At 45.2% G+C, this 56,163-nt stretch overlaps 1 protein-coding gene across 1 annotated transcript; it reads left to right on the forward strand.

The window, feature by feature from the left end:
- Positions 1-931: 931 nt before the first annotated feature.
- PDILT (protein disulfide isomerase like, testis expressed) lies at positions 932-46,046 on the forward strand. The gene is made up of 12 exons (XM_033217841.1): positions 932-1,156; positions 6,283-6,500; positions 21,187-21,393; positions 28,939-29,072; positions 30,193-30,330; positions 32,045-32,155; positions 32,240-32,365; positions 35,481-35,678; positions 39,454-39,574; positions 42,364-42,542; positions 44,263-44,352; positions 45,653-46,046. Exons 2-12 carry the CDS (start codon positions 6,299-6,301, stop codon positions 45,896-45,898), a joined length of 1,752 nt encoding a protein of 583 aa, XP_033073732.1. The 5' UTR covers positions 932-1,156; positions 6,283-6,298; the 3' UTR covers positions 45,899-46,046.
- Positions 46,047-56,163: the final 10,117 nt, after the last annotated feature.

Here is a 56,163-nt window from a genome sequence, read left to right on the forward strand (position 1 = left end):
AGAGTTGGGCAGCAGATAGCCAAAGGCTGCAAACTCTGACAATAATAACGATGCTAGTAATATCAACAGCCTTTTCTTTATTCATTCAACAAATATTTATTGAGCACCTATCACCTGGTAAGCAAAGTAAATTATGTGCAGTTTAGAAGATAATTAATGTTATGAAGAAAAATAAAACCTGGAAGGATGATGAGGAACGCCTGAGACGGGGATGGGGCACTTACAAGTTTAAACGAAGTGGCCAGGAAAGGCTCAACTGTGGAACTGAGATTTGGGCAAAGACTGGAACAAGCTAAGAGGGTGAACCTTGAGTCTACCTGGGTAAAGAGCCTCCCTAGCAGGGAAAACCACAAGTGCAGAGGCCCTGACATTGTATTGAAGGACTGGCAGGGACACACCAGTGTGGCTGGAGCAGGATGAGTAGAGATCTTTCTCCCCAAGGAGATGAGGCCAGGGTGGTGATGGGTGAGGGGGCTACTGCCTTCCAGGTACCGAGCTGCTCATTTTGCATAAATCATCTTGTTTTATCCCATCCCCCTCTCGGGCGTTCCTCATCATCCTTCCAGGTTTTATTTTTCTTCATAGCCTTAATTATCTTCTAAATTCCACATAATATACTTTGCTTACAACACCCCTCTGAGTTAGATGCCATGTTACAGGCATGGAAACCGAACCTCAGAAAGAGTAAGTGACATTCTCAAGACCCTACAGCTGTTCAAGACAGAGCTGGGATTCAAATTCCAATCCATAGGCACTGAGTTCAGAGCCCTCCTGGGCCATATCCAGCACCCCACAGTGAGTTTTGTTTCTGGCCCTTCAAGTGAACTCAGCAAGGGCTGCCAGGCAGGGCCCTCTCTTACTCAACAATGGCCCATTCTTCTCCAGGGTCACCCCCGGTCCTCTAGAACCCCAGAACTCAGAACTGCTGCTGAGGCTGCTGTGGCCTCTGTGTGCCCAGGAAGGGACTTCCTTTCTGCCTGTGGATTTCTTTAGAATGCCCAGCCATCTGCGGGTCCTGCCCTGATCACAAGAAGCCAGGAGCCTCCTCTTCAGGCTACAACCTCCCTTCTTAAGGGCCGCAGAGTTTGTGGCCCCACCCCCAGCACAGCCCCAGCTCGGCCCCAGTAACCCTGGGAGTGGCCTTGGCTTCCTGCAGGTACGAGCTTCAGTGAAAATGGGAAATCTGACTGATGGGCCCTGCCTTGGGAGGCTTTTCTCTGCCGGGTGTCGCCAGTTTAAGTTTTAAGTGTGGGTTTTGGTATAGATGGCTACACATTAGGATCAAGTTGAGGTCTTTAAAAAAATAGTAACAATGCCCAGACTCACCCAACCCCAGACCAATTAAATGAGAACCTACTGGGTTTGAGCTTGAACATCAGCATTTTCTATTACACCCTCCAACAGATGATAGTCATGGTTGAGAACCACTGAAATGAACCATAGATGGGGTTTGCTGTGTAAGAATTAAATTAGGCCACTCGTTCATTCATTCAACAAACATTCGTTGAGCTCCAAATCTGGTGCAGGCACTGTTCTGGAGGGGAGAAAACAGCTGTGAACAACGGTATTTACGTTATAAAGTTCAAAACGACGACAACAAAGTACACTCAGAAATAATAATACAAAATATGATGCAAACAATGGTGATATGGCAGAGTGCTGAAAGCTGAGATGGGGTGAGACAGAGCAGCCCGGGAAGACCCTTCTGATGAGCTTGGATTTGAGCCAGGACCCAAAGAACCAGAAAAGGCTGACCATGTGAGGGAAGGGTGCCCCAGGGAGAGGCAAAGGCCCCAGGTAGGGTGTGCCTGGGAAAGGGAAGAGGCCGGTGTGGCTCCCCAGAGTGCAGGAGGAGAGAGAGGGAGGAGGAGGGCGATAAGGCCAGATGGGTCCAGAGCCAGTGGGGCCTGGTAGACCACAGAGAACGGTTTGGCTGGTGTGTGGTTTCGTGAATAGATAGTTAAAAAAAAGAGGCAGAAACTTTTTTTGCACAATATATAAAAGTGAACACTTTTTAATAGGCAGAGTGGTGTGATGGAATTCCTGTGTCAAAAGGAAATCTTGGCCAGGCGCAGTGGCTCACAGCTGTGATTTCAGCACTTTGGGAGGCCCAGGCAGGTGGATCACCTGAGGTCAGGAGTTCAAGATCAGCCTGGCCAACATGGTGAAATCTCATTTCTACTAAAAATACAAAAATCAGCTGGACATGGTGGCGGGCGCCTATAATCCCAGCTACTAGGGAGGCTGAAGCAGGAGAATCGCTTGAACCCAGGAGGCGGAGGTTGCCGTGAGCCAAGATCATGCGATTGCACTCCCGCCTGGGCAACAAGAGCAAAACTCCGTCTCAAACAATAAAAATAAAAACAAAGGAAATGTCTGATTGTTGTGTGGGGAATGGGTTGAGGTGAAGTACAAAGAGTAGAAGCAGAGGTGGGATCAATGAGGAGGTTACCACACCCTCTTGGCAGGAAACGAGGGTGACTGAGACACGGGGTCTCTCCACGGGATACTGGTGTAGGGAATGCACACAGTTGGCACTCAGCACAATATGGCTGGTGACCGGCCCTCGATTTTGGCTATTCTCATTAATAAAACTTTCCTATCACAGTCACTCTCCTCTGAGTAGCAGGCAGGGAGCTGATGTTGGAGCTGAGATTGGACTTTGTGAGGCTGGGGAGATTGTGCTGGGGGACACAGCAGAACCACAGTGGTGTCAGGCTAGAGAAGCAGGTGCCGGGAGAACCAAGGCCAAGGCTGAGAGAATAAAGGGGCAGGTCAGGGCAGGCTGGAGGTAGGATGGCTGAGAGCACAGTCCCAGGGCTGGACTAGGGTGGGCGCTACAGTCTCAGGGGAGCCCGGGGATGTTGCAGAGCTGAGCCAGGTATTGTGGGAGAGACTGGGAGAAAAAACAGGAGCAGGGCAGAGAGAAACTATTTATCCCACACTCCTAGAAATGCAAATACAATAGTTCACTGCTTTGCTTCCCTTAGTAAAATGTCAACTTCTAAATGAAGCTTTCCCGTGGTCACCCTATTTAAAATATCGGCTGCGCGTGGTGTCTTATGCCTGTCATTGTAACACTTTGGGAGGCCGAGGTGGGTGGATCACCTGAGGTCAGGAGTTCCGGACCAGCCTGGCCAACACGGTGAAACCTTGTCTCTACTGAAAATACAAAAAGTAGCCAGGCATGGGGGCATGTGCCTGTGATCCCAGCTACTCCTGAGGCTGAGGCAGGAGAATCCTTTGAACCAGGGAGGCGCAGGTTGCAGAGAACCGAGATCGCGCCACTGCATTACAGCCTGGGTGACACAGTGAGATCTTGTCTCAAAAAAAAAAAAAAAAGAAAAGAAAAAAAAAAATCAACACTCCTCCCTGACTCTATCACTTTCGAATCTTCTGTTATCCACCTTTTCTCCTTTGCATTACCATGATATGACACACTCTTGATCGCGTCTATTTATCTCACTGTGTTTCCGACCACTAAGATGCAGGGGATATTGTCTGTAGCCCTGGCACCTAGAATGGTACTTAACATGTTTTAAGACTTCAAAAATATTTGATGAATGAATGAGTGAGTGAGTGAGTGAACAGGAGCTGTCACTGGCTCCATGGAGCCAGAGGGAAGCCTGGTGGCCAGAGTCTGACCGTAGAGGGCTCTCTTTGCCAGGCAGTGGGGCTTGGTCTCCGTCCTGTTCGACCTGAAGCACTGGAAACATTTGAGGCTCATAACCCAGCCCGCCCAGGTTCGCAGGAAACCTGACACCTCCCGCTACCCCTTCCTTGATCAGGAACCCAGCAAAACACTCTGTCAAAGGCCTGGGAGGTGAGGGCGTGAGGACGAGCCCACTGTAGCCCCTTTTGCCTAGCTTTTGCTCAGAGGCTCAGCCCTCCACAGTGGTTGAGCTGGGCCCGTGGTTCAGCTCTGTACCCTGAAGGAGTCCAGCTGACTCAAGGTCTCCTCTGTCCTCCAGCAAGTGCCATCCAGACCCCTCAGAGAGGATCTCACAACCTTGAATTTCAAGGTTTCTTCTCTGAAGGCCCCTTGGGGCTTTTGCAGCTCTGGCTCCCTCCTGCCAGCCAAGGGATTCTGGGCACCGAGGAGGTTTGGAAGGTTTGAAAGGACTGTCAGGCCTAGAATGGTTCTGGGTGACCCTTACGTTTATATCACAACGAAGAGGTTATTCAAGTGCTTTTCTGTAGAATAAAAACTAACTCTCTAGTACTTTGATGTCTCCAGCTAGGCAAAGAATTCTTAGGCAGCCATTTCTCTCACAAGTAAGTGCATCAATGAACAAATAAACAAGCAAGTAAATTATTTCTAAGAACAGGGTTCCACCTGATCTTCATCACGGCTGTACCAGGCTCAGTCCGGGCTGGTAAGTGGCATGCCACCTGGTGAATCCTGGGACCCTGAGATCATTAGGGACTCAAGGCTGAGCTGACGGTAATGAGCCTTTTGACCAAGACATAGATTTAAATGGTCTGTATCATTCAGCTGCCCAGAAAACCAGGTTATCCACCTGCCCCTCTTCCTTTTCTCCACTTGCCCTTCGTTGGTTTCATTTGATCATGTGCTTCTCAAGCTACAAACTGAATGATAGATGTACCTGGGAGAGCCTTAGGAGACAAAGGAATCAATGGCAATTCATGGATTTCATTCGGGTCCTGATTTAAACAGACTTAAAATTTATGAGGCGATCAGGGTCATTCGCACACTGTCTAGATAGTTGACGATATGATGACATTATTGTGCATTTCATTAAGTGTGATAATAGTATTGAGGTTATTGTGTTGTTTTGAAAAATCCTTCTCTTTTAAATATTTATAATAAAGTATTTATGGGTGAAATGACATGATTCCCAGAACTGGATTCAAAATAATCCAGGGCAGAGAGTCAAGAATATAAGCAAAATAACATGGGTCATGACTATAAGTGAAGTTGAGTGATGAGTATCTTGGGGGTACATTACACCATCTCTCCGGTTTTGTGCATGTTCAAAATTTCCCAAATAGAAGTTGAAATAAAACAAAAGAATCATCTGGGGAGCTTTTGAAATATGTAGGTATCTAGACCCCATCCTGGGCAATTCTGAATTAATTGGTCTGGAGTGAGATTGAGTGTCAGTGTTCTCCTAAAAGCTCCCCAGAGGATTTTCGTGTGTATCTAGGGTTAAAAAGAGCTAATCAAGAAAAAATAAAAAAAAGATAATCTGATTCCATTTATATTTAAAAATATACATTCAGGCCAGGAGTGGTGGATCATGTCTGTAATCCCAGCACTTTAGGAGGCTGAGGCGGGTGGATCACTTAAGGTCAGGAGTTCAAGACCAACCTGGCCAATATGGTGGAACCCCATCTCTACTAAAAATACAAAAATTAGCTGTGTGTGGTGGTGGGTATCTGTAATCTCAACTACTTGGAAGGCTGAGGTGGGAGGATCACTAGAGTGAGCCTCTGGAACCCAGGATGTGGAGGTTGCAGTGAGCTGAGACTGTGCCACTGCACTCCAGCCTGGGCGACAAGAGCAAAACTCCATCTCAAAAAAAAAAAAAATCTATCTTTCTATATATCTCTCTATATATAAATATAGATATATTCAAAGGTATGTTTATATAGATATTTTCAATATCTGTAAGGATTCATTCCATACTTCTAAGAGTCACTTTCTCAGCAGTGAGAGAATGGGAGAGATTTTTACTTTCTTCTTGACATTTGTATTGTATTTCTTGAAACTTTTACAAGTGTGTATTATAGTTATGACTTTTTAAATATTTACACTTGATAAAATGTGTTCAAAAATTCAACAGGTACACTGCAAGGTAGTAAGCGTCCCTTCACAGGGACATTCAAGCAGGAGCTGGAGGAAGGTGAAGCGGGGACTTTGTGGGCAGAGGGATTCCTGGGGGATTGTGATGGGGGATTGAGCCAGTTATCTCTGAGATCCAGAGGCTCACCCTAGGACTCTGAAATGGGACCTTATCTCTGAACAAGTCTCACCTCCTGGCTGGGAAGTCAGTGGGCTTGAGTGGTCTGCATTTGCTTCCGCATCCAGCTGCTCCCATTGGGTTCTTGCTGCTCTAAGGTTCCCCATACAGTCACCACTGGGCCTGAGGTTGACCTAATACTTTGCTTCTTCTCCAGGGCTGCTGCCAAGCTGCAGGCATTGCTGGGAGACAATGCCCAGGCCACATTCACCCTACGTGAACCGGCTGGACAAGGAAGGGGGATGGATGACATGGGGCTTCACCACCTGTGTTGATAAGGTCTCTGTTCCTTCTCCAGCCCCTGCAGGACAGCCATGGAGCTGCTCTGGATGCCCCTGCTGCTGGTGGCCGCTTGTGTCTCTGCTGTCCACAGCTCACCGGAGGTTAACGCCGGTGTTTCCAGCATCCACATAACCAAGCCTGTGCACATCCTGGAGGAACGCAATCTCCTAGTGCTAACGCCCGCTGGCCTGACCCAGATGCTGAACCAGACTCGCTTCCTCATGGTGCTTTTCCGTGAGTGCCCCCATCCTGGGTGATGGATGATGGATGGGATGAGGCCCTGCCTCCTTGTGTCTGGGGGCCAAAGAGGTTTATATATTGCTAAACACATAAGAACACATATTATTTAAAACAGACATTTAATATATATAGACAACATCATCTTCAATCTCCAGGAGAGAGTACTGCAGGGAGGTTAAGCAAATTGCAATGTATTATGCCATCCCTCCAGTTTTGGATTTGTATGTGGCTCCTCTGTCCCACTGAAGAGGAGCCAGGCTTTAACCCCAGGTGTCTATATTATTCTGAGCCTCAGTCTTTCTCCTCTGTAAAATGGGTGTGAACCTAATGACACACTAGATTATAGTGAAGATTAAATGAGATGTAGTAAGTTCCTGGAACACAACTAGAGAGAAATAAATGATGGCAGCCTGGGGCAAACTCTTGAGACAGGAGTGTTTAGACCGTCACTTTTTTGTTTGTTTTGAGACAGGGCCTTGCTCTGTCACCCAGGCTGGAGTGCAGTGGCATGATCCCAGCTCACTGCAACCTCCACCTCCTGGATTCAAGCAATTCTCCCGCGTTATGCACCCGAGTAGGTGGGACCACAGGTGCCCCCCACCACACCCGGCTAATTGTTGTAATTTCTGTATTTTCAGTAGAGACAGGGTTTCATCATGTAGGCCAGGCTGGTCTCGAACTCCTGACCTCAAGTGATCTGCCCACCTTGGCCTCCCAAAGTGCTGGGATTACAGGCATGAGCAACTGCGCCTGGCTGAGACCATCACTTTTGCTATCAGATTTGCATGCCTGCTTTTTTCTTTGGACATTTTGCATCAGCAGACATTTTGGGGGACAGAGCAGGCTGCTTCTTCCTGAGGCATTGGGACCGAGCCATGCCCTGGGACAGAATGTAAGGGATTTTCATAACAACTTCCCCATAGTGAACATTCATAGTGTGCCAGACACTGTCCTAAGCGCTTCATTAAATGTGACATCATTCCATCCTCACGACCCTGTGTGGTGGGTACAATTCATCTCCCTATCTGATAGTTGAGGAAACAGAAACTCAGAAAGGATCAGCAGTTTTCCCAAGGTCACACAGCACAAGTAGAGACCACAGACCCCATGTTGTACCATGCTTTATATGGCACGATTTAGAGAATTAGACTGCAGGTGTGAACACTGGATTGGAATCCTGTGTTCAGAGCCACTCCTGGAAAATGGCTGGCTCCGTGTCAGTCCCCAAGGCCTGCTTCTAGGACATGCCTGACCAGAACTAGGTTCCCAGAGGCTCGGCAGAGCCTAAGGTTCCAAGGAAGATCAGGGCAGGGAAGGCAGGGCGCCTTTCCCTTCTTGGTTTTCACCTGCTTCCCAAGCTGCCCCTCCACCCACACTCCCCTTTGCTCCTCCTTTCGGCTGTTGTTCTGAGGTAGCCCTATCTCCCTTCTCTGTGTGCTGCCCTCTGACCAGAACCATTTACAGACTCCCTTTTATTTCTAGTCCAACGAGTGCAATGTAGTGAGATAAGGTCGGCTTCAGAGGTTCACAGTCCTACGTTCAAAGGCTGAGTTCTGCCACTTACTATCCTGGTGGCCTTGGGCTGGTGACCTTGAGCATTCTGAACTTCTGTTTACTTGACTGTAAAATGGGGAATTTAATAACATTTATAGGCCAGGTGTGGTGGCTTATGCCTGTAATCCCAGCACTTTGGGAGGCCGAGGTGGGAGGCTCTCTTGAGCTCAAGTGTTCAAGACCAGCCTGAGCAACATGGCAAAACCCCACCTTTACCAAAAAGAAAAATACAAAATCAGCTAGGAATGGTAGCACACACCTGAAATCCCAGCTACTTGGGAGGCTGTGGTGCAAGAATCGCTTGAGCCCAGGAGGTCAAGGCTGCAGCGACCCGTGATCGCACCACTGCACTCCAGCCTGGCTGACAGAGCGAGGCTCTGTCTCAAAATAAATAAATAAATAAATATGTACATACATAACATTTATAACTCCTAGGGTTATTGTGGGTATTAAGTGAAATCATGTGCTTAGCACAGTGACTGACGCGTAATAAGAACTTAAGAAGATGTTGGCTTCCACTCTCATCATCCTCACCCATTTTCTCATCTGTACAAGGTTAACAATTCCTCTCTTGCAGGTTGTTGTGGTGATGAAAGTGGGCTCAGATATGCAGTACCTTGTCGTAGTGGGCCCTCCACAGGCAGAAGCTATCACCATTGGGTTCTTGTTCACCCCACATTTATGCAGCTCAATGCCAGGCCATGGGTGGACTCCATGGGTGTCTTGCTTTCTGCTCTCAAGGACTTTACAGTTTAAGCCAGGAATGTCACAAGGCATGAGAAACCCTTTAAAACAAAGTGTGTGATAAAGTCATGCAATTAAAATAGTCTAAATTGTACACTTTGGGTGCTCTGAAGTGGAGAAGTAATGGTTTGAACTCATCCTCAGAAGTGGTTCTTCCAACTGCAGCAGCTGAGTGACCTTCTCTGGCTTGGTTCCCGCTCCCTCATGTCCTGGAGTGCGTGAAGGATTCCCAGGCCAATGCAAATGCATCTGGATGCTTGAAGTTTGCCTTGAAGTGAGATACATAGTCTGTTAGGCTTCCCTGTAATGCCCAGTGATAGATAATCAAAGCCAAAGAGTTAGTAGAAGTCATTAAAATTTATGGTTGTTGATGTCAATGTTTAATCAAAGACCTCATGCCAAGCACTGGTAAATTCTAAAGAATCTCTCTTAACCTGAATCACTCGTGCATCTTGGTTCTTATGCAACATCAAGGTTTGGTGTAATGTACATTGGGATCCAGGCAAGCCTGAGTGTAAAGCTGAGTTCTTCCGTAAACTGCATATGTGGCCTTAGGTGAGTTTCTTCGTGTCTCACTTTCACCTGTAAAGCGAGAATATTGAAAGTGGTATGTTCATTATAGGGATTAACTGAGAGGCTGCCTATTACCTGACATGTGGAAGTTGCTCAATAAACATGAACTCCCATTCTCCCTTGCCCTGTGGCACTGAGGCAAATGCAGTTCATCAACCCTGTATCAGTTAGGACAGAGTTCAACTGCAACTAATTAAGAATCTGCTGACGGTGATGTCTTCATCTGTTTGTGTTGCTACAAAGGAATACCTGAGGCTGGGTAATTTATAAACAGTGAAGATTTATTTGGTTCACAACTCTGCTGGTTGGAAGTTGGGCATCTGGCGAAAGGTTCAAGCTGCTTCTACTCATGGTGGAAGGTGAAGAGGGAGCTGGTGTGTGCAGCAATCATGTGTGAGAGGGGAACAAGAGAGAGGGGCAGCAGATGTCAGGCTCTTTTTAACAACCAGCTCTTGCAGAAACTAATAGAGTGAGAACTCACTCATTACCTTGGTGACAGCATCAAAACATTCATGAGGGATCCACCTCTATGAACCAGACGCCTCCTGTTAGGCCCCCCCTCCAACACTGGAGAACAAATTTCAACATGACATTTAAAGAAAGTCAAACTAACCAAACTATAGCAGCTGGCTGAATCCAAGAGCTGATCTCACGCACTGTGTGAGGCGGGATAGGCAGTCAATGCCTGGTATAGCAGCTCCACAGCGTCAGGGACAAGCCTCCTTCTATTTTCTTACTCCCTCATCCTTGACACATTACAACTCATGGTCACAAGACGGCTGCTGTGCTTCTTGCATTGCACTGGATGTTCCAGCTAGGAACAAAAAGGGATGGGCAAACAACAAATGGATAAAATACATCAGCCACCTATGTCCCTTTAAAAAATAAAACTTTCCCAGAGCTGCATCCAATCACTTTGGTAACATCTTACTGGCTAGAACTTGGGCCTATGGATGTTTCTAACTGAGAAGTCTGGAATGGTGAATATTTTAGGTTTCCAACCTCTTTAGTTGAGGAAGCAAAACAAAAGGAGGTTATAAATGGCTGATTCTCAGTATTTGCCACAAGATCCAAGGTTATAGGCTAACTTCAATGTGCCAAGCGTCTTATTAGTTCTTTGCATACTGTGGGGTCAATTAATACGAGATCAGTGAAATCCCTTAAAGAAATAAATTCTAGAATGTATTGCCCACTTTAATACTCAAACGTCTTCTTTGTTCTAATTTTGACTAGTTATCTTAAAAATCACTGTGTTTACTGGGAAAGCTAACTGCTATAACAATCTAGGTTCATAAGGGTCCATGTCATCTTAGTCCCAGGTGGATCTGCAGAGAAGCTCTGCTCCATACAATCATTCAGGCACCCAGGCTCCTTCTACCTAGGGCCTGAGCCATTCCTTAGGGCCTAGAGTACTCCACAGAAACCTCTGCCTCCAGCCAGCAAAGGGAGAAGGAGGCCAGGACGTGCCTCTGGGTCAGGCTAGGCCTGGAAAGGATGCCCATCTGTGCTACTCAATGGATAGGCCATAAGCCAGCAATGTCAGCTTCACTAAGGAGCTCATAGAAATGCAGACTCTCGCCATTCGCAGTGGTTCCCACCTGTAATCCCAGAATTTTGGGAGTCCAAGGCGGGTGGATCACACCGTCAGGAGATTGAGACCAGCCTGACTAACACGGTGAAACCCCATCTCTACTAAAAATACAAAAACTTAGCTGGGTGTGGTGGCGGGCGCCTGTAGTCCCAGCTACTCGGGAGGCTGAGGCATGAGAATGGCATGAACCCAGGAGACGGACCTTGCAGTGAGCCGAGATCACCACTTACTCCAGCCTGGGTGACAGAGTGAGACTCCGTCTCAAAAAGAAAAAAAAAAGAAAGAAAGAAAGAAAAAAAAGAAATGCAGACTCCCAGGTTTCATCCTAGATGCACTGAATCAGAATCTGCATTTTAACAAGATTCTCAGGTGATTCACGTACATTAAAGTGTGGGAAGCACTGGTGTACATCATTTCTACCCACATTTCATTGGCCAGATCACTGCCCTATAGCCATGCTTATCTGTAAGAGAGGTTGGGAAATGTAGTATGACTGTGTACACCAAGAGGATAAAGAAACCAGGCCTGGGGAACCCACAACATTGCCTTCCTTTAGTCACATTGCACCTGCTTTTTGCTATAAAAGCCTTGAAATAACCTTTGTTCAGAAGCAACTCAAGGCTGGGCGGGCTGAGGGGCAGACTGGTGGAATAAGCTCTTTAAGACAGTGAACCACCAGGAAAAGATTTCTCTTCTGGGCAGGAATGTCAAAAACTACTTTCTCCAAGAGATTGCCTTTATTGACTGTGGCTCAGGCTAGCTTTCAAGGGACAGCTGTTTCTCAAATCTAGTGGACACTTGACAGCCCTCACCTTCCTTGACCTTCTTTGCATATTCATGCCAAGACCCCCTAATGCCTGGTTTCCGTGAACTCAGGTCTCTTCTGGTTCCTATATACCTCTCTGGCTCCTTTTCCACAGTTCTTTTCTATGACTCCTACTCTTTCCCATAACATTGAAACTAAGGATATAACAGGAAGCTCAGGAACTGAGCCCATGAGCCGGCGGCTGGCCTATGCAGTGTTTAAAAGAAATGAAACATGTCACAATTAAAACTGAATTTGCATCAGCTCTTCAAAAAATCAGAAGATCTGGAAGCACTGGCCCACAGTCCTACACGGTGACAATTGGCTGAAGCTGAGTTGTGATTTTTCCTTGTGGTCAGAGAACATGCTTATCAATTTGCCATATTCCTGTCCTGCCAACCTCACACTGTCACACTCTCTGCTTTACCCCCATGACATTTGAGTCTATTTCCCTGCCAGAAATTCGGTCTTCCAATCTCCTTCCTCAATCCTTGTCCTTCTCATTTGAGGTATACTCTGTGAGTGGTGCTGCTTAAATGAGGAAATTTGGGGATGTGGGAGCATCAATAAGTCAGTCCCCCTGAGTCCTGGTGCCTCCCCAACTAGGTTATGCTGCCACTTCATGGAAGCATGAATCGCCTTCTTTTTGTACCCTTAACACTTATGGTTCCTACAAGGAATGTCCAATTGGGTCATTTTTGCCTCTATCCAATATTGAACATGCCTGTTGCTTGAAGTTTCGTCAACGTAGTTCCAAGCTTGTGACCTCCCTCTAGCTCAGGCTGTTCATCAGGATGCCAGTTTGATTTTACTTCAAAGCCCTTTGAGCAATACCTTGTAAGAGAAATCCACTCTGGACCATTTTCTTTACATGAGCCTGTGAGCAGGGCAGGCATTTCCACTTTGCTCAAAGACCCCTCCAGCTAGTTCTGCACATCCCTCATCCACACTAGAATTCAGGCCAGCACTTGTGCATCTGTTTCATGGTTACTTTTACAGGAAAGAGCAGAGAACCTTGCAGTCTTACTCCACTTGCTGTGGAACTGATAAACTAATGGTTTGCACAGATAAAACATCCAAACCATCTCTTTTGCTGTAGCCCTAATTTCTAATCTGGGACCCTCAATGGAGGTGTTGAAAGGCTTAGAGCCATACGTTTACACAACCACAAAACACACCTCAACATATTCCCCTTCCAAAAATGGTGTAGTGGATGGATAAGGCTGGGAAACCTGTCCAGTCCACACGAGAATAGTAGGCTCTGCCCTGTTTTAACCAAGGCAGAAGGGTGAGTTCATAGTTCTTTAATTCTTATGACATAAGAACTGACACTAAATCTGGGGCTACAGAGGGAGCCAATCAATTTCACATTCCTCAATTGCATTCGACAACAACCCATGTGCATACTTCAAAGCTAGAGCCTTTCCACTAGCAGGTATTCCAGAGCAGTGAACTCAACAGCAGCAAAAATTTTCTTATCTAAAAGGGACACTCAATTAATCTCATTACATTTGAATCTTTGATTCCTGCCTATACACAATTAAATTCAAAATGAGTTCTCAAGAAAATTAGTAGGCTTTCTAAAGTGGCCTTTGGAAAAACAAATCACTTGGGGAAAGCACTATAAAAGCTTTCTTTAAGGGTAAATGGGCTCTTCGAAAACGAGATTATTTTCAGACACTGCCCCCAGGGACCGCCCGAGTCGCTCAGATCCTTAATGGATGACCAGCTTTCTCTTCTCTCTGAGAACTCCAGGCCAAGAGCCAGGGGTTGAGGGAGCTTTCCTCTCAATGTTCCTCACAGTCCCAAATGCCACATGTCAACAACAGACCTCAACATCTTTGATTTGGTCCCAACAATCTGCTGCTTTGTATGTCCTGCCTTCACTGACATTACCACCATCCACTCAGTGTCAAAGTCAGAAACCTCAAGGTTGTTCTTGATTCCTCTACTCTCGCATGTAATCCATCATCACATCCTGCGGATGCCACTTTCTAAATCCCTTTGCAATCTCTGTTATCCCCATCCCGCCACCACAGCCTTGGTTCTGGCCTCATTATACCTCACCTGAACCACTGCAACAGCCTCTGAGATGGTCTCCCTGCTTTCTCCAATGCTGTCCTGCAATGCACCCAGAGAGACTTCCTCTAAAATGCAAATCTGATCAGGCCACTCGGTAGCTAAGGTCTTCTGCTTGATCTAGCCCACGGCTACAGCCTCTGGGCCTTTGCACTTGCAGCTTCCATAGTATCCTTCCTACACTCCTTCACCTGGATTGTGAAGTTCATGCCCCTCATTAGTAGGGGCCTTCAGTCCCACTTAGTCTGGCTGGGAGGCCTTCCTATGCTCCCATCGCCTTCTTTTTACCCTCTCTCTCATAGCATTTGCCATATGGTATCAAAACTGCTTTTCATCATGTACATTGCGTGATGTTGGGGGCCAAATCTTACTCATCTCCTGATTCCTAACATTCAGCATTGTGCTTGGAGCATAGGCTTCCATAGATGTTAAACAAATGAATAGATGGGTGAATGAGATTTCCTTTGACCCATAATTTTCTTCATCTACATTAACTTGAATGAATCAAGGAGAGGGGATTAACTACCATTAGTGGGGAGAGGTCAAGATAAGATCAGGAGCTGTCTAGGGTCCTTTATCGCTTGTCTCTAAGGCAGAGGTAATAATATTCTGTCCTGGGAGTAGGTTAGATGATGATGGTGAGCATGATGTGGAGATGGTAATGTGGACGGAATAATGATGAAGATGATGATAATGACAGTGGTGATGATGGTGATGATAATGGCTATTAATTATGGTGGTGATGATGACAATGGCGATGATGTTGACAATGGCGATGATGGTGATGATAATGGCTATTAACTATGGTGGTGATGATGACAAGGGCGATGATAGTGCTGGTGATAATGATTATGATGATGATGACAATGGCGATGATGGTATTAGTGATCATGATTATTAACTATGGTGATGATGATGACAAGGGCGATGATGGTGCTGGTGATAATGATTGTTATGATGGTGATGACAATGGCAATGATGGTACTGGTAATAATGATTATTAACTATGCTGATGATAATGACAATGGTGATGATGGTGCTGATGACCATGATCGTTATGGTGATTATGATGAAAACTGCGATGATAGTGCTGGTGATGATGACTGTCATGATGATGGTGATGACAGTGGTGATGATAGTGCTGGTGATGATGGTTATGGTGATGATAATGACAACGGTGGTGATGATGATGACAAAGGCCATTTATCAAGCACCTGTGTTTCAGGCACTGCACTTGATAACCTTGTCCCCATCTTGTATATGAAGCATGTAAATGTCAGAAAGGTTAGATCATTTGCCCAAGATCACACAACTGGTAAGCAGTGAAGCCTGGGTTTGAGACCAAGCTTGACACCAAATCTGGTGCTAAATTCATCTTCCTACACTGTGCTGATCATTGGAAACTTCATTCCTTCAGTATTTATTGAATACTGGTTATTTGCCAGATATATTGTAGGCACTGAGGATCTAGTGGTGACCAAAACAGGTGATCATCCTTGCCCTCCTGCAACTGACATCCTGGAGACAGAAGACAAAAGATAAACAAATAAATAAGTAAAATATATAGCATTTCCTATGGTTAAAAGTACTATGAAGAAAAATAGAGAAGAGTGACAGGGAATGTATGAGGTGGACGGAGATGAGGCTGTAGTATTAAATAGGATGGCCAGGGACAGCTTCCCTGGAAAGGTAACACTTTAGCAAAGATCTTAAGATGGTGAAGGAGTGATCCATGCAGATTTAGGACAGAAGGAACAGCAAGTAAAAATACCCTAGGGTGAGGGAGATTGTACCCATGTGGCTAAAGATATAGGGTTTCTGAAGAGAAGAGAAGTAGAAAATGAGGCCAGAAAAATAGGGAGGTACAGATCTTTTAAAAACGTAAAGGCCATTGCAATGGTCAGAACAAATTGGTGGCTGGCCTCTGAGAAACAAGAAGAGATTGACGACAATCCTGAAGTCCCTATCAACTGTGAGCGCCTCTGTATACTGTGCAGGGCCCTGTGCAATGGGGAGAGGGTTATTCTCAGAATATTTTTTTCATGCTTGATCAGAAGTTGGATCTAAAGTAGGGTTTTTCATCCTAAGCCCTATGGACAGTTGACTAGACAATTCTTTGCTTGTAGGGCTGGGGCTGTCCTGTGCATTGTAGAATGTTTAGCAGTATCCCTGGCCTCTATCCACTAGATGCCAGTAGCATCTCTTTTTCCAGTTGTGACAACCAAAATGCCTCCAGACCTTGCAAAATGTCCCCCATTGAGCACGACTGGTCTAAAGAAAGGCAGACTTAATTTCCTTGTGCTGGGATCAAACTCCAGTTCCCATGCTCATCACCTCCTCATCACCTACCAGCCCCTCCTCTGACTCACATTCACTGCTCAGAGAAGGGAACCTGGTCACTGCTCAGAGAAGGGAAACTGGGGTTTTCTACTAAAGACCAGGCAAACGTTAATTCTAGGTCCATTAGCCATTAGCACATCTACACACCAAGCAGACAGTCAGGGAGCCACTGCCTATTCTAACATGGCCCTGAGTCCCATGTGCTTACCCTGAAACCCACGTGAGAGCCCTATAATAGGCCTAGAACTTGTGATGGATGGTTTGGTGATGGTCACTGTTATTCCCTTTCATCAGTAGCCAGAAGATCTTTGGGGTTCCTGACATCGCCATGGGACCCTCCCTTCCCAGAGAGAATCTGGTCAGAGCAATACCAAAGAGTCTCCTCCTATGTCATCAAAATAGCTAATGTATATTTGTGCCAAAGTTTTGCACACCTTGTCTTAGTTTGTAGGATCACTCTAAGATGTAGGATCTATAAATAACCCCACTTTATGAATGAGGAAACTGAGTCACAGAGACTTAAAAAAAAAACAGCTTTCCTGGGCTACAAGCACTGTAAACCACCATAACTGCCTCTGATAAGATAACCTAACGAATTTATGTTAATTGAGCATCTAGTATATGGCAGACAATGAGCTAGGACCTGAGAGCTCAGGGCCTGACAGAAGTTGGGCCCATGGGCGCTCTTGGCTTCACAGCAAAAGGGTCTCTGTCCATCTACAGCCCACTGGGCACTGCTCAGCCTAAGTGCCAATATACATGTGAATTGTCTCCACACCCGGCCAAACTGGCATTTCCAGTTGACCAGGGCAGAATGTAGATGCTGAGACCTGAGGGGTGTATGCATTCATTTCACACCTACAAACTTGGAATTCAAGGTTCCAGAACCCAGAAGGAAAACCAATTTGCAATTTTTTTTTTTGAGGTGGAGTTTTCGCTCTTGTTGCCCAGGCTGGAGTACAATGGTGCAATCTCAGCTCACCACAACCTCCGTCTCCCAGGTTCAAGCGATTCTCCTGCCTCAGCCTCCCAAGTAGCTGGGATTACAGGCATGTGCCACCACACCAGGCTAATTTTGTATTTTTAGTAGAGACGGGGTTTCTCCATATTGGTCAGGTTGGTCTCGAACTCCCGACCTCAGGTGGTCTGCCCGCCTCAGCCTCCCAAAGTGCTGGGATTACAGGCGTGGAGTCACCACACCTGGCCCAATTTGCAAAATTTTTAAAGAAAGAAGCCAGAAAATCAGACTCTAAATTTTAAAGAGTGGCGTTGGCTCTGTAGGTTGTCTCAGCTCTGATGGGAACCACCTGGAACGGAAGAAATGAAAAAAGTGCCCCTATCAACCTGCTCCAAGAAAAAGAAAGATTTTTCAGACCAGCTGGCTAATTTGGTCATTTAGAGCATGAACTCTGGAGCTAGTCAGCCTTCAAGTTGACTCTCAGCCTAACCGCATACTAGCTGTAAGACTTCTGAGCTTCCATTTCCTTATTGGTGATATTCCTGCTTGTAATCATAGATAACTCACAGGGTTGTTCTGAAGATTAACCAGGATAATGCATGGAACACTAAGCAAAGTATTTAGCATAGTAAAGGATCAATGCGTGTTATTATTATTACTATTCTCATTTTCAACATCGCCATCCATATCATCATCATCATGGTGATGATAGTGACATCATCATTATCATCTTTCCATAGGAAAAGATCCTACATAATCCTAAGTCACTCAGATCAAAACCTCAGAGTCACCCTGGACTCTGCTCTTTCACCATGTTCCATATCCAAACTCCTCCTCTCAAATCTCTCTAGAATGGAATCACTTCTCAGTCCCTCCATTACCACTCTCCTGGCCCAAAGCCATCACCATCTCTTGCCTGGATTACTGTAGTAGCCTCTGACTGGTCTACCTGCATCCATTCTTTTCCCCCTTTTGTCTAATCTCCATATCATATTCAGAGAAATCCAGTTAAAAAGTAGCTCAGATCACCACCTGAGGTCAGGAGTTCGAGACCAGCCTGGCCAGCATGGTAAAACCCCGTCTCTACTAAAATACAAAAATTAGCAGGGCCTAGTGGCGCGTGCCTGTGCCAGCTGCTCAGGAGACCCAGGCAGGAGAATCGCTTGAACCCGGGAGGTGGAGGTTGCAGTAAGCCAAGATGGTGCCACTGTACTCCAGCCTGGGCCACAGAACAAGATCCGTTTAAAAAAAAGAAAAGTAACTCAGATCACATCCACCTCTGCTCCAAACCCTCTGGTACCATTCCATATTCTGGGAAGAGTCAAAGTCTATTCAGTGGCCTGCAAGACCCTACATCACCTGTCCCCTGGCCCCAGCTCACTCTGCTCCAGACCCAGTGGACTTCTTGTCATACCTTGAACATGTCACACATGCCCCACCTCAGGGCCTTTGCATACACTGACCCTTTACCAGGAATTACCATCTCCTGCTAGATGTCTACATGGCTTATTCTCTCATTTCTTTCCATCTTTATTAAAACATTGCTTCTCAGTGAGCCATCTTTAGCCTCCTACTTAAATTTGCAATTTCCCTAATACTGCCAACCTCCAATTCTCCTGTTCTTTTCCAAAGCACATATTATCTAACTCAGCACATATTTTACTTTGTTATTTTGCTTATTTTCTGCCTTTTACAGTGACAGCAGGGGTTTTTATCAGTTCACTGTTACATCCCCAATCCCCAGGACAGTGCCTGGCACATGGCATATCCTAAAAGATTCATTGTATGAATGAAGAAATGAATGAATGCATAAAATGAATGAATGACTCTCCATTACTGTTATCATAGGCCCCATCAATCTAGCTCTCAGAATCCAGCATTCCAGTTGCCACAATCTCTTTCTGTCACTTAGGTTTCAGACACCCAGGGGCACTGGGTTGTGTGTGGAACCTCTGAAATTTGCTCTACCATCTGGACAATCATTCCAAGTGTTTCTCTTGCCCTGAGCTTCCGCCCTTAGAAACTCAGATTCGGATTCTATGTCAATCAGCAATCCTGAACCCAGCATGGCCACATCCAGGAGGAAGCCGGGGAGAGCCTCAGGGACCTGAGCAGCCAGCAATTGACCAGTGCATGCTGGTGATGATGGATGGAGAGTATCAAAGGCGATGGCGGTGACAAAGCAGGCAGTAGAGGGGCATCGATCCAGGAGGGAGGCTCAAAGTCCCCACTTCCCGTCCATTGACCGGGAGTTTAATGAAAGCGATCATTCACTTTCCGATCCCAGGCGTGCTGACCAGCAACTGGGCCTGCGCCAGCTGTCCCGCGGCCCTGCTTTCTGAACTGCGCTTTACAGAACACCTCTCTGTTGGACTTGGAACTTGCCCTCCGCAGCAGAGGTGATTTGCACTTTCTCCAAGTGCTCCAGATGGACCGAGGGGGTGGGGGGCAGTGAAAAAGATAAAATGTTTCGGCTTGAAAGGCAATTAATGACCCACTGCCCTGGCTCAGCCCCCTTCCTCAGTCGTGAGGTAGCGAGGGACCTGCAGCCTCACAATGTTATCAGGAGGAAGAAAGGCAAACTTGGGCGCCTTTTAGTCCCCTCCGTTTAGCCAGAAAAGCCTCTTCCACTGCCAAGGTCACGTGCCAACTCCCTGACACTGCTTCCAGAAGAGGGCTTCCCCACTCCCTCCCCACTGTCCAGCAACGTGAGGGGCCAAGGCGTCCAGATCAGATCGCTTAATGGAGAGTTTCAGGTCTCTTCGATTTCCCCCATGCAAGAGGGTGGGGTCAGTGGAACACCATAACCTCCCCTCTCCCTGCCCTTCCCACACCTGGCCTTCCTTACCTAGGAAAGTCCCCTCTCCAATTATATGCTGGGCAACTGCAGAGGCCCAATTTGGCCTGTTAGCTCCAGGAAGTTCCACCAGATGGCGTTCACGAGCTCTCATGTTTCCTCTCTGTCTCGCCTTAATTTCTGACCACAGAATTTTTTAAAAACAAAAAATTTTAATAGTTTGGAAAATTTCCCCCTAGACTTCTTTTGCCCTGTGCATACACTTCTTAAAAATTCCATAAATGTGATCATCGTGTCTATGCTATTGAGTGGTTTGTTTTTGTTTATTTCAATAGCTTTGGGGGTACAAGTGGCTTTTGGTTACACGGATGAATTGTATAGTGGTGAGGTCTGAGATGTTAGTGCACCCATCACCTGAGTCATGTTCATTCTACCCAATAGGCAGGGTTTTTGTTTTGTTTTGTTTTGTTTTTACCCTCACCCTGCACTCAGCCTCCCCGAATCTGAGTCTCCAATGTCCAGTATACCACTCTGCATGCTTTTGTGTAATCTTTGCTTGGGTCCTGCTTTGACCACAGAAATTTTACCATAATAATGGAAGCAGTAGTAAGAATGCATCATGTACTTAACTTGTGCCACGCATTATGCCAAGTGTTTGCGTGCCTAGTGGAGGTTAGAAAAGAAGAACTCTACTGCCAGACGGAGTGGGCTCTTATCCTGGCCATACCTCCACTGTCATAGGGCCTTGGGCAAGTAAGTCATTTGTTGTGCCTCAGTTTCCTCAGGTATAAAATTGATACAATAATAATACCTACCCCACAGAGTTATAGAGAGGAGAAAATGGCTTAAGGCACATAAATCTCTTAGAAAACAATAAGCAATTATAGCCGATTGTGATATAAATCTCATTTAACTCTGACAATTCCTTGAACTAACCACTATTATTTTCCCCCACTTTACACAAGAGAAAATTGGAGCTCAGAGAGATTGAGTAAAGTTGACCACAGTTGTGTTGTTTCCAATGCTACTGAATCCAAAGAACCTTGATAGACATCTCCCAGATTGTCCAATTTCATGAACCATTGTGTCTCATATCCTGTCACATTTATGAAAATTCAGCCATTAGCAGCTGAGCACAAGAAAGGTTCCGGGAGCTAAGCAGGTCCAACAAAATAATCCACTGTTGGAGATGGGGAGTGAGGAAAGGCTCTCTCAAATTTTGACTTCATTCTCTTTCAGACAACGCATCCTCAAAGCAATCCAGGAACTTGGCGGAAGAGCTGGGCAAAGCTGTGGAGATCATGGGCAAAGGCAAGAATGGGATCGGCTTTGGCAAAGTGGACATTACCATAGAGAAAGAGCTTCAGCAGGAGTTTGGGATTACCAAGGCCCCGCAGTTGAAGCTGTTTTTTGAGGGCAACAGGTCGGAGCCCATCAGCTGCAAAGGTAATGATGCTTGTGTGTCACATTTGTTTCATGCTCATGGAAAGTCCACTTAACAGCCATAGGGTAAAGGTGGGAGGCTCTGCTCCATGCAGCCTCTCAGGGACCCAGGCTCCTCCGGCTTGTGACTCTGCCATTTTCTAGGGTCTTAGAGCCACCTGCTCTTTCCTCTGTATTCAAACAGCAGCTTGGGTAAGGGGTAGAAGGTCACCATGAGTACTGCTCATGGCCCTGGCCATGAACAGTGGGACGTATCACTTCTATTCACACCCCATTGACCAGAATTCTGCTACATGGCCCGAACCAACTGCAAGAAAGGCTGAGAAATACAGTTCAGTTCTGTCTTTAGAAAGAAAACGGGTTCAGTGAATATGTAGCTGCCTCTACTACAGCTTGCAGCTCAGCTGATGGGCCCTAGAAACACCAAGAGGTGGGACAGTGGGGTGCATGGCTTAGAAACCAGATACCAGAGATTAAGTTCTAACTTCACTTGCCACTCCCAATCTTCGACTTTTGAATGACTTTGACAGAGTCCTAGGACTAGGGAAGCACTAGTTAGCCAAAAGGGAAATTGGGAGATGATGGAACAAGACAGGTTTGGGATGCAATGTTTACCAAACACTTTAAGTTCTATTTTTCATTCATTGATTAACTCATTCATTCATTTATTCAACATCCATTTATTGACAAGCTACCATGTGCCAAGACCTATGTTGATGTTGAGGATGTATAGAGAATAAGGTACTAGTATGGCACATATGGTAGTCCCAAGTTTTAGAAAGTTACATGTATGAAGGCATTCATGGATGCAGGATGGATAAATGGATGGAAGGATGGAAGCAACAAAACTGATGAACACAGAAGCGCCTGTAACAGCTGTACCAGTAGAATGTTCCCATTATATATGTTAAATTATTGAGTCTTGAGTAACGGAAACTGCCTTCCACTGGATCTGGTGTATAGCCAGCTTCCAATAAGCCAGATTCAGTGTTATTTGCAAGAAACACATCCGGGGGCTGCAGGATGCTTTGCAGTTCTCAGAACGGACACAAGAGGGCACAAAAGACACAGGATAGACCCAGAGGACGGCACCGCAAGAGAACCTCAGAGCAGTCACCTAAGGGCAGGGTTGCAGCTCCCAGCAGGCTTGTGGGGGCGGGGGGGGGGGGGGGGGGGGGGGGGGGCGGGGGGGAGGGAGGGGGTGGTGGCTGTGTGGGCGAGAGAAGACATAGGGAGGGAGGGCAGGAGCAGTGAGAGAAGCAACAGAGGGTGCCGTTTCCTATGGATACCAGGGGATGACCCTCAGCAAGGGGGACTCACTGACACCAGCAAGGAGCCCTTTGTGATGTGTTTGCTCTGGCGAGAGCTATGAAGAAATGAGAGGCCCTAGGTCATCGGAGCCCATGACTGCTAATGGAGTGGCCCAGGTGCTGCGATGACCTTCCTTCCTGAAGGGCAGGAGAGGCCTGACTCCACTTAGAGGCGACAAAGTAACAATATGGCAACTTCCAGACTGTGGGTGAAACTAGCAGAGAAGTCCCCAAGGCATTTGACCTCTGAGCCCCCTTCATCAGGGAAACCAGTGCCTGGGACCTCTTCTGCCATACAGGAAGCTTCATCATCACCCCCTCTAGGAAATGTCCCCTGACTGCCCAGCCAGAGTGCCTGCTCCACCTCTGTGGCCTCAGCATTTGTGTTTTCCCCGTCAAGGCCCTAGCCTCAAAGAATTACATCTGCTACTGTTCTCTACAGAGAGCATCACAAGGGCAGTGGCTGATCTCACTTGCACTCCTGAGTCCTCTAAAGAGACCGCCAGAATTGACAGCACTCCCCTCTGCATCTAAATCCTTACTGCGGGCTTAAGAAGCAATCACTGCCTCTTGTCGAATCTCAGTTTTTTTCATCTGTTAAATGGGAATGGTGAAAAGATCTATCCCTCTACATTGTTGGGAAGATAAACGATGTTTGCAAGGCACAGGGCCTGACACATACCTGTAGCATATACTGTGTTCCAGGCATTGTTCTAGACCCTTCTCCTACGTCATAACACCCCAATATAAGAGGTGCTTTTACAGATGGAGAAACTGAGGCACAGAAAGGTAGAATAACTTCTTCAAAGCTCCCCAGGGAGTAGTGGTGGAGTCAACAAAAGTTTTCCGCAAAGGCCCAGATCATTAATATTTCAGGTCCCACAGGCCAGGCAGTCTCTGTTATAACTACTCAGATCTGCTGATGCAGTGTGAAGGCAGCCACGTGTTAACAAATGGGAATGACTGTGTTCCAATAAAGTTTTATTTATACATTCAAACAGCAGGCCTGATTTGGACTACAGGCTGTAGTATGTTGAAATCTGCTTTACATTGCACTATACTCTAAGCAAGGGGCAGATGCGTTCATTATTATTATCGGACTATCAGTTTTCTGATTCTAGTCCAATGCCTGGAACAATTAAGCTCTTAACAAATAGTTTTTGAGCCAAGTGCAGTGGCTCACACCTGTAATTCCAACAGTCTGGGAGGCTTAGATGGGAAGTCACTTGCGCCCAAAAGTTTGAAAACAGCCTGGTCAACACAACAAGACCTGTCTCTACAAACACCTTAAAACTTAGCCAGGTGTGGTGGCAGATACCTGTATTCTCAGCTACTCAGGAGGCTGAGGTGGAAGAATTGCTTGAACCCAGGAATTTGTGGCTGCAGTGAGCCATGATTGCACCATTGTACTTCAGCCTGGGTGACAGAGTGAGATCCTGTCTCTAAATTTTAAAATAATAATAATAGTTTTGAGTTTGAATACAATGGAATTGGAAGCACCCACTGCAGGCAGGCGTAGGGTAAAGTACCTACCCACATTTCTGCTGGGCTTACTTCCTCAGTATTACTTCCAGCCAGGGAAAGGGGAAGGGGAATGCCAGGATGAAGCCGGGACAAGGACCGAGGATGCCTTGATTTTAGGGTGAGCAATAGCCATGGGAGCTTCAACGAGCCTTTTACAACCAGGCTTCCAATTTCTCTTTTTTTCTTTTTCTTTTCTCTTTTTTTTGAGATGGAGTCTTGCTCTTTTGCCAGGCTGGAGTGCAGTGGTGCAATCTCAGCTCACTGCAACTTCCGCCTCCCGGGTTCAAGCGATTCTCCTGCGTTAGTCTCCTGAGTAGCTGGGACTACAGGCATGCACCACCACGCCCAGCTAATTTTTAGTATTTTTAGTAGAGATGGGGTTTCACCATGTTGGCCAGAATGGTCTCAATCTCTTGACTTTGTGATCCACCTGCCTTGGCCTCCCAAAGTGCTGGGATTACAGGTGTGAGCCACCGCACCCGGCCCAATTTCTCATTTTCTAAACAGGATGAGTAATGCCAGTTCTGCCTACTTGCCAGGGCTCCTCTGAGCTGAGAGGAGACAGTGCTTTACGCATCTTCTGCAATGTGACTTTGATAAAAACCCCTCTTGGACGCAGGTGGGATTTAGTCCTTGTGAGGTCAAAGCCCCAGTCTGTTCTCATCTAATCTCCAAGGATTGATGACTGCCACCTTGGAAGGAGGGAGACTCAGTTTGCCTCTAGGCATCTATTAATGATGCAGCCACAACTTGTGCCTGGAAATATGCAGCCCAGCATCGGCCCTAGTCAATCATTGACATTGCATTCACACTTCAATTGTCACCGTGTCCTCTGGCACAGAGCCAAGTACCAAAGGAGGTCCCCAACAAGGGCAGTGCCTGATCTGCAGGCACAAAGGAATCAACAGTTTGCAGAGTTCATAGCTACTTTGGTTCCACAGGGGCCAGTGGGGCAAATGGAGCTCACACATCCCCAAGAAGGTGGCCCAAGATCAAGTTTCCTCAAACCAGCTTCCCTAATGATTCGTTCAGCCCATTCATTCATTCTAGAAAGATTCCTTAAGCACCTACTATGTGCCAAGCATTATAGGAGCTTACTGGGAGCTCACACTGAAGAAGCTAGCAAAAAATCATCATAATAATTTCAAGAAGGGATAGACTCCATGAAGAAAATAGAGCAGCTCAGCCGGGTGCTGTGGCTCACGCCTGTAATCCCAGCACAGGTAAAACCTTGTCTCTACTAAAAATTGCTTAAAAATTAGCTAGGTGTGGGCTGGGCGTGGTGGCTCAAGCCTGTAATGCCAGCCCTTTGGGAGGCTGAGGTGGGAAGATCGCCTGGAGTTCAAGACCAGCCTGGCCAACATGGTGAAACCCTGTCTCTACTAATACTAAAAAATTAGCTGGGCATGGTGGCACACGCCTGTAGTCTCACCTACTTGGGAGGCTGAGCCAGGAGAATCACTGGAACTTGGGAGGCAGAGGTGCAGTGAGCCAAGATTGAGCCACTGCACTCCAGCCTGGGCAACAGAGCGAGACTCTGTCTCAAAAAAAAAAAAAAAAAAAATTAGCCAGGTGTGGTGGTACATGCCTGTAGTCCCAGCTACTCAGGGGGCTGAGGTGGGAGGAGGGCTTGAGCCTGGGAGATCGGGCTGCAATGAGCTACAACCACACCACTGCATTCTAGCCTGGGTGACAGAAGGATAAACTGTCTCAAAAAAAAAAGGCCCTAAAATGAGAGCAACTTAATGCCCATCAGCAGAGAATTACAAACATAATGAAACCAGAGCCAAGATCATTTGTATGAAGTTCAAGAACAGGGCAGATTAATGTATGCTGTTAGAAGTTAGGGCAGTGATGGAATACTATACAGCCATAAAAAGGAATGAGATCATGTCCTTTGCAGGGACATGGATGAAGCTGGAATTCATCATCCTCACCAAATTAGCACAGGAACAGAAAACCAAACACCGCATATTTTCACTCATAAACGGGAGTTGAACAATGAGAACACATGGACACAGGGAGGCGAACATCACACATTGGGGCCTGTCGGGGTGGAGGGCAAGGGAAGGGAGAGCATTAGGACAAACTTTACCCAATGCATGTGGGGCTTAAAGCCTAGGTGATAGGTTGATAGGTACAGCAAAGCACCATGGCACGTGTATACCTGTGTAACAAACCTGCATGTTCGGCACATGTATCCCAGAACTTAAAGTAAAATAAAAAGAAGAAGAAGAAGAAGGAGAGGAAGAGGAAGAGGAAGAAGGAGAAGGAGAAGGAGAAGAGGAAGAGAAGGAAGAAGAAGAGGAAGAGGAAGAAGAAGAAGAAAGAAGAAGAAGAAAGAAGAAGAAGAAGAAGAAGAAGAAGAGGAGGAGGAAGAGGAGGAGGAGGAGAGGAGTAGGAGGAGAGAAGAAGAAGAAGAGGAACAGGAAGAAGAAGAAGAAGAAGAAGAAGAAGAAGAAGAAGAAGAAGAAGAAGAAGAAGAAGAAGAAGAAGAAGAAGTAGTAGTAGTAGTAGTAGTAGTTAGGGTGGTGGTTACTCTTGGATGTGGGGAGAGTAGAGGCCAGGAGTGAGCACAACAGGGACTGCTGAGGATCTGATGATGTTCTAGTTCTTGATTTGGGTTGTAGTTACACAGGTGTGTTCATTTTGTGAAAATCCATCTAACCATACATTATCATTTATGCACCTTTCTGCATGTAAATTTACTGTATTATAAGTTTTTGAAAAGGCTTCATGTTCTCATGAAATAAAGCAAATATACCAAAGGTAGAGCCTTTGCAGTTGATTTAGTGGCTCACGGTGCATTCATCAAGCCTCAGGCAGCAATTTGTCCTGCTGCAGAACTTTGTATAGGCTGTTTGTTTCTCCTAGAAGACTTTCCCTCTCCTTAATGCCTCCTAGTTAACTCCAGTGCTTTCTTTTCTTTCTTTTCTTTTCTTTCTTTTCCTTTTTTTTTTTTTTTTTTGAGACAGAGTCTTGCTCTGTTGTCCAGGCTCGAGGGCAGTGGTATGATGTCAGCTCACTGCAATCTCCATCTCCTGGGTTCAAGCGATTCTCCCGCCTCAGCCTCCCGAGTAGCTGGGATTATAGGCGTGTGCCACCATGCCCAGTTAATTTTTTGTATTTTTAGTAGATACAGGGTTTCACTGTGTTAGCCAGGATGGTCTCGATCTCCTGACCTTGTGATCTCCCTGCCTTGGCCTCTTAAAGTGCTGAGATTACAGGCGTGAGCCACTCTGTCTGGCCCAGTGCATTCTTTAGTTTACAGCTCATCCGCAATTTCCTCCAGGAAGTCCTCCTTGACTTCACAGTCTACATCAGGCATCTTTGCTACAGACTGGCAGAATTTTGATTTCAAGTATTTCCTTTGGGTATAATGATGCCCTTGTTTGTGTATTTATTTGATTGTTGTCTTCCTCAACAGAATGAGAGCTGTGAAAGGTGGTAATGTGTTTGTTTCTGTTAAACCTTTTATCTCCAGGGCTGAGTACAGCACTTAATAGTAAGCACTCGATACAGATTTGCCAAGTAAATAAATGAGGGAAGAAATAAATAGTGAGTAAATGAATAACAGTCTGTGGATGTAGTTCAAAGCTACTCACAATGAATGTTGCTTTATCTCATAAATTTATTTATTTTAGAGACAAGGTCTCACTCTGTCTCCCAGGCTGATTATAGCTCACTGCAGCCTTGAACTCCTGGGCTCAAGCAATCCTTCTGCCTCAGCCTCCCAAATAGTTGGGACTGCAGGCACATGCCACAATGCCGGGCTAATTTTTTTTTTTTTTTTTTGTAGAGCTGAATGTCTGACTGTGTTGCCCAGACTGGTCCCAAACTCCTGGCCTCAAGTGATTTTCCTGCGTTGGTCTCCCGAAGTGCTAGAAAATAGGCATGGGCCACCATGCTTAGCTCATAAACTCATTTAAAATGTTCACTTTTAATGTTCTGTAGCAGATACAAATATATAATATTTTACATTACTTTCCATCACGTGAAACTGATAATCCTAGAAAAACACATGTTCACCTGTGTGTAGCCTTCTGTACCTTCTGGCTCACCAATTCGTCTTTCCAGATATGAGAGATGTGTCTTAATTTTAGAAGCTACGACTTTTGTGTGCTTGACACCACCCATGCAATAGCTGAGAAATGGAAGTCAGGAGTGGATAACCTTAGAGGGCATTTGAATCTCAGCTGAGGAATGGGGGACACAGAAGGATAATAGGATTTTCCCAAGGTTACAGAGCTAGGTGGTCTTTCCAGTTATATTTTATTGAGATTTTTAAAAATAAATCAATCTTCCTGTCACCTTGGAGAGTGCATAGGAAAAGAAGTCTGGAAATGCCTCCTCCTAAATTTGATCTTCAGGTTTGCTAGTAGGGTGCCTGTTGGCAGTTGAATCTTGGTTTCCTCATCTGCAAAATGGGGAGAGTAAAAGTATCTATTTCGTAGATGATTGTGAAGATTTAATACATGCAAAACATTCAGCACAGTGTCTGGGCTCGGTAAGTGCTCAGTAACATTTAGCTGCTATTGTTAATGTCCATGCTTGGAGCTTGGTGAAGAGGGGAATGGAGGAACTGACCTTGGCCTTCAAGGGATGGGAGCCTGAGACAAGAAGCTTCTATGCATTAAACTGGAGAAAGACCAGCTTTTTGCTTTGGTTCAAGAGGAAACTTCTCTGGTATCCATTTGACTGTGTCTTTCTCCAGGAGTGGTTGAATCTACTGCCTTAGTCGTTTGGTTGAGACGACAAATTAGCCAGAAAGCATTTTTGTTCAACAGCAGCGAGCAGGTGGCAGAGTTTGTGATATCCAGGCCCTTGGTCATCGTTGGCTTCTTCCAGGTACTGGGGCCAAGAGGTGGGAGGAGGCTTTCAACTGGTGAAAGTGCTGTGTCTGGGAGGGGATGGGTGATGAGACTCTTCTGTTTTGGTTGCCCAATTTTCTCCATCCAATGAGCTGGTTTTTAGGGGAAGCTCCAAGGGTTCAAATGAACAGGAATGGAGAGAAAAGAGAGAAGAATGGCATCTGTATTTAATGGGTTTTAACGTATGGCCAATCTTCTTAGGGGTCCATTTAGAACATCACTTAATAAAAGGATATCTTAGTTTCTGGTTTCAGAGCCATTGTTCTCTATGAGTCTGAAGGCCACCAGCTGTGCTTGGGCCAGGCCAGTTTCTCTCCCTAACCTCTTTCCAAGCATTCTCATATATTAAAATCAATAGCACAGGATAAACATGCACTCATTCAAAAATATGCCAACCTTTAGAGGTGCAGTAGGAGGAGATGTTTGGGGAAGAACATAAGTAACTTAGATATAATCATGAAATGTCTCGTAATAGCCTTACATATAATTTTTTTCATATTTATAAATAACTTACAAATTGTTCTTGCTATTGGAGAATGAGTTTCTCATGTGTCTTGATTCATTTGCTATAAACTAGTGACTCCTCTCCTTCTCCCAGTAGAAGGCAGAACTTGGGCATTATATTTAACACAGAGAGAATATCTGCGTCTCTCCCTCACCCCTTGCCACTTCTTTGAGAGGTGTTTGGCCTTAATTTTCTTTCAAGCTAAAGAATGAAGGCTGAAATTTTTGATATTAAGTTCATGTTTTGTATTACATGTGGTAAAATCAATTGTCTCTTCTGAAAGTAACTACGGAATAAATGTTAAAAGTCTCAATCATTGGGCTAGAACAGCCTTTACTCTAGTGATTGGAAAAGGTCACATTTATCAGTTCTCTTCGTTGATCTCTGAGGGTTTGCCTAGTTTGGCTTTAGTAACAGCCAGAGAAGCATTTTGAGTATGAAATACTCACGAAAGAGGATTTGGGTGACCAAGCCAAACCCCAGTACTTGAAAAAGTGAAGAGACGAATCAGCCACCACTGCTGTCTTTCCCTTATATAAGCCAGGCACCTTGATTTCTACCAAAGCCTTTCCAAACGTCCTTTCCCAAACAGGATTTAGAGGAAGAAGTAGCAGAGTTGTTCTATGATGTGATCAAAGACTTTCCAGAGCTCACGTTTGGAGTCATAACGATTGGCAATGCCATTGGGCGTTTCCACGTCACCCTTGACAGCGTCCTGGTGTTCAAAAAGGTAGGATTTTGATCCTATTGCTGGTGAGGGGGTCTCTAGTTCAAAGTAGTGGAATCGTATGAGCTTTGGGTACAAATTCTGGTTCTGCCACTTGTGAGCTCAGTGGCATTGGACTAGTTGACTTCTGTGAAGTTACAATCTCCCAGTGTGACTCCAGCCTTTTTAGCCATTTAAGCTTCTTCTCTTTATTTAACCAGTAAATGCAGTTCATCAAGGCTCAATCCTATGCCCTCTTTTCTTCTACTCCATGCTTCCCCTTCTACCCTTCATCGGCAGTTACCATCGATGCTACACGCACATAGACATGGACATATAAATATCCATCTCCAGTGACATTTCTCTAATCTGCAGACCTTTATGTGCAACCAGATGTCTCAACATGGCTAAGCCCAAAGTCGTAATCTCCTCTCCAGGTCCTCTTCCAGTGTTTTCTCTTGCTCAAGGAGTGATGCAACCACTTCTCCCATCCAGTTAAACAAGTCAGAAAACCCAGCCAACATTCTAACACTTCCCTCTCCTTCACCTCTCATAGGCAATCCATCACCACAACCCTACTGATTTTATAACCAAAATATCTCTTTAATCATTAATTTCTATCTTTATTGATACCATCCTAGATCAAGAGTATAAAATGAGGGAAGAAGCCTATGCCCAGGGTTCGAAACCAGCCTGGGCGGTATAGTGAGACTACATCTTTACAAAAAAAAAAGTTATTCAGGCATGGTGGCAAGTGCTTGTAGTCCTAGCTCCTCAGCAGGCTGAGGCAGGAGGATTGATTGAATCTGGGAGGTTGAGGCTGCAGTGAGCTGATTAAACCACTGCACTCCAGCCTGGGCAACAGACCCTGTCTCAAAAGACCCTGCCTCAAAAAGAAAAACAAGAAATAAAAAGACTAATAATGATAAAAGAAAAACTTTAGACAAGTTAAATTGAAGAGCTTAATTGAACAAAGAACAATTCATGAATCAGGCAGCCTCCCAAGCCAGAGTAGGCTCAGACAGACTCCAGCAAAGCCACATGGTGGAAGAAGATTTATGGACAGAAAAAGCAAAGTGATGTACAAAAAACAGAAGTGAGGTTCAGAAACAGCAGGCAGGATTGGTTACATCTCAGTGTTCGCCTTAGTTTAACAATGATTGAACAGTTGGCCACCTTTGATTGGCCAAAACTCAGTGATTGGCACAAGTGTAGACTATGATGGTCTCTTTACACCTCCATTTAGGTTATAGTTCACTATGTATGGAGAAACGTTTAGGCCAAACTTAAAACATGTAAGGAGGCAGCTTTAGGCTAAGCTTGATTTAACACCTGTCAGTGAAGTCCTGAATCTCCTGGGACCGGGCTTGTCTTAATAGGAATGAGCTGTCAGTCATTAGTTGGAACAGTACGTGAGAAATTGCTCAGCCCTGGCACAGATATTTTAATATTTGATGGATTACAGAGCATGACAATGGCTGGGGCCATTAAGTCAATTACACTCCTTGTGGCCTGCCATAGATCTGAGATTTTCATGACTGTCACCTACCCAGATTCCACCCACAGACTAATCTGGGCAGCCCTTCCTAGTTATTCACTACCTACATTACAGACTACACCTGACACCATCCCTCAGTGCTTTCCTTTCATCCAAGGAGAAAATGGTGCTATTTATATTTATTAAATGGCTATATCATGAAAGCTGATGTCTTCCAATGTGTTTCTCCTTTGGTCCAAGGGAAAAATCGTGAACCGCCAAGAACTTATTAATGACAGTACCAACAAACAGGAACTCAATCGTGTCATAAAACAGCATCTTACAGATTTTGTGATCGAATACAATGCTGAGGTCAGTGAGTAAAGTGTCCCCAGAGGAAGGGGAACTAGGGCCACTGTGTGTGCTTGGGATGACATATTTTCCCGGTCATTTCAGAATAAGGATCTGATTTACGAGTTGTACATCATGAGTCACATGCTGCTCTTCGTCTCCAAAAGCTCGGAGTCATTTGGAATCATAATTCAGCATTATAAGCTGGCGTCAAAGGAATTCCAAAACAAGGTTTGTAGAGTGCGCCATTGCTCTTTGGGACTCCAGGATGAGGATTCAAGACCTACAGACCCTGAGGGCGTTTGCCTGCCCTGCTTATTATAAATTGAATCAGGAAAGATTGGCATGTGCAATTGCCTGCCAGTTTTCTGATTTGCATGTCAACGCCTCATATCATTTAGTATTTAATTTTAAATATGCCTCCTCCATTCTTCCTGCCCAGTGTCTCTTCAGGCCAAATCTATACTCCTTCACTCGTCTTTGTAATAAGTCTACTCTGAGAACATGAAGGTTTGCCTGCTTTTTTGATGGGTCACTAACTGGACTCCACACACTAAGAGTGTTATCATTTGGCCGGGAAGTGGGGTGAGGAAAGACCACTGCTGTCTGAGGTCAGGGAACATGAAAGCCTGAAGGTGGGGCTTTCAGATTATCTGGCAAGTAATTGCTAAGATTCTGGGCTTTAACATTGTGCAGACCCAGGTACAAATTCTCTTTCTCTGGCAAACGACACTCAGGTGAGTTTCTTAACCCCATATTGAGGTCTCCTCATGTATGAAATGGACAATTGTAGTAAGAATTAGAAAATATGTATGTAAAGCAATGAGCTTTACAATCAATGGTGCTTTTTATTATCGTCATCATCATCATTAGAAACAAATGTTTCCCCTAAGTCATTCCTGTATTTAAGGTAGTTAGCAGTACCTGAACTATGGAAACTGTTTGATTAATTTTTCTCTTCATCTTTACAGGAAGTAGAATCACGGCAGGGCTTTTTTTCTCTTTTGAAAAAAAAATTAATCTGAAATTAAACAAAACAATTGAGAACTTTACAACCTAAAATAAAGAAAGCCACTAGAGTATAACATATGTAATGTTCATGCTACATCCCACCACATTATTTTCAAAAAAGATGGTTCGAATCACAGAAATAATTCCTCTTGTTAAATATATTTCTTGGGGGCTTTTTTTTTTTTTTTCCAATTTTACTCCAAGTTTTTGGATATAGTTAAATCGATTGCAACCTGATTGCTTTTTCTCTATTTCTCTGATTTTATAGTAGTCAATGCTTAGCCATTATACCATTCTTTTTAACTCTTTAATCTTTCTGGTATTTACTTTGGCTTACATCAGAAGACGAAGTTCTAAACTGCAGTCACTCTAGTGAGTTTCCCAAATGCCGTTTATAGATTGTGATCCATTTCACAGCCAACCATGAACCGTTGAATGGATACTGTTTCAACAGATTGCACCTCTTATCTTGCTCACCTCTGTGCTCCAGTGCCAACAGAAGGTAGCAAATATTTATTGAAAGTACACAAGGACGGTTTTAATATGTTTGCTGTGTTTTTCAATTTCCCTGGCACCTAGAAGAGGACCACGCAGTGGGGCCTTTAATCTGATGAATGAATGAACTGAAAGTATCTGACCCTAGGTGGCTGCAGCAGTGGCCTCTAACTCATCTCCCTACTTCCACTTTTGCTTCTTCTCTGCAACCAGAATGACCTTCTCAAAATTTTTAGCATGTCACTTTCTAGCTTACCATCCTTCAGTGGCCCACCATTATGTTCAGACTAAAGCCAAGCTCCTTACTGGATCTCTGACCTCATCTTCGACAGGCTCTGACCTTGTCTCTTTTGTCTCTCTCCCTCATGGTGCTGAAGCTGTTACTGGAAAGGGGTCCTGATCCAGACCCTAAGAGAGGGTTCTTGGATCTCGTACCAGAAAGAATTCAGGGCCAGTTCGTAGAGTAAAGTGAAAGCAAGTTTGTTAGGAAAGTAAAGGAATAAAGAATGGCTGTTCCATAGACAGAGCAGCCCCGAGGGCGGCTGGTTGTCTATTTTTATGGCTATTTCTCGATGATATGCTAAACAAGGAGTGGATTATTCATGCTTCCCGTTTTTAGACCAAATGGGGTAACTTCCTGACATTGCCATGGCATTTGTAAACTGTCATGGCGCTGGTGGGAGTGTTGCAGTGAGGACAACCAGAGATCACTCTCGTCACCATCTCGGTTTTGGTGGCTTTTGGCTGGCTTCTTTACTGCAACCTGTTTTATCAGCAAGGTCTTTATGACCTGTATCTTGTGCCGACCTCCTATCTCATTCTGTGACTAAGAATGCCTAAACCGTGTGAGAAAGCAGCCCCATAGGTCTCAGCCTCATTTTACCCAGCCTGTATTCAGGATGAAGTTGCTCTGGTTTAAACACCTCTGATGAAGCCACACTGACATTTCTTTTCTACTCCCAGAACACGGTAAGCTCTCTAGGTGTTTGTTTTGTCTTCAGGCCTTTGCACTGGCAGTTTCCACCACCCGGAATACTCTTCTGTGACTTGTTACTATCTACTATGTCCCAGTTGAAATGTGACCTCCTCAGGTTCTCCTCTTGACCACCCTACCTAATCCTGAGCCCCTACCTTACCCCATCTGGGCAGTTACTCTCTATCACATTGCCCTGTTTTATTGTCTAATTGGCACTTCTTGCTGTTTGACTTTATAAGTTCATTCACTCATTTGTTGTCTGTCTTCTCCACTAGAACATAAGCTCCCTGAGGGGAGGAATTTTGTCTGCTTTGGGCATGGTTGTGTCCTCAGTGCTTAGTAAAATGGCTCACACATAGTAGGCACTCCATGAATGTTTGTTGAATGAATGAATGAACGAAGTCATGAATTTCCTTGATAGAATAATTCTGAATAATAATAATTGTCACGTATTGAACACTTTCTACCTGCCAGTCCCTGAACTAAGCCTTTGTTTAGTTCCATACATTGTCCTGTTTAATTCTCACAGAATTCTCACTGCCTAGAAGATAGGCACTGTGATAATCATTTTACAGATCAGGAAACTGATGAAACAGTTTGAAACAGAGTGAAACAGAATGAAAGCTCAGGGCTTCCTGACCTCCTGAAATTATGTGGATGGAGCACAGCACAAGGAGGCTGAAGCCAGGCTGGTGGCTACTGCCTGCCATGCATTTCGGTGCAGAGCTGCACCTGTCTTTGTTACGTTTTGCAGAGGTGCTCCACAGACCCCACCATGTGCATCCCCTTAGTCCACAGCCTTCCAACAGTTTTTCTCCATTGGCAAAGGATCCAGAGAGACAAGGGTTTCGTTTTCTTTGGCAGATCCTTTTCATCCTTGTGAATGCAGATGAACCCAGAAATAGACGTGTCTTTGAGTACTTCCGGGTCACAGAGGTTGATATACCATCTGTCCAAATCCTAAACTTGAGTTCTGATGCCAGGTACAAAATGCCTTCGGATGACATAACCTACGAAAACCTCAAGAAATTTGGCCGTAGCTTCCTGAGTAAAAATGCCAAGGTAGGTTTGTTCTTGGACAAGGTTTATCCAGAACCTCAAAATCATCTCCTTCTCATAATTCTGCTGGCTTTGATCATTCTCCTCACCTGTATGTGGAGGCAGAATAAAGATCAACTTTGTGGCTCAATGTGGGGAAATCCCCCGTCTCCCCACCTCAAATCTATCCAACTTCGGACCTATCCCAAGCCTATGGTTCCTCCACTCATTCTTAGTTGTAAAGTGGAGGCATTTCCTTTGCAGGAATTCACAATAGAAATGCAGGCACTCTTGCCCTCTAAAACGAGACTCTTCTTCTCCTATCACCTCCAATGTGAATGATCTACTTGGTCCAAGAGTATATGCTTGCTTTGAGGAGGAGAAGCGGGATGGAGCTACAGGGCAATCAGGACTTAGCCTCAAAAGCTTTAGGGACCTTTTGGTTGGATGGGGTTAGAAGGGGGCTCGTCTATTTTGCTGACAGGAAGGAGAGGCTGCAGAAACATATGGAACACGTAGTCTAGTCATCCACTGTCTATGTCTCCACAGCTACTCTGCTGAGTAAGGTAACCATATTATTTATTTTCCAAATTGGGACATTATGGGAGTAAAGGATTCTGGAATGGGCCAGCTGTGGTGGCTCATGCCTGTAATCCCAGCACTTTGCAAGCCTGAGGCAAGAGGATCGCTTGAGTCCAGGAGTTCAAGACCAGCCTGGCCAACACAGCAAGATCCTACCTTGACGAAAAATTTAAAAATTAGCCAGGTGTGTTGGTGTTAGGAGGCTGAGGCAGGAGCATTGCTTGAGCCTAGATATCAAGGCTACAGTGAGCTACGGTCACACCACTGCACTCCAGCCTGGGCCACAGAGGAAGACCTCTCCCCACAACCCCCCCAAAAAAAATCTGGAACAATAGAAGTAAATTGAGACTCTCCAGACAAACCCAAATGATGGACCCCTTACCTGAGTCCTCTACTGCCTTTTGTCCATTCCCCCAGAGACACAGCTGCCCCTGCAGCCTTCTCTACAGAAGCTGTCTTGTGTGCACAGCATTTTCATGGGCTGAGTGGTGAGGCTGCTGTCCTTCTTTCCACTTCCAACCCATTCTCGTTCTTTCACCTTTAGAAACCCCAGATGCCTTGGATCTCATGCTTTTTGACCCTGTGCTCTCACCCTCTTGTTGCTGCTCTCTGACTATCTCCCTTCACTCTCTGAGGACTTAAGCTCCTGATGGCAGCCTTTCCCTAAGCCCCAACTCTGCCATCATTTCCAGAGATGTCAGTGTCCACAACCCTGGTCTCCTCCAGCAGTTGATGTGTCCATGCCATGTCGGCTCCCTGCTCCCATGCCCACAACCCGGAGACTGCAACACCTCCCAATGCCTGACTTTCCCTCCAGGACACACATGGCTGCGATTCCTCATCCTTCTCATTGCCCCCAACCTCCTGATCCCATTTCTCTTTAATGCCCCATCTGCGAACTTGCATTCCATCATTCATTGCTCTGATAATGATTTCCTTACCTCTTTTATCCCCTCCATCTTCCGCCTCCTCTACACCCCATAGTACTCACTAAGCAAAGTTCCAACTCTAGCTGAACCCCCTTAACTTCCCTGCTTCCAGACCAACACCACCACAAGGGTGGCTGGCTTCATGGCATTGCAAACCAGCCTCCCATGGACTTTGCGAAAACTCCTGGCATCCACATGGAAATTTCTGTTACTGTGTTCATTTTTAAATCTCAGAGTCTCTCTCTCCTCATATCCCATTCCCACCCACTCTCGGCCGAGCACTTGACCGCTAGATCACTAAGAAAATAGATGTCTTCACATTGGATCCTCCTCACTTTCCATCACCATGTCTAAAATACTACCTGGAATACTACCCATCCTCTCTCTCTCTCCCTTGAAGTTAGATCTGAGGTGGTGTCTGTCTCCTTCTCAAAGGCCAGCATGTCTTCTTATGCTGTTAGAGCAGAGATGGGCATCCTCTACAAGATCTATGAGATCCACCTGATCTGAGCCATTCCCCGCAATTGTCACCATCTTCTATCTCCCACGCCCCATGCCTGCCCCATTTGTACTCCCACTGACAGAATCTTTAAGTGCTTTCCAGAGGCTGGAGGGGGTGCGGTGAGGGAGGACCCTGTGGAAGAAGAGGCTGTGAGCCTCTGCTGCATAGCAAGACCCAACATGGTGAAACCCCGTCTCTACAAAAAATATAAAACACTAGCCAGGCGTGGTGGCATGCACCTGTAGTCCCAGTTACTCAGGAGGCTGAGGCAGGAGAATCGCTTGAACCCGGGAGGTGGAGGTTGCAGTGAGCCCAGATCCCACCATTGCACTCCAGCCTGGGTGACAGAATAAGACTCTGTCTCAAAAAAAAAAAAAAAAAAAAAAAGAAGAAGAATTTGATTTCCTAAGAGCAATGATAGAAGCCAGATTTGGTGAAAATAGAACCCTGCTTATAAAGAATAAAGGTGTGGGAGGATTGGGAGGAGATGTGAGGAGAACATCTGGAGGCTCTTCTGGCAATCGAGATGAGAGACCGAGGCAACCTGGATTTGGTCAGTAACTGTGCAGATGGAGAAAAGGATGTGGATTCAGGAGACATTCAGGAGGCAATGGTTGTAGATAAAAAATTTGTTTTGAGATTTCCAACCCTTACTTCAAAGAGAAGCAAAAGCTGAGCTCATTTTTTGTTCATTCATTTGCAAAACATTTATTGAGGATCTACTATGTACCAGGCAGTGGATACTCAATGGCGAGGAAAGAAAAATCTCTTCTGACATTCCATCTAGTATGGTAGAGACACATTAATCAAATAATTAGAAAAATAAATATAAATAGTAAACGTGAATAAGTGATACAAGAAAAAGCGCTGAGTATTATGAGAATTCATGGCAGCGAGCCCTCATCTAGACCAGGGGAGGGTCAAGGAAGTCCTCCCTTGGGTCATTCTGAGGCATACATTTTGAGTCACCCAGATGAAGAAGGGAGGGTAGGAATCAGGCTGACATGGGGAGGCCTGTCAGCCGGAAGGAACAGCATTAACAAAGGCCTGAGCTGGAGGAAGGTTGGCCATTTGGATAAGCTGAAGACCAACATGGCTGAGGAAAGAAAAGAGAAGACTTCCTTTATTGCAGGGACCAATCAAAGTATGATCAAGGTTTCATAAGTCATGTAAGTGGTCTTGATCTTGATTCTTAGAGTAATTGAGGACAACTAATTTTTTTTTTTTTTTTTTTTTTTGAGATGAAGTCTTGCTCTGTCAACCAGCCTGGCATGCAGTAGCACAATCTTTGCTCACTGCAACTTCCGCCTCCCGGGTTCAAGCAATTCTCCTGCCTCAGCCTCCTGAGTAGCTGGGATTACAGGTGCATGCCACCATACCCAGCTAATATTTGTATTTTTTCCTTTTTTAGTAGAGATGAGATTTCACCATGTTGGCCAGGCTGGTCTCGAACTCCTGACTTCATGATCCGCCCACCTCGGCCTCCCAGAGTGCTGCGATTACAGGCGTGAGCCACTGCACCAGGCTTAAAGCGTCTTTTTATAAAATCTGAAAATCCATCCCAGTTTGAAGCTTTGTCTGCTCTTTAGTCCCCTGACCCCAAATTGCCCTGAACCATCCAGGGTTGACATCAAGCTCATGATCCATCTCAGTATTTCAAACTCTTTTCTAAGGCTCTTGTGAAAAGACACAAGAAAACCTTTAGTTGTTTCCAGTCAGGGTGAGGAGGCCCACAACTTCAAAACCCTTTCTGAAGATTCTTAGACCTTTCAAATGTGCTTCCTAGAAACATCATTCCAGTGAAGAGATTCCAAAGCACTGGGACCAGGGACTGGTTAAGCAGCTTGTGGGGAAGAACTTCAACATAGTCGTCTTTGACAAAGAAAAGGACGTGTTTGTGATGTTCTGTAAGTACCTTCAAGAGGGGTTGGGAGGCAACGGGTGCCAAAATTATGTTTCAACTGTTTCTCCTGAATTCTTCGGCACTGAAATCTCTAAAACCCATCAATGCACTATGCCAAGGATAGTCTTCAGATACCCAAAGAGATTGACTCAAGATGCTCTCAGGAACAATGCAACTCTGTCTCCCAGAAATGTAATTCTTGGAATATATGCAATGCCTTCCATATAACCCAGGCCTGTGGCTATTTCTAAAAACAATAATGCTGATGGCTAACAATGTTTGATTGGATGCTGTAGTATATTGGGCTTTATTCTAAGCCGTTGCATACACTATCTCATTTATTCCTTACAACATCCTTTTGAAAGTAGCTACTTTTATTGCTCTGACTTTGCAGATGACTAAATAGAGTCTCAGGGAGGTGAAGACATTTTTTCCAGTATCTTGCAGCCAGTAAGTGCTGGAACTGGGATTTGAATTTAGGCATCTGATTCTAGCACCTACACTCCTAACTGCTGTACAGGATTTCTTTGCTTCTGGCTTTAGATTACTTGTCAAATGGCCCGTAGGAGGTGGAGACCCCAATCCTTCATGCACAGTACTTAGCCTGTCTGACATTTTGTAAGCACTTGATAAGTGAAAATTGCTACTGCTGTTATTTCTATTATTATAATTACTTCCAGGGCTCGCCTAAGAACTATTGCCCTTTTCCCATTGTTTCTGATTTGCGCGTGAGAGAAAAAGCCAGAGATGTTCTCTCCCACACTGAGACACAGGGAAAGGTGATACTGAAGTTCCTTCAGACATCTCTTTATTTTAACATTTAATGAGCCCTTACAATGAGTCAAGCACGAGTTTGCTGTTGACACACCTGCTCTAAGGAGCTGTGTAACAAGTTTGTGAGGAAGGTATGGTGGTTTTCCCCATGTCACAGATCAGGGAACCCCCCCTCAGAGAGGTTAATGACCTTGCCCTAGGTCACACAGTAAGTAGCAAGACAAGAAGTTTAATGCAAGCTCTGATGCTATTACTTTCTTGAGGGTAAGACAAGGGCTACACTGCATCATGCAGTCCTTTTACAATCACTCTGAAAGGGACTCTTATTCACAGAGCGAGGTGCTTAAGGTCTGTGGCTGAATCACCAAGATCCGCTACCTTTTACTGAGAGGCTAGATGCAGCCATTCTGTACTTACGTCACACCCAGAGTTATGAGACTGTCCATTTCATTGTGATAAAAGGCAAAATCAGCTTCATTTTCTTGGAAGTAGTGCTACGGGATTGGCCCCCTGGGGCTGCAACCATTATGCCCCCTCCTGTTCTGACCCAGGACCCGCTGAGTGCTAGTGGGGCTGCCAGAGATACTGCAGGCAGCGGGGATGGCCATGGAGACACTTGGCTTGTAAATGGGGGATGATCATCCGAAGGTGGCGTGTCTGGGGACTTTTGAGGTCATTTCTCTTACAGAGCCAGAAACTGAGCTTTGAGCTCTAGTAGAAGGACAAGCAGGTAAGGTTTGCTTTCCCTTGGATTGGAGCAGGTCTCTGGTTTCCAGAGGCCCAGGAGCCTGGACCACATTCAAAGACCAAAGAACTATCCACAAGAAAGTTCAGTGTCACCTGTCCAAGAGTAGTTATTATACCTGTCACACTTCTTGGGGATATTCTCCTCCACTGAATTATATATGTAAAATGACATGACATGTAATTGCATATACATGACATAACATATATATGTTATGTTATATTAATCTCTACCTGTGATATAGTGTCACTAGTCAAAGCAGCCTGTCTTTAAACCCCACTTTTTCTGCTTAATTACTCTGGTCTGAAAAGTGAAATTACTGCATAACTTTGGGCAAGTTCCCAAACCTCTATTGTGAAAAATCCCTGTGCTATAATGCATATGCACACACACACACACGCACACTTTTTGGCATAACATAAAAAATCATCTAGCATAAATATTGTTCTTGGCTTTCTTCTTCTACTAGAGTGGAACACTATGTTAAAAGAAAGGAATTTGAAAAGAAGAAAAAAAGCAAGCTGGGCACAGTGGCACAAGCCTGTAGTCTCAGCAACTCAGGAAGCTGAGATGGAAGGATTTCTTGAGCCCAGGAGTTTGAGTTTGAGCCCAACCTGGGCAATATAGTAAGACCTTGCCTCTAAAAAGAAAAACAAAACAAAAAAAAGAAAACATGAACACACTAAAAGTGTTAGTATTTAGGTAGAAGAGAGCTAAGCCATTTTTTTATTTTCTTTTTTTATTTTTCGTTTTTTTTTTGTTTGTTTGTTTGTTTGTTTTGTTTTTGAGGTGGAGTCTTTCTCTGTCACCCAGGCTGGAGTGCAGTGGCACAATCTCAGCTCATTGCAACCTCTGCCTCCCAGGTTCAAGTGATTCTCCTGCCTCAGCCTCCTGAGAAGCTGGGATTACAGGCGCATGCCACCATGCTAGGCTAATTTTTGTATTGTTAGTAGAGATGTGGTTTCACCACGTTGGTCAGGCTGGTCTTGAACTCCTGACCTTGTGATCCACCTGCTTCAGCCTCCCAAAGTGCTGGGATTACAGACGTGAGCCACCGCACCCGGCCAAAGCTATTTTTTTCTGATTTATCGAATAACAATCAGGTACTATGGCTGAAATGTAAAAATAACCTGATATATGATTAAAAGAAAGAGGGAGTGCAATTGGCAAAACAGCAGGACCACAAGTGGAACACAGTGATGCCATGTGTTGGGTGGCGCCAGCTTTCTGGATCTTCATCAATGTGAGTCTGAGCCATGATCCTTCTCTTCCAGATGCACCCTGGTCTAAAAAGTGCAAGATGCTGTTCCCACTGTTGGAGGAATTGGGCAGAAAGTATCAAAACCATTCCACGATCGTCATTGCCAAGATCGACATCACAGCAAATGACATTCAGCTGATGTACCTGGACCGGTACCCATTCTTCAGGCTGTTTCCCACCGACTCTCAACAAGTGAGGGACTCTTGGGACACACATGGCTGAAAACAATGTTATATTATTATCAGGGACTCAGTTTCTCCCTACCTCCAGCTGCGCTTTCTACCAAACCAGTTTTATTCTCAGCTGCAGCCACTATCCATCCTCTCACATTCAAGTTCAAAGAATATTTTCCAGTAGTTTGCACCAAAGTCCTGAGACACTATCATTGGGTGTAGCTTGCATATCCCTGACCCAATCACTGTGGCCAAGTGGATGTGTATGTTTTGATGGGCAAGCCTGGTTTATACGGTTCCTACTAGTATCGGGGCTGAGCTCTACCCTAACTGTATGAAATAAGGTGGGAGGAATCTCCATGAGAATATTGGATGTCGGGTATTACTAGATGAAGGAAAAAATACATGCTAGAGACAAACAATGTCATTTCCACCTTGGGATTACAGTCATCAGCCATAACCAGTGTTGATAGAACCCACTCTCCATGCCGTGTCCATGCATGGGAAAGAGCATCAGTCAAAGAAATGTGAGCCTAGGTTTCTGCTCCTTAGAAGAGTATGGATGAATGCAATTGAAATCAAGGAGGAGCAAGAGATTCTGGAGAGCAGATATGGCTGCAAGTCTCCATGCAGACCCAGTACTCCAGAGAATGGTGGGGACTATGTGCTACAGGTAGGAAGTGTAGTCTGAACAAAGAGGTGGGCAGAAGGGTGACCCTGGCACTGTGGCAAGATTCCATTGTGACCCACTCTTTGCTCAGTCTGCACTGCAGAGGATGCATGTCGGGGAGTTGTGCAACTGAGGCTGGGCTGAGAGGATGAGGCTAAGGTCATAATCTCAAATTATCTGAAGAAGTTTGGGTGACCCGTGGACATGAAGAAGTTTCTGAACTTTCCTAAAGAGGAAGGGGGGTCGGGCGTGGTGCCTCACGCCTGTAATCTCATTACGTTAGGAGGCTGAGGCAGTTGGATCACGAGGTCAAGAGATCCAGACCATCCTGGCCAACATGGTGAAACCCCATCTCTACTAAAAAGATAAAATTAGCCAGGCATGGTGGTGCATGCCTGTAGTCCCAAGTACCCAGGAGGCTGAGGCAGGGTAATTGCTTGAACCCAGGAGGCAGAGGTTGCAGTATGCTGAGATCACGCCACTGCACTCCAGCCTGGTGACAGAGCAAGATTCTGTCTCAAAAAAAAAAAAAAAAAAGGGAAAGAGAACGTATGATAATGGAGCACTGACCATATGCCAGATGCTTATGAAAATAACTATTCTTCCTCTTATTATTGTCACTATGATAGCAATAATAATAATAACAAACACCTATAGTGCTCATCACGAACCAGGTGCTGTTTTCCGTACTTCACATACATCACTTCGTTTTATCCTTTTAACAACCCTACGAGGTAGGTACTATTTTGTCTCCATATTAGAGATGGGAAAACTGAGTCAGAGAAATTAAATAACCAGACCACACTGCAGTAATGCAACCAAAGTTGAAGGCTTCGCTGTGTGGTTTTACAGTCCATGCTTTCATCCACTACATAACAACCCTATGACAGAGGCATTTTTATTATCCTTTCCTTGGAGCCATGGCACTGGAGGCTAAGACAAGTTAAGGAACCTGCATAACATACTCGGGGTTGTTAGGAATTTGACCCTGGGTTTACCTAGGTAGCAATCCTCGAGCATCTCTGCGGGAAGAGGATCCCATCCTGACGCTGTTCCATTTTCTTCCTAGGCTGTCCTGTATAAGGGAGAGCATACACTGAAGGGCTTCTCTGACTTCCTGGAAAGCCACATCAAAACTAGGATTGAGGATGAGGATGAGGTAAGGGGCAACAGAAACACCTTGGATTATTCTGTCCCATACAGAATCCCTAGGAACTCAATGGACGACAAAAGAGTGTGCTTAGAGTTACATAATCTTGGGAGATGGTTGAGGATGGATGGAGAGCCATCCAGTGTGGGTGACTCTACTAGTCACCTTTATTTCTTTTTTTTTTTTTTTTTTTTTTTTTTTTTTTTAGACGGAGTCTCGCTCTGTCACCCAAGCTGGAGTGCACTGGCCAGATCTCAGCTCACTGCAAGCTCCGCCTCCCGGGTTCACGCCATTCTCCTGCCTCAGCCTCCTGAGTAGCTGGGACTACAGGCGCCCGCCACCTCGCCCGGCTAGTTTTTTGTATTTTTTAGTAGAGACAGGGTTTCACCGTGTTAGCCAGGATGGTCTCGATCTCCTGACCTTGTGATCCGCCCGCCTCGGCCTCCCAAAGTGCTGGGATTACATCACCTTTATTTCAAAGGCATTTACTATGGGAAGCAGAAATGGCAGACTTTAGAAACATCTAGAAAGACCGAGGCTCTGAGGTAACACACAGCTCCTTGCCTTGGGCCGCTCCCCTGGGACTGACCAGATGTCTTGGTGGGATTCTGCCCTCTGGCGTTACTCTCCTGATGCATGGGACCACAGTCCGCTTTCTTCCCTAGCCATGCCTCAGTGAGGCCCTCTGCTGGACGGTGCCATCTATATTAATTAAGACTTTCTGCTGGAAATTTCAGACACTACTCTTTGCTTTAAGCAACAATGGGAATTTATCTCATATAACTGGTAGAACATCAGGTGTGGGTGGATCCAGAACCCAGGCTTGCTTTCTATCTTCCCATCTCTGTTTTCCTCTATGTTGGTTTCATTTTCAAGTAGTCATTTCCCCATAGAAGTTCAAAGATTACACCATAGCTCCAAACTAACATCCTCCCAGTTTAGAAAGCAAGCAACTACTTCTTAGATGTCCCAGAAAATGTCCTGGACAGAGATCTCATTAGCTAAGACTGGTCACCTGTCCAGTCCTGGAGCTAGTGGTGCAGGAACTACATCTATAGACTTAGAACCTTTGGTTCCTCCCAAGGTCCTCTTACCTGAAGGGTGAAACCACAGTTGAGCATTTTACCACCCAAACCAAATGGATCTTTAGCATCTCTGAAAACTCTGCAGTCCAAAGACTGATTCTCTCTGGGCACTTTCAGAAGAAGTAGCCTTGACTACTACAACCACAATGATCACATATTTCTCGTCTATTTCTTTCTCCCTTTCTTCCCTCCGTCCCTTCTTCTTTCCACCTTTTCTTTCATAGCTATTGTCTGTTGAGCAAAACGAAGTGATAGAAGAGGAAGTGCGAGCTAAGGAAAAGGAGGTGCCTATGATGAAGAAAGAGTTACCTGAACAGCAGTCACCTGAGCTGGAGAATGTGCCCAAGCATGTATCCAAGCTGGAAGAGTCTGCTGGGAAGAAGAAAACATTTGAGGAGGTGGTGGTGGTGGCCAAACCGAAGGGACCTCCAACGCAAAAGAAGAAATCAAAAGTCAAGGAAGAACTTTAGCTTCTCCAATACCAGGAAAAAAGATGCTCATTTTCCAGATCCTGGCATCATTTTCTGAGTGGATTGATTCCAATAAAAGCATATATATTGTGGTAGGGTAGGTGGGGCAGGGGTGGGGCTGGATGATAAAACCTCTGAAGGTCCTTGGCTCTGTTTTACTCATGACCTCTTTTTCCTGGTTGGTGCTCTCTTAGAAGAACTGTGTGACCTGGAATTCAGACAGGACTGCAAGGGAAGCCACAGTAGCAACATTCAATGAGTGTGTGCAACATGCTTGGCATTCATCTAGTTCTCACACCATCACTGAACTGAGGTTCATTAGCCCCATTTTATAGATGGGAAAAACTGAGGGACAGAGAGGTTAAGCAACCAGTCAGGATCACACAGGTGGAAAGCTGTTGAGATGCAACCAATCCCAGGCAATCACACTCCAAAGACTGTGCACTTAACCACTATGCTACCATCTCCTACCAGGTTAGGTGTCCCAAGAGTTTGGCTCAGTCTTTCAAATGAGGTGGATTGATTGTCTTATGCTTCATTTGGGTACAGTAAGAAAATGATGGAATCCCAAACCTGTCCCCAGACTTCCACATCTCAGTAAATGGCCCATTCACTCCAGCAATCACTCCAGAATCATCAACAACTGCCTTTTTCTTTCTTCCTTCCTTCCTTTTTTTTTTTTCTTTTTTTGGAGACAGGGTCTCGCTCTGTCACCCAGGCTACCCTATCCAGCCCCCCACCTACCCTACCACAATGATATATGCTTTTATTGGAATCAATCCACTCAGTGCGGTGGCGCGAACAAGGCTCACTGCAGCATCAACCTCCTGGGCTTAAATGATCCTGTCTCAGCCCCGCAAGTAGCTGAGACTACAGGCACGTGCCACCACGCCTGACTACTTTCTGTATATTTTTGGAGAGATGGGGTTTCACCTTGTTGCCCAGGCTGGTCTTGAACTCCTGAGCTCAGGCAACACACCTGCCTTGACCTCCGAAAGTGCTGGGCTCAACTGCCTTCTTTTACTATCATAAAAGTAGCTTATCCATCCATGTGATTCCACCCACTTCCCTTCATCTCTCCACTGACTGTCACCCGCCATTTCTCAGAAGAAGTCTCCTAACTGGTCTTTTTGCTGCCCCTCTGTACCTCCCTCCCAGCACCCACCCTAAACCCCTCCATATTCCATACAGCCACTGAGGCCATCTTTTAAAAAGCCATAGCCCTAAGCACTTACAACAGCACGTTGTTTAATTCTGTAATGCAGGGGTCCCCAGCCTCTTGATTGCTGACCGGTACGGGTAGGTGTCCTGTTAGGAACCCAGCAGCACAGCAGGAGGTGAGCGCCGGGTGAGTGAGTTTTACTGCCTGAGCTCCGCCTGGGTATTAGACTCTCATAGGAGCCTGAACCCTGTTGTGAACTGGGCATACGGGGAATCTAGGTTGCTGGCTCCTTATGAGAATCTAATGCCTGATGATCTGGCTTTAGATCTGTGCCGTTGAATGGTTTCATCCCACTTCTTATTTCCTAGTTTCATAACATTTCCCTCCTGACCCCCCCACCACACTCTCCTACTCCCCCCACCCCACCTTCCCACTCCCATCCTTGGAAAAATTGTCTTCCAGGAAACCGGTCCCTGATGCCAAAAAGATTGGGGACCGCTGCTATAAAGGCATCTTTATTGCTTTTAGAATAAAATCTAGCCTGCCTACCATGCCTTCAACACTTTGAAAGGTCTGGCCCCACAGATCTCCTCTCCCTCTCCCCCTCACATTTTCGGCTCCAGCCATACTTGCTGTCTACTCTTTGAACAAGCCAAATTCACTCTCTCTCTTCATGTTCCCTCTGCCTAAATGTACTTGCTTCAAAATACATTCCCCCAGGTCCTCACACAGCTGTGTCCTTTTAATGGTTCAAATCTCAGCTCAACTGTCACCACCTCCAAAAGGCATTCCTGGAGACCAGTAATTGAAAGAATCTTATTTTGTTGTGCAATGATATATTGCCTGATTCTCCAATTAATATGTAAGCCCCATGAAAGCAGATACACCTGCTTTTTTTTTTCTTGCTATATTCCCTTTGCCTAGAACTCTGCTTGGCACACAGTAGATGCTCAATAAGTGCTCATGGATCAATCAAAAATTCCATTTTAGGGGAGAGATACATAATTTCATAGTCATCCCAAAAGGCAGAGGTGCTGACAGTGTTGTCCCCAGATCCAAACTGGAATCTGTATTAGTTCCCTGTTGTTGTTCTTACAAATTAACACTTAGTGGCTTAAAACAACACAAACTGTCTTAGAGTTCTGGAGACTAGAAATTAGAAATCAATTCCACTGGACGATGTCATCAGACTTAGTCCCTTTTGGATGAATTCCCTGCTATGCCTTTTCTAGCTTCTGGGAGGCCCCTGCATTCCTTGGTTCATGGTTCTGTCCTAGAATCACTCTGACTTTTGGTTTCATCCTCACACCTACTTCCTGACTCCTCCTGCACCACTTTTTTTTTTTCTTTTTATTATACTTTAAGTTCTAGGGTACATGTGCATGACGTTTATATCATGTATAACTCCCCAATGCAATCCCTCCCTCCTCCCCCCTCCCCATGATAGGCCCCAGTGTGTGATGTTCCCCTTCCCGAGTCCAAGTGATCTCATTGTTCAGTTCCCACCTATGAGTGAGAACATGCGGTGTTTGTTTTCTCTTCTTGTGATAGTTTGCTAAGAATGATGGATTCCAGCTGCATCCATGTCCCTACAAAGGACGCAAACTCATCCTTTTTTTGGCTGCATAGTATTCCATGGTGTATATGTGCCACATTTTCTTAATCCAGTCTGTCACAGATGGACATTTGGGTTGATTCCAAGTCTTTGCTATTGTGATAGTGCCGCAATAAACATACGTGTGCATGTGTCTTTGTAGTAGAGTAATTTATAATCCTTTGGGTATATACCCAGTAGTGGGATGGCTGGGTCATATGGTACATCTAGTTCTAGATCCTTGAGGAATTGCCATACTGTTTCCATAATGGTTGAACTAGTTTACAATCCCACCAACAGTGTAAAAGTGTTCCTATTTCTCCACATCCTCTCCAACACCTGTTGTTTCCTGACTTCTTAATGATTGCCATTCTAACTGGTGTGAGATGGTATCTCATTGTGGTTTTGATTTGCATTTCTCTGATGGCGAGTGATGATGAGCATTTTTTCATGTGTCTGTTGGCTGTATGGATGTCTTCTTTTGAGAAATGTCTGTTCATATCCTTTCCCCACTTTTTGATGGAGTTGTTTGTTTTTTTCTTGTATATTTGTTTGAGTTCTTTGTAGATTCTGGATATTAGCCCTTTGTCAGATGAGTAGGTTCCTGCATCACTTTTATAAGCACCACTGTGACTGCATCCAGCCTGCCCAGACAACCTCTCCATCTCAGGATCATAATCACACCTGCACAGTCCCTTTTGCTATATAAGGCAACACTCACAGGTTTGGGGATTCAGAGGTAGACGTATTTGGGGGTCATTATTCAGCCTACCACAGGTTTATCTCACTGATTTGTGTCATTCATTTCAGCCAGGCCTTCTCTTGAGAAAAGAAGGGCAACATTCTTTTAGAAATTGTGAGGTCTCTAGGAACCATCTGGGTGCCTCCACTCCTCAGCCATCATGTAAGGAAAAGGGCTGTTTGTGCTTTTTCATACCTCCAGAGCCAGCTCCCATACCCCTCACCCCGAACCTGGCCTGTCCACAACCAGAGGAAGCAGGGAACAGCCTGCGGCTCTGGAACTCACCTGAGCCAAATTCCCCAACAGGAGCAGATGTTAGTATTCAGGACACGGTGTGAGGCTCACCTGCCTCGGCCTTGAGGCCATGTGGCTGCCAGTTGAAGGAGAGTTACAGGGGGGCTGCCTAGACCAGATCATGTGGCATAGAGCCCCTGACAGGCCATGAGCCAGAGAATGGGTATGCCACCTGCAGGTCCCCCAGGCATAACTGGAGCCTCAGGAGGTATGTACTCAGAGAGGTAGGTAGGACAGGTGATACCCCTCTGTTGGAGGATCTTCTCCCTTGGCTCATTTTTTGCCCCTTTCTGAAACACACCAACCTCTCATTCTAATTCTTTATGTTCTGTTTGATCAATTTTTCAAAACTCTCCACCCCTTAGTTTCACTCTTTCCAAAACTACCTAAAACCACGTATCCCTCTAAGACCCTGTCATCACTGAGCAAGGAATGTTATTTACTCAGGAATGCAGGTAAATCCAAATGGGATTTGAGTTTTCATCTGGATTTAGCATGGCTAGCTGTGTAATCTTGGCGGAGTTACTCCGTCTCTCTGAACCTGTCTTCTTCCCTGTGACATGGGTTGCTGTGTTTTGTTGTTTGAGACAATGGAGGCAAAAGCGCTGAGCACAGTGTCTGACCCAAGAGAAGTGCTCAGCAGGTGACTGTTCTCAGCATTACTAAGATTGAGTCTCCTACCCATGTCTGAAAGGTAAGAGAGAAGAGTGTTTCAGGCTGGGCATGGTGGCTCACACCTGCAATCCCAGCACTTTTGGAGGCCCAGGCAGGCAGATCACCTGAGGTCGGGAGTTCGAAACCAGTCTGGCCAATGTGGTGAAACTCTGTCTCTACTAAAAATACAAAAATTAGCTGGGCCTAGTGGTGTGAACCTGTAATTCCAGCTACTCAGGAGGCTGAGGCAGGAGAATCACTTGGACTTGGGAGGTGGAGGTTGCAGTGAGCCAAGACCGAACCACTGCACTCCAGCCTGGGCAACACAGCAAGACCCTGTATCAAAAAATAATAATAATAAAAATTAAAAAAAAGAAGAGTGTTTCAAGAAGGAAGGAAGTGCTGAGAGATTAAGGTTCATTCAAAAACAAATATTTATTGCGCACTGTCCTAGAGGTAAGATAAAGAGAAAAATACTGATTGAATTTGGTAATGCAGATGTCTTTGGTGAACTTGATGAGCAACAGAGCAGGAAGCAATGGCCATTGACAACTTTTTATACTCCCAGATCCCAAGAGAAGGAAACACACCACACTGGGTAGAGGGGCTGAAAGTAGAGGAAGAGCTGCTGGGAAGCACCAGGGTTAGGAAGTAAAGAGAGCAAGGGAAAAGGCAGGAAAGAGCCTTTATTGTAGTTTCTGCAGGAAGGAATGGGAAAAGGCAGGGTAAGCAGATGTAGGATTGGCTTAGTTTGAATAATTTCAGAGACCTCTGGGCCATAGGAGTTGTCTCTAGTTGTCTGGTACCTGGTCCCTTGGGGTGATTTAAAGCAGCGAGTAATGACCCTGAGTGTAAAAGCCCCACAAAGGATGACAAGGGTTGGGGGTATGTGCTCTGGTTTGATTGATTTGCAGTCGGAAAGGCACATTCACAGATAAGTCGTTTTTGATCTCTAGTAATTATTGAGCCCTGGAAGGGGCAGTCCCTCCATGATCGGTAAGGCCCCAAGATGTAAAAGCATGAAATACAGAAACTGGAAAGCGTGGTGATTACACGTATGAATAGATTCCAACCCAAACTCCCCGTTTTTCTGCCCAAGTCTTTGTCAAGACAACTCCAGAAGCCACCTGGGGCCACCATCTTTAATCCTTTGAAGACACCCATACTAAGGTTTAGACAAGGCCTCATGAAAAAGGTATAGGATAAAAATAATTAGTTCAGGAAAAGAAGAACAGTAAATAAATGAAGAGATAACTTCCCTTTTCATCAAAGAATTGCAAAAATGAACAACGATGAGATCGTTTCCACTTACCTTTTGGCAAAGATGAAAGCAAGTTAACAATGCTCACAACTGGTGAGTAGTGTTGGTGGGATTGTAAACCAATTTTTAATAATCTCTCTAGGATGTTGTTTGGGAAGAGGAGTCAACATCCCTACAGCTGTGCCAACTCTTTGACTCAGAATTTCCACTCCTTGGACATAATCCTGAGGAGATGATTGCACCAGTGCCAGGGGTTACCCTACCACTGAGTGAGACAGGATGGAGAAATGTCCTGAAAAGATCAATGCAGTGATCATGCTGATATTTTCCTGTTCAGCCCAAGTTCACACATATTTTGTTTTTCTTAACATGATGACAGCCACTCTCACGTTGATTTTTGGAATGCCATGTATGTGGAACTGGGTCTGAAAACATGGTTTTAACTCAGGCTCTGTCATTTTCTACCTCAGTGATTACATAACAGCAAAGCAGAATTGTAATCATTACTGTGCACCTTTACTTGCATCATCTCCTTTGGCTGCTATTACTACTGTGGGAGATGGGTATTCTGATTTTGTAGACAAGAAAATTGACCTCTGGACCTCAGGAAGGTTAAGAAATGAGCCCACTGCCACACAATAAACACCAGATAAAGGAGTCAGACTGACTCCAAAGTCAGTCTATTTAATTGCAAAGTTATTTCGCCTCCAAAGGGACCTCCCAGTCATCAGACCTGATTCTTTGTTTCACAGAGTGGGTCAGGTCTAGTGATATCTGAACTATCTTCTGGCTCTGACTTTCAGCCATTCTCAGCTCCTGTCTTGCTTGTGTCTGGATTCTAAGGCTGATCTCATGAGAATGAGTGTTTCAAAAGGGTGCCCTCTCCAGGACAGGTGCACCTCCCAGCAGGGGCAATGAACACCCCTTTTGTCTTTATGGAGTCTGTCTTCAGATACTGGCATTTGCCTGGCTCCTTGGGCCCACCCTGCCCTTGTCAGTGACCAGGAAGAAGCCCAGCACCTTGGCACTGCTTTCCCAGTTAATTTCTAACTAAGGAATCTCTTGCTGTGAGAAGGTGTGAAACAGTGACCTTGTACTTCCGGGCACAGGAGTGACCCCCTCAATGTCAATCATCTGGGGTCTCTAGCTATTAGGAAAAAGAACAACAACAACCTCACAGCTTGGACAAGGCAAACATTATGCCAGGAGGAAAAAATATTCCACCCCCAAGAAAACAATATCAAAAAACAGAACTAGAGAATAATTGGAGGAAAGATCGCCAGCCTGGGGCAAATGCGTATATATAAGTATGAGGCACATTGTGACCAGACTAACTCTACCTTTCCGGCTTCAGGTAAGGCTATCTGTAGCTGTCTTCTCCTAGCCCAGCTTCTCCCCATTCTATTTGAGGGAGGTAGGAGAGGAAATTAAGACCTTGGGCACTGGGGTCAGACCTGGATTTGAGTCATTATTCAATAATTATCATTATTGGCTTCATAATCTTTGGTAAGTTAGTTTTCCTCTCTTTGATCCTCTCTGTCCTAGTAACAGTGACTACTATTTTTTGACTTACTCCATGAATATTAGTTATGCACCTATTATGCGCCAGGTACCAGGGATACGACAATGAACAAGAACATTTGCTATGTGCGGGGCCCTGCTTGACATATGTCATCTTAGTTAATCCCAGTGACAAAATGCAGTGTTTTAGGTCGCAACTCATTCGTGGGTCATAAAATCATTCCATTTGAGGGTTATACCCAGAGCCTTATTTTAATTAAGTATAATAGAATACACCAGTAAGCAATATACATTTGAGGCAAGCAGTTAGCATCTTTGTTCCCCTGTTTTCTCATCTGTAAACTAGGATAATACTTATCTCGTAGGGTTGTGGTATGAATTAAATGACTTAATATAGTCAGGATAGTAAGGATATCAGTTGTCTTATAAAACTTTTATTTTATGTGTGTGTGCACATACACACAGAAGCGACTGCACTAGATCATAACATAAAATGTTTTTCTTTTTTTTTTTTTTTTTTTTTGAGATGGAGTCTTGCATTATCACCCAGGCAGGAGGGCAGTGGCGCAGTCTTAGCTCACTGCAACCTCTGCCTCCCGGCTTCAAAGCAATTCTCCTGCCTCAGCCTCCCGAGTAGCTGGGATTACAGGTGCCCACCACCATGCTTGGCTAATTTTTGTATTTTTATTGGAGACGGGGTTTCACCATGTTGGCCAGGCTGGTCTCAAACTCCTGGCCTCGTGATCCACCCCCCTCGGCCTCCCAAAGTGCGGGGATTACAGGTGTGAGCCACCGCACCTGGTGGCATAAAATGTTTTTCTTGTAGCACATCATGGTCACAAAGATCTGGAAAACGTTACTCTAGGACGCAATGTCTTTGAGCACATGGATGTCTTTGAACTGAGCCTGGCCCATCATAGATATTCAGTTTGCGAAAGCAACAATCTCCATTCCACAGACAAAAACAGAGACTTAGTGAACTGAAATACCCAACGTTACAGTGTTAGTGATCGGTAAAACAGGGATTTGAACCCCAGTTGCAGGCTGCTGCTCCTCCATACTTAGCCAACATGCCACGCTATTTTGCTGCTATAAATGCTGGGGTAATACTGGCATTCACCTTGGACTATTTTTCCATTTAAAAGAAATAATAAGTGACCACTCCAGAAACATTAAAATGCATTGTGAAGGTTAATTACCTCTCAAGTTGCTTGTCTCAAGCCACTTCTTTACAATATGTGAGTTGCATGAAGGAGCAGACTTTGTTGTGTTCATTGTTCTCCATGGTGACTAGTTCCCTGTTTGGCACAATGTAGCTACTCAATAGATGTTTGTTGAATGAATAAGTGATCTGGGCAAATTGAAAGTCTCCAGGCAGAGGATCAGTTAAAATCCAAAGCTGCCTTCAATAAAGTGGTGAGTCCAGAACAGAACACTATTCCATCTTGCTACTTCCTGCTCCAAATGACTCAGTTCTTCAAAATGTGCAATGTGCTGAGACTTGGGGAGCCAAGACTGGGACGTTGGTGAGGTAAGGATGGGGAGTACAAGGGGGAAAGACCCAGCAAAACAAGGGCTGCAGTGTTATGCAATTTTTTTAGTCCATATAAGTGACACCTCCTGGAGTTGTATACTATACAATCAAAGCACTCCTCCCAGCTGTGGGGAGGAGAGTTAGATCATGCATTTGTCCCATCCATCTCTGTTCACAGGACACCAGACATCAGAGACAGAGAGAAAAACTCAAAGGGCTAACCCGTCTTGCCTTTGGGCAGGTGCTCTCTAGACCAGAAGTTGCTGGGAAGAGCAGAAAGGATGGGACAGCCATCTCTGACTTGGGTGCTGTTGTTGGTGGTGGCCTCTTGGTTCATCACAACTGTAGCCACTGACTCCTCAGAAGCAAGTAAGTGAGAAGTGTGTGTGTATTGTATGTGTGTGTATGCGCGTGCATGTGTGAATGTGGGGGGGGGGGTGCAGAGCAATGTAGCCCATGTCAGAGGCGATCTCAATCCTCCTATCGCACTTGGGACTTGCATTGTCTTCATTCTAAGTTCATTTCTTAGACCTCAGTATGCATAGGACTGACTTAGAAATGTTGCTAAAATGCAGATTCTGGTTCAGCAGATCTGCAGTGGGACCTGAGATGCTGAATTTTTAACAAGCTTCCAGGTGATGCTGGTACTGTGGTCCTTGGAGCACACATTGAAAAGCAAGGGGCTACAACATCTCTAAGGCCTGAAGGCCCTGAATTGGAAGTCAAAAACATACTATATCACATAGGAGATTTGAACCAATGCAGGAGACTCCAAACACCTTCCCTTTCAACCTTAAGAGATCATTCCATTGGGCTGATATTTGCTCTCACCCCACTTTCATTTTCTCCCTGGAGTACATTGGGGCACGATGAATACTATTGTGGTGTCCTGGTTAAAAGCACAAATTTTGTGGTCCTGCCATCTGCATCTGTATCCTGGTTCTACTTCTTACCAAAGGAGCAAGGGGCTTAATCCCTCTGAACCTCAGTTTTCTTGCCTTTAAAATAAGGATAAATAAAAAACTGACCTCACAAGGCCGTTGGGAAGTATTCAACAAGATGGTGAATGAAAAGTGCACGTCCTATTGCCTGGCGTATAGTAACTGCTCAATAAACAACAGCTTATTTTTTTTTAACAGTTATTTTTCTTATGGAGGAGCAAAGTGCAACTGCCCTGCCTGGTGGAGTTGGAGGACTCCTCAGAGAGGAGGCGACACTGAGCAGGGTCCTGATGAAGGTTTTGCCAGTCAGGGAAGCAGATCTGGCAGAAAACATAAAATGTGCAAAGGCTGGGAGGGGCAACAGGTTCATTGCAAATCCTACCAGAGTACAGGAATTCTGTGCATTACTTTTCTGAATGTGAGAATGTGGCTATTTTAAAAGAAGACAGCTTGAAAGCAATGCTTAACACAAAAATCAGTGGTGGAGCTGGGCCTGATGGCATGTGCCTGTGGTCCTGGCTTTTTGGGAAGCTGAGGCAGGGTGCGGTGGTGGCAGAGGGAG

This window comes from Trachypithecus francoisi, unplaced genomic scaffold, assembly GCF_009764315.1.
Source record: "Trachypithecus francoisi isolate TF-2019V2 unplaced genomic scaffold, Tfra_2.0 Lachesis_group10, whole genome shotgun sequence".
Classification (NCBI taxonomy): Eukaryota; Metazoa; Chordata; class Mammalia; order Primates; family Cercopithecidae; genus Trachypithecus; species Trachypithecus francoisi.

What these genes read in the sequence shown, in the direction of transcription:
- PDILT (XM_033217841.1), top strand. Translation starts at nt 6,299, where the DNA reads ATGGAGCTGCTCTGGATGCCCCTGCTGCTGGTGGCCGCTTGTGTCTCT. An exon ending in CAAAGGAATTCCAAAACAAG is followed by an intron (nt 32,366 to 35,480) that starts GTTTGTAGAGTG and finishes TTTCTTTGGCAG; the next exon opens with ATCCTTTTCATCCTTGTGAA. An exon ending in TCCTGAGTAAAAATGCCAAG is followed by an intron (nt 35,679 to 39,453) that starts GTAGGTTTGTTC and finishes TGTGCTTCCTAG; the next exon opens with AAACATCATTCCAGTGAAGA.